The sequence below is a fragment of the Nicotiana tabacum genome, chromosome 19, assembly GCF_000715075.1.
Source record: "Nicotiana tabacum cultivar K326 chromosome 19, ASM71507v2, whole genome shotgun sequence".
Classification (NCBI taxonomy): domain Eukaryota; kingdom Viridiplantae; phylum Streptophyta; class Magnoliopsida; order Solanales; family Solanaceae; genus Nicotiana; species Nicotiana tabacum.
Window position 1 is genome coordinate 38,789,934 of NC_134098.1, and position 72,089 is coordinate 38,862,022.

At 37.4% G+C, this 72,089-nt stretch overlaps 3 protein-coding genes across 5 annotated transcripts; 2 read left to right on the forward strand and 1 right to left on the reverse strand.

Annotated features, from left to right (window-relative positions):
• Window positions 1-31,033: 31,033 nt before the first annotated feature.
• LOC142173435 (uncharacterized) lies at window positions 31,034-33,891 on the reverse strand. Its single transcript, XM_075239025.1, has 2 exons — window positions 33,554-33,891; window positions 31,034-31,217 (listed from the first exon to the last, which is right to left on the reverse strand). Exons 1-2 carry the CDS (start codon window positions 33,889-33,891, stop codon window positions 31,034-31,036), a joined length of 522 nt encoding a protein of 173 aa, XP_075095126.1.
• A 5,288-nt stretch (window positions 33,892-39,179) lies between these two features.
• On the forward strand, window positions 39,180-49,456 carry LOC107779421 (protein FAR1-RELATED SEQUENCE 5). 3 transcript variants are annotated; one of them, XR_012703286.1, is made up of 4 exons: window positions 39,180-39,430; window positions 40,136-40,560; window positions 41,121-41,270; window positions 48,574-49,456. XR_012703286.1 is itself a non-coding variant. In XM_016599857.2 (4 exons), coding segments are annotated over exons 1-3 (630 nt in total). In that variant the 5' UTR covers window positions 39,181-39,429; the 3' UTR covers window positions 48,778-48,783; window positions 49,090-49,456. The 3 variants fall into 3 exon arrangements, 2 of the variants coding, with proteins under 2 accessions (XP_016455343.1, XP_016455342.1); XM_016599857.2 differs by lacking the exon at window positions 41,121-41,270 and having other exon boundaries at window positions 39,181-39,430; window positions 48,574-48,783; window positions 49,090-49,456; XM_016599856.2 differs by lacking the exon at window positions 41,121-41,270 and having other exon boundaries at window positions 39,181-39,430.
• Window positions 49,457-57,611: 8,155 nt separating this feature from the next.
• On the forward strand, window positions 57,612-58,055 carry LOC142173436 (uncharacterized). Its single transcript, XM_075239026.1, has one exon. The coding sequence runs from the start codon at window positions 57,612-57,614 to the stop codon at window positions 58,053-58,055; it is 444 nt and encodes a 147-aa protein (XP_075095127.1).
• Window positions 58,056-72,089: the final 14,034 nt, after the last annotated feature.

The window sequence follows — 72,089 nt, forward strand, 5'->3', positions numbered from 1 at the left end:
GATAAATGATGAAATGTGAATTTGGAAATCTCTTATTAACAAAGGAATTGTTTACTTGATTCATGATTTTTCTTGAGTTTACTGCCATTTTAATAAATCCACGACTAAATATATTATTGATGACCATAATAAGTGTCGAAGTCGACCCCTTGTCACTACTTCTTCGAGGTTAGGCGGGATACTTACTGGGTACGCGTTGATTTACGTACTCATACTACACTTGCTGCACGTTTTGTGTAGGTAGATATATGACTAGTGGCCTTGTGGGCGCAAAGGCGCGGTTATTATTGGGATTTAGGTGAGCTGCAACTTATGTACGACCCGCAGCCAGCAGAGTCTCCTTCAGAGTATTGTACTTTCTTTCTTGTCCAAATTTGTATTCCGGACAGTTATTGTATTTTATTTTAAACTCCTAGAAAATGCTCATGCACTTCTGACATCGGGTTATGGGATGATTATGGGATGTTCAGTATTGAAATTGGAAAACATTGTTATTATTCTGTAAATTCAACTTTTACTAGATAAATTATAGTAAATTTACGATTTCTAAAATATTAAAATGAGAATTTAATTAACTATTTAGTGTTGGTTTGCCTGACAATGGTGTTCGGCGTCATCACGACCTTTAATGGATTTTGGGTCGTGACAACACGGTATCAGAGCACTAGGTTCACTTAGGTCTCACGAGTCATGAGTGAGTCTAGTAGAGTCTTGCGGATCGGTACGTAGACGTCTGTACTTATCTTCGAGAGGCTACAGGGCTGTTAGGAGCACTTTTCTTCTTGATTCTCATCGTGCGATTTGATTCCTTCTAGGCTTATGCCTTCATTTCCTTCCCATTCAATCTTATGCGATGTGAAGCACTGGTTATAAATCTGGAATTGAGGAATTGTAATGGTACTACAGATGTGGTGCGGGATGTTTCTCCCTGCGTAGTTGCTTGGACTATTGTCGTCACCTTGTGGAAGGACATTCTGTCATTTCAGCTCAGTAGTTGTACTTCTGAGAGCTTTGAGGCTATGCACAGTTTGCTATGATGCTCATGAGTTGTTATTGCACAGTATTAATGTGATGGTAGGATGCTTGCCTATGTCTCGGGGCGGTGAATGACTTGAAAGGAGGTTTACTCGGTGCATGATTCAGAGATCTAGTATTTTATTTCCGGCAAAGGAAAGGCAATCGGACTATGAATGTTCAGGTTTGGGTTGATGGAGTAACGAGACTTAGTATTTCGAGCATGGTGGAATTTTCATCCGTGATGTGGTATCATCGCCCTGGATTGAATGTGTTAAGTTCGCCGATGTTACGGTCTTCATCAAATTTCCTTCGGGGCAAGGTAGTGTGAAATAGTGCCGGGAAAGCGGCTGTCGGAGATCGCAGTGTGCAGTGGTTCAGGACTTAATCGGTGGTACATGTGTTGAGGGATCAAGGAATATGATCTTTGAAAAGGTTTACAGTTGGTAGCGATCGATCGGTTCAAGTGCTACAAAGGTAGATTTTGATTTAAGGCAACAACTGGGTAGCGAAGGATGAGGAAGGACATGTGGGAGGTGCCTTGCGGTGGATAAACTTATAGAAGGCCAAGTGTGAGAGACAGAAGTCGGGTAGTTACTTAAAGGAGTGAGTTTGACCAAAGTGGACGAGTATCATATGGGTTCTGTGGTAGGATAGCTACAAGCCTTGGGAAAAGTTTTGAGTGATTCGGGATTTCATGGTGGACAGTGACTAGGTCTACGGACTTAATTTGGAATATGTTGGCTATTATATGGGGGAGAGTGGAGACGACGGGAAGGAGTTGCCTGATAGGAAGAATACAACATGACTTTGGATGGGAATGTACTGTCGCACCTTTTAGTTGATGTCCATGAGGTGTGAACGGACTTGTACAGATGGTTAATGAATACGAGCTCAGGATAGGTTACTGATTATGTAGTAAGTGTACCCAGTACAATGACATTGGAAGATGCCGGCATGTAATTTCCACATGTGGTTAGCGATCGCGTGGCTAACGAAGCTTCTACGAAAAATTCTACTGGCTATCCGGTGAGAGGTTGAATATGAAGACGTGGCTTGTGATTCAGAGTGTTAATGAAATGGTTAACAGGAAGATTTTGAGGCAAATTGGCGGGTTGATTATGCAGGATCATGTCAATTGGGGATAAGGAGTCTTGGTGGATTCCAAAATTATGTAATGGTAGCTTCAAGCTAAGTCAGAGAGCCCCCACCACCTATGATGGGATTGCATGGTTCTCTACTTGTGAGATTTCTGGTTATCGGCATACTAGTGGGTTATTACTACTAAGGGAAGAGAACATCAGCGGTAATTTGAGCAAATGATTGAGGAATGTGTTCTATAGTTGGCCTTATTGACTCATGTTCAGATTTTGGGAATATTCAGGATTTATGCTTCATGTAAAGGTGATTTACAAGGAAAGTGATTTATACGGGTGCTTCTTGAGAAGGCATTCATGTGCTAGTGGATCCTGGGAGTTTGATTATATTAGGGACCAAGTCAGAGTGGGTGACTCTCAACAACGGTCCTATTGGATTCAAAAGTTAAGATGTGGTGCCTAAGGATTTCGAGTCTATAGTATGGTTGAATATCGAGTTTTTGCAGCGGATTATAAAAGTGGCTTGGAGTGTTCTATGTTATCTTCGGTATGCGGTGTAGCAATGGAAGAATGGGAGAAAATAACTTCGGAATTATCAGGATGGGTGTACCAGTTGAAGATGCGGATGTGCACACAAGGAGGGTGTGAGATGGTTCGTGGGTTTTGGGGACAATGTGGTCTCGTGAGATGGGGTCACTCAGGATGACTGCGGATTGAGTTTGTTATATTGATAAAGGATCTGTTGTTATTTCTAAGGAAAATCCAGAGTAAATTAGGAGAAGTCGGGTTTGGTTAGCAATGGTTGAATCGGCATAATGATGGCAATGATCAGCTCCTCTAGTGTGTTGGGTTATTCATGTGATTTGTGACGGTACGTGCGAGGTTGACAGTCACTGTAACTGATCTTATTTGGAGGCTTTCGAGTATTATGGCTTGTTATGTGCATATGGATCCCGGAAGGGTTATGGTGGGTTAGACCACTACTTGAGGTTGGTATTTTCTGCAGATATGAGGATTCAGTCGCGTGTTGAGATGGTTCTCTTGGAATGAGTTAAGTAAAATGGTTCTATGTGGTGAAGTGTTTACCCTATTAGTAGTTCGGAGGTTAAGATGAAATTCTTGTACTCTTGCGCATTGGCATGATTAAGTACAGTGATCGGCATGGGATTCAGAAGTTGAGGATCAAGGTTGTAGTTGGGTGTCGACAGAATGTCAAGAGCTCGGATGAGCGGGAAAGGATTCAGATGGTTAGAGTAAGCTGGTATTGTCTCTGGCATCACCTGAGATCGGTGTCTTGTGTAAGAGGCCTTGCATACTGATTGCGGATTCTCGATTTGATTCACAGCGTTAGTGTGGCCGGTGGTATGGGCGTGCAGACTTGTTACTCGGTGCGGAAAGTCGTGGGAGCGTGTCCCATCGGAAGATTGTATAAATGTTAATGTAGTCACTTGACTGATTGAAGAATTAAACCCAGTATAAAAAGGGTTGTTATATCGCTAATTTGAAAAACTTTTATGCCTGGAGGGCACTCGGTTCATTTGGTTGTGGACGGTGGAAGTTTGTTCTGGTTATGATGGTTGTTCTCGTGTGTTATGGGAAAAGGGTTATTATGGATCCTTGTGAGGTTATTCGCCTAGTACGGTGCGATCGGAATCGGCTCGAGGTCTGTGGATGGATTTAAATGTAAATATGGGCTCTATGTCAGGCCGGATGTATTCATTTCAGCATAGCGCTCCTTATGGAGGAGTATTCGGATGTTGGATGTTATTTCGTCGTCAGCTATTTCATGTAATACTATATTGTGTCGTATGAGTTGTGAAACGGCTTGATAAATTTTCTATGTGTTGAGGTTCCGTGTAGCGATGGTGTTATGTGAGCGGGATGGCTCTCGAGATTCAGATCACATATCGCACCTTAGTTGTGCTTGAGTTTTGTAGCGTATGGTGCTGTCTGTCCTCCCAGGGAGGGTATTATGCACTTAGCGTGTTTGTGTCCAATATTCGGGTATTTTGTAGTAATGAGCATTCTAGCTCGGTAAGTATTTCCTTATAAATTTTATGTGTGGATCGGGTGGCACGCCGCCACGGGTATGTTGTTTGGATCGGGTTGCACGCCGCAACAATGTGATGTTGAATACAGTCCCCTATATTCTATTTTGTGTCTTTTGTATCCCATTTTATGAGGAAGGTTCGTAACACCTTTTCGGCTGTCTAGTTAGTTACGTGGGTTGAGTAGTTCTTTCTAGAGTTCATTTTCCTCATGTATCACGTCGAGTTTTTAGCTTATTGGCACATTGTGGCATCACATGAGACTTTTTGGCAGCGTCTGAGGTGGCTTATTGCCTGAACAACTTATGCTGGGTGAGACGAGATTATTGGATCCGGGATCAGTGCGATCGGATTATATGAAGTATAGTAAAGAGCAAATACCATTATTTGGTTATAATGGGGTGATGATTCTAGTCAGGAGGAGAGACTCAATGATTTGTTGACTCTGCAGTTGGTTATGAATTTCTACACGTCTCTTCCGTCGTGGCGGTATTGCGAGAATTGGAACCGGACTTATATATGTCATGAGGTGCATGTTGATCATCATATTCGGGGAATGTCGGCTATTATGATCAGAGAATATTATTATGATCATGTGAATGTTGCGGTGCATGGTCTGAATTCAGCAAAGGTATGCAATCATGTTCTGGTACATCGTATGGCGATTGATATGGTGATCGTATGTTGGAAACAAGCCTAATAGAAGATTCTGGATGTTGGAATTTGGCTCTAAGGCTAGGTTGACGAAACAAAAGGGGAATCTTCAGATTTACTCGAGCTAGTATGCTCAACTAAGTTGTGGTAGCACGGGTAGGTGCACGAGGTGCTAATCAGTGATTTCGGACAACTCCAGCGCAGTTCTTAGAACGTTCGAGGACGAACATATGTTTAAGTGGGAGAGAAGGTAACGACTCGACCAGTCGTTTTGAGCTCAAGCGCGTCGTTCGGCGGTTTGAGGCCTTGAGTAGCTTCACTTCAGGTATTATGACTTGTACGCGTGGTCAGAATTTAATTTCGGGAAGTTCGGAATTTGATTTGGAAAGAAAATTCTCATTTCGAAAGCCTTAAGTTGAAAGAATTTACTAAGATTGAATTTTGAAGTAAATGGTCTCAGAATCGTGATTTGAAGGTTCCAGCAGGTTCGTATGATGATTTCGGACTTGGGCGTATGTTCGGATCGAGTTTTGGATGCCCCGGGAGCATTTCGACACCTATTGTGAGAGTTAGCATTTTGGAAGAATTCCATAAATTTGGGTTGAAGTGCATTTCGATGTTATTGATGTCCGTTTGGAATTTCGAGTCTGGGAATAGCTTCGTATGGTGATTCCGGTATTGGGAGCACATCCGAAAGTGGATTTGGAGGTCCGTAGGTCATTTTGGAGTCGTTTGGCGAAAGTTAGAAATTTGAAGGTTTTTGAGAAGTTTGACCGGAAGTGAACTTTTCGATATCGGGGTCAGATTCCGATTCCGGAAGTTAGAGTAGGTATGTAATGTCAATTATGACTTGTGTGCAAAATTTGAGGTCAATCGGACGTGATTTGATAGGTTTCGGCATCGAATGTAGAAGTAGAAATTCTAAAGTTCATTAAGCTTGGAATGGGATGCGATACATGAATTCGACGTTGTTTGATGTGATTTTAAGGCTCGACTAAGTTCGTAACGTATTTTGGGACATGTTAGTATATTTGGTTGAAGTCCCGAAGGCCTCGGGTGGATTCCGGATGGTTAACGGATCGAGTTTGGACTTGGAAGAAAAGATGAGGCAGCTGATGTCTCATGTGGTCGCACCTCCGCAATAAGGGCCGTAGGTGCAAGGTTGCAGGTGCGAGCCAATGGTCGCAGGTGTGGTTTGGGCGAAGCCAGGTAGTGACTGCAGGTGCGAAGGGTTGTCCGTACCTGCGAGGGTCGCAGGTGCGAGAGTGAGAGAAGAATATGGGAACACAGGTGCAAGGGTATGTCCGCACCTGCGAAGGCGCAGATGCGGAAGGAAAGGCGCAGGTGTGGAGTCGAGCTAGGCAGAGGGAATGCGCAGGTACGAGGTTTTGGCCGCACCTGCGAGACCGCAGATGCGACGAAGAGTCCACAGGTGCGGAAGTCGGGGCTGGGCAGTGTCTCCATTGAAGCGAGGGTTTGGCTCTATCTCATTTCATTTTCGCCCATAGGAGCCGATTTTGGAGCACATTGGAGTGCCATCTTCATCAATCATAATGGGGTAAGTGTTTTCTTCACAATTTTGAGTTTATATGGATTTAAACATGGAAATTAGTATAAATTGTGGGGGGTTTGGTAGAAAACCTAGAATTTGGTATTTTGAATTTTGGCCATGTATTTGGGCATAGAATTGGGAATAAATCATATATTTGAGTTCATAAGGTTATGGGTAATGATTATCTACAAATATTTTCGGAATCCGGGCACGTGGGCCCGAGGGTGATTGTATCGACTTTTAGATCGGTGTTAGAAATTGCTATAAATTGGATTATAATGAGTATTCGAGTGTATATTAATGGGTTTGCATAATTATTGGCTAGTTTTAGAGCGTTGTGTATCGATTCGAGTTTTTTGAAGGGCTCGGAAGCCGGTTATAGAACTACGGAGCAAGGTAAGTCTCCTTTCTAACCTTGTAAGAGGAAATTAACCCCATAGGTGAATTAAATAAATGTTTGTACCTAATTGTGGAGGCTACGTACGTACGAGGTGACGAGAGTCCGTACGTAGCTACTATTATGCTATTGTCCGGGTAGTTTAGGACCCGTATCATGCTATACTTGGAATGTTTGTGCCCTTACTTGCTAATATAATCACTTAGGTATGATAGAAATTGATAAAAGAATTGTGTGAGATTAAATTCACTTACTTGAAGGTTTGTATGAGATACTTGACTGTAAATAAGAAACTTGTATTTTCTTGAAAATAATTGTTATTTGTGGATCAAGTCGTGCGCCTCGGTAGTAAATAGATGCATCTATGGTTCGCGCCATTCGACCCTCTGACAGTGCACAGTTTAAATAATTGTAGGATCGAGTCGTACGACCTCGACATGATTTGCGCATGCTTGTATTGCTTGCCTTGAAATTTATAAATAATGATATTGCCTCCCTAGTCTGAGATAAATTGATAAAAGATGAAATGTGAATTTGGAAACCTCTTATTAACAAAGGAATTGTTTACTTGATTCATGATTTTTCTTGAGTTTACTGCCATTTTAATAAATCCACGACTAAATATATTATTGATGGCCACAGTAAGTGTCGAAGTCGACCCCTCGTCACTACTTCTTCGAGGTTAGGCGGGATATTTACTGGGTACGCGTTGATTTACGTACTCATACTACACTTACTGCACGTTTTATGCAGGTATATATATGACTAGTGGCCTTGTAGGCGTAGAGGCGTGGTTATTACGGGGACTTAGGTGAGCTGCATCTTATGTATGACCCACAGCCAGCAGTGTCTCCTTCAGAGTATTGTACTTTCTTTCCTGTCCAAATTGTATTCCGGACAGTTATTGTATTTTATTTTAAACTCCTAAAAAATGCTCATGCACTTGTGACACCGGGTTCTGGAATGATTATGGGATGTTCAATATTGAAATTGAAAAACATTGTTATTATTCTGTAAATTCATCTTTTACTAGATAAATTGTAGTAAATTTACGATTTCAAAAAAAATAAAAATGAGAATTTAATTAACTATTTAGTATTGGCTTGCCTGACAGTGGTGTCTGGCGCCATCACGACCTTTAACGGATTTTGGGTCGTGACAAGAGTGTGTGTGTGTGTGTGTGTGTATATATATATATATATATATATATATGTGTGTGTGTGTGTGTGTGTGTATGTGTGTGTGTGTGTGTGTAAATATATATACAATTTAGGATGTTATATATATGTATATTGTAAGTAACAATAATCTATAAGTGTTTGACCATTTTGACCACTAATACCGACTGAATCGGTCGGTAACTTATTTAAAAATAAAACGTATAGTGCAACAACAATATATACTCGGTCAAATGACACGATTGGAGAATATGTGTGTGCGTGCGCATGTGTGTGTGTGCATATGTATATACATATATGCGTGTGTATGTATAAATATATATACAATTTAGGATGTTATATATATGTAGATTGTAAATAATAATAATCTATAAGTGTTTGACAATTTTGACCACTCCGATTTCGGTCAGTAGCTTTATAATTATATTAAAAATAATTTTTTATTAGCGAAACAAACAATTGATCCTGGACGTGAAAAAATAGATTGAAATTTTCGACCGACATCGGTCGGTAAACTATAAATACACACACACACACACATATATATATATATATATATATATATATATTGGGGGTGTGTGTATAAATATATATACAATTTAGGATGTTATATATATGTAGCTTGTAAGTAACAATAATCTATAAGTGTTTGACCATTTTGACCACTAATACCGATTGAAATAATTTTTTATTATCAAAAACATAATTGACAAAGGGTGGAAAAAAATAAATTAGAATTTCCTACCAACATCGGTCGATATTTTTATAATTATATTAAAAATATTTTTTTATTATTGAAAAGAATAATTGACATAGGGTGGGAAAAAATAAATTAAAATTTTCAACCGACATCGGTCGGTATTCTATAATGTTTTTAATTAATCATTTCTTTTATAGATAATATGCAAGTCCGACCAGACTTTGATCAAAGATTGACCATTTTTTGACCGCAGTCGGTCGAAAATTTCAACCGTATCAAATAAAGCAAACTTTCTTTTTTGTGGGACCACGTTTTTCGATCGATTGTGGTCGGTATTTTTATTTACATTTGTTATTTGAATTTTTTGACCAATTTACTTTATTTTCGACCGATTTCGATCAGTAATTTTTCCGATCATTTTCGGTCGGTATGCTCTGGACGGATTTTGACAGTTTTCTAGTAGTGTATGGCGATTATAAAATAATGTTGCATCGTGACTAGGGCCGTTCAAAATCGTATCGAAACCATTAACCAAACCGAACTGATGGATTATTGGCTTATTGGTATCAGATTATCAGGGTAATGGATGGTGAACGGATTGTGATTTTATAATTAACGGCTTAACGGTTTGGGGGCGGATTACTCAATTTTCTTATCGGGTAAACCGTTAACCCGTTAAGAATTTTATATTTGTACTTTTACCCCTATGTATATAAAGTACTATTAAAACCTAAATGGCTAAATCTCTTCTAATTCTCAATAGAACTGTCGTCTGTCCATAGCTAATGGCATTGGCAGTCGTCTTTGGCTTCTAATCAGGAAAAGCTACTGCAACTAACAGAGACAGTATGAACTATGCATTTGGCCGGTTGGTATTGATTATTCAAAAAAATTCTATTTGGTTTAGCCGATAAACCGCTCGATAACCGCCCGATAATTGTCAATCCGATATCAATCCGTCCATTGTCTTATTGGATGGCTAACGGATTACTACATTTATAATTCGGTAACTGATAAGCCGAACCGTTAAACATAATAATCGCTCGATCCGCCCAATAAGCACCCCTAATCGTGACAGAGAAAGAGAGAGCAGACACTGAAAGAGAGAGCATGCGTATGAGACTTTGGTTAGCGTTGTACTATTGACAATGGCGTGGACTAATCTTTCCCTTTACTTTGGGGATTTTCGTATTTATAAACTTTGTCAAAAATATTTTTGATCATAAAGAAATTAAATTTCTGTCCCTGTCCTACTTCTAAGGACAAATTTTAAACTCACACTATTAAATTTAAACTGTTGCATTATAGACATTTGACTGAACATCTTAGAACACTTTTTTGAAAAGTAAATACTTCTAATTTATCAAAAGCTTAACCAAACATACAATTATTTAGTTCTTAATCTCTCACATTACTAGTTTTTAAAAAGTCTAACATTCAGTCGTATTAAAAAAAAAAAAAAACTTTTAGTGATAATGACAAGCACATGACGAACTTAAGAAAATGAAGAAAAATAAGGTAGTATGAAAAATTAAATAGGAAAATGACCTAAAAGAAAACCCCAAAATCTACTCTTTATAAAATGTTTTGGAAAAGCGTGTAAACGATTAAATTTTGATGAATTTAAATTCAAAAAATAATTTTAAATATATTTTAAATTCAAGATATATTTGTTCAAATAAATATTCTGGGTAATATAATCAATAACTTAAGTCCAATAAATGCGGACTTAATAAAAAAAACTTTAATATTTTTGGGCTAGTACGTTTATTTGAGCTTCAGATGATTAGCGCATTTTATTGAGCCCAAGTTATCATCTTATCCTAGATATTCAGTTTGGTGTCACATGTCAAATGGCACGTCACACCAAGTCAAATAAAAAATCAATAAAATTATGTCACATGCCAAATTAATATGGCAAGGCAAGTAAAATAAAAAAGTCAATGAAATATGTCATATGTATAATTGACATGTTGAACCAATTAAAAATGATATTGTGACTGCTTCAATATGATTGGTCGAAAAAGAGTTTATCTTCAACACAAATCTTTCCTCCTACTAGTATAAATACGGCCTTGTAACCAAAAAAGACACCCAAATTTTTAATACTAGGGGTAGGCATCGGTCGGTTCGATTTGTTCGATTTTTGATTTTGTATTAGGTAAACCAAAAACCGAACCAAAGTTAATTCGATTTTATCGGTTTCTCAAAGATCGGTTCGGTCGATTTTCAGCTCGATTCGGTCGGTTTAGACATGTCATATTTGGGCTTTCGTCTACTGAAAATAGATCTTCAAATATAAATTTTTTTCAAAGTATTACCTCCGTAAATTATATTCTTGCACATCTAGTTTGGGTAGTGAATATTGATAAAATTTCTCCTTAAGCTTCGCACAGGAGCTTGGTATTTTTACCATTAGAAAAGAAGTTACTGCCTAGTTACATTATATGCATTGATAAAGAAGGATTCCATGTAACGATATATAGCACACCTATTTACACGTTTTAAAGTAAATGAATCATCTAATTTTATTATTAAAATTTTGTGAACAAGTTGACCCGTCTAACCATAATTAACAATTAAATAAGAGAGTTAAATAGAACAACCTTGAACATAATATATCCTTGAAGTGCCAGCAACTTAAGATCAAGTGTTTAAGTTACTTGAGAGAGACATGGCTACGTATTGGATGAATATAAACATCACATTAATTACTAAGGCAAAGTTGGTTGAAATTGAAGTGTCAACAACTTGTAGAGACATTGAGCGAAGTACAGTAAATAAAATCTATGGTGAAAAACTTCAGTTTTTCGGTTTAACCAAAAATTGAATCATCAAAACCGATAACTGAACCGAACACCAAACTTTCAAAAAATATAAATCGCACACCGACCGAATAAACCAAAAAATCGAAACCGAAAAATCAAAATTTCGGCCCGGTCGGTTTTTTTTATTCGATTAGTACTATGCCCGCCCCTACCTAATACTGTCACGACCCAAAATCCCACCACAGGCGTCGCGATGACACTTAGTCTGTAAGACTAAGTAAGCCGATTATAATTATAATTCAAGCCAATTTTTTTTTTAAACATATAAACCAACAACGGAAATAATTACAAACAACCTCCCAAGACTGGTAATACTGAGTCACGAACTCTAACTGAATACATGAAGTGATCTCAAGGATCGAATACTCAATATTGTTTGATTAATAATTTATAGTACAATAAAATGGAAAGACTCCAAGAGACTGCGACGACCAAGCAGCTTTACCGGAGGTCAAGCACCACTAAGCCTACGGGATACATTACTTCGTGTTCGAGCAAGCACTCACTCGACCAGCACGCCTAAGGGCTACTCTTACTTCGAGTTCGAGCAAGTACTCACTTGACTACTAAGCCTACGGGCTACATTACTTCGAGTTCGAGCAAGCACTCACTCGACCAAAATACCTACGGTCTACGTTACTTCGAGTTCGAGCAAGCACTCACTCGACTACTAAGCCTACGGGCTACATTACTTCAAGTTCGAGTAAATACTCACTCGACCATTTAAGCCTACGGGCTATATTACTTCGTATTCGAGCAAGCACTCACTCGAACAAAAAGCCTAAGGGCTACTCTTACTTCGAGTTCGAGCAAGCACTCACTCGACTACTAAGCCTACGAGCTATATTACTTCGAGTTCGAGCAAGCACTCACTCGACCAAAAAGACTGCGGGCTACATTATTTCGAGTTCGAGCAAGAACTCACTCGACTACTAAGCCTACGGGCTACATTATTTCGAGTTCGAGCAAACACTCACTCGACCATTTAAAGTCTACGGGCTACATTCTTTCGAGTTCGAGCAAGTACTAACTCGACCAAAACGCCTATGGGCTGCATTACTTCAAATTCGAGCAAGCACTCACTCGACCAAAAAGCCTACGGGCTACATTACTTCGAGTTCGAGCAAGCACTCACTCGACTACTAAGCCTACGGGCTACATTACTTCGAGTTCGAGCAAACACTCACTCGACTATTTAAGCCTACGGACTATACTACTCCGAGTTCGAGCAAACACTCACTCGACATAAAGCCCAAGGGCTACTCTTAAGGAGTGTTCGGGCAAACGCTCACTCGGTTATAAAGACTACAAGGTCCGACTTCGACCAAAATGCCTAAAGCCTCGAACTTATGAAAACTTTCGTAAGGCATGAATGAAACGAAATTTTCATAAGGCAGAAAATGAAAACAAGTTGGGAAAGGAAAATTTTTTTTATATATATATATATATATATATATATATATATATATATATATATATATATATATATATAAAGGTATTTACAAGGTCCGATCAGAACCCTACACAAAAAGATCAAAAATGAAAAAAATAAAAAAAAACCCTAAGGTTCCTGATTATCTCCAGGGGTAGTCTCTTCTCCATCGAAGTCCTCCCCGCTCTCGGACCCGCTCTTGCTCTCGTCATCATCATCATCATCAGAAGCCAGAGCTTCAGATTCGGCTTCAAGCTCTTTAGCCTTTATTATCTCTTCGGTAAGATCGAAGCCCCGAGCATGGATCTCTGATAACGACAAGGTCGGAAATCCAAACTAGAGTAAGAATTTGAAAAGTAAATGCAGAAGCAATAACAATAAAGAATTGACCAACTAGAACTAAAGGGCAGAAAATAAAGGATATGGGAAAATTCAAGGAAAGAATTCCAAGAACTTCCAAGAACGCAAGTTCTATAACCTTGACAAGATCAAAGCAACAACGTCTTGATTTATTGAAGAAATCAAACGCTTTTACTTAAAATCAAATCAAAATAATAGATTCGGATCTTGACCACTTTACGAGTAACTTGAGACAACAATTAATAACTAGTATTAATCGCCTTCTAAGAATACCACAAAGATATCAAAGATATCACAATAGAGAAGTAATCTTACTACCTTGAACTATGAACTAGTAAAGGTTGAAAGATAAATCTCAAAGCACAAGTAACAAAGGTTCAAAAGAACTCTCAAAGTATGATATACTTAATCAATAATGAAGTGTCTCAATGAATGAGAAGAACTCCTTATTTATAGGAGTACTAAGGCACAAAAAGTGCTTAAAATTAGGTAGGGTGGTTGCTAAGGCATAAAAAGTCATTACAATTAGGTAGGGTGATTGTTAAGGAGTAAGAAAAGTCATTACAATTAGGTGGGGGCGGCCAAATCCCTTTGGGGAAGATTTGGACCTTAAAACTACTAGTTTGGGTCATTGATTTGGACTCCAATTGGGCTCCCTTTGAAACACCCCTTTTTGGACCTCTTTTAAGCTCATTTTGAGCCCCTTTGGTGGACTTCAAGGGCTGATTTGGTGGCCCAATCTTCCTCCTCTTGGACTTCAATTTGGATCACCAAATAATTGTAAAACTTGGATAATTCATCTACTTTGGGCTTGAGCTCTTCCTCTACAATTAAAAGCTTCATTATTTGCCATTGAAGTCCAGCAACCTTAGAGTGCAACTCTTTAGCTTGAGATCTTGTAAATGGCCTTGGAGCTTCCAAAACTCTATCCTTGTCCTTGATGCTATCAATCTCCTCGAGGGTTTCCCTTCGAGATTGGCATTTGGAAAGTTCAGCAACCCAATATGCTCGAGTTCGAGCGATCTCGGTTGCCTCTTTAGCTTGAACTTGGGCGGCTTTGGCATCAGCCCGGTAGACAACCACGATCTCCTCTGCCTCGGTCTTTGCCTTTTCGCTTTCAGACTTGGCCTTTGCAAGTTCGGAAGACAACTGGGCCTCAAGTTCCTCTATTTTCTTTTCCTGAATCGAGCTCTTCTCCTTCATACCTTGAAGTTGATTTTTGACCGATGATAATTGGGCTCGAGTAGTCTCTTTCTCTGCAGCAAGGCGGTCCATGCCTTCTTTCCATCCCAAGGACTCCACCCTTATCATGTCGACCTCCTCGCGGAATTGCTCGATCCTCTCGATCTTCTGCTGCAGCTGTGAGATTGAAACGTTAGCCATCGTTCCCGAGTCGAGCCCATGAGCTTTTAAAAGTTTCATTACCTGCTCAATCAGGTCAGTCTGATCTTGGTGAGCCTTGGCCAACTCGGCTCAAAGGTCCTTGGTCCCCTCTTCTTTTTTTCCCACAGAGAAGTCTGAGGGCATTTCTCTCCTATGTGAGCCTTCGGAGGTCGGCCTCGCACCTACTCATCTCAGCTCGAGACCGAGAACATGCTTCCCGATGAAGCACTGAGACCTACGCAGAAAGAAGAAAAGAAGTTAGAAAAGAAAAACAAACACAGAGGTAATACCAACAAAGGAAGTTAAGGCTTACCCGATTCAGAGCCCGCTGCACTTCGTTGAAAAGGCTCGATGCCTCACCCGAGTCCTTCCTCGAGACTTCCAAATCACCCAGCCCGGTAATATCTTCGACCCAGTAAAATAATCACGAAAAGGATCTTCCCTTCCGTGGCCCCCTTTGATAGAAAGGGTCTTTAAGGCCCGAGTCTCCCGAATCATTTCCTCGGAAAATGAGGGGAACAACGGGGAGCCTCCAATTTCTATTGCCCCAAGTGAATCACTTGGGGAGTTCTCTCCATCTCGAGGGGCCTCGAGACCAGCCCCCGCAACCGTACCCACCACTGTCTCATTATGGTGGGAGGTAGCCTCGATCCTCGATGACTCAGGGACTTCGACCAATTCTCTTCCCGAGACTCCCTCATCACAAAATAGAACCCTTGTGGCCTTCATTGATTCAGTAGCATTTGGAGCCTCGGCGCTCATTTTCACTCGGGACACCAGCCCGGAGTCATCATATTCTTCTTCTTCGTCTTCATCCCTTAGGCGTTGAACTGATTCTTCGGTTAGAGGGATGGTATTCTTTCTCGGCTTACGAGCTGTCCTTGTCTTAAGTTCTGGATCCTCAGAAGTAGAGGCCCTTTTTCTCTTGTTGTCCTTTGCCAGTTTCAGAACCGGGGCCGAAGTCTCTTCCTCGCCAGACGGGGGCCTCATGACCGCATCTTTGCCCAGGCCTATGCACAAGAAAATTAGTTAGGTATAGGAAAGTCATTTTGTTCGAATCATCGAAGACATGGGAAAGAGGCTTACCATGATTTTTAGCCTCCTATCGGCCCTTTGATAAGTCGCGCCACGAGCGCTCGACATATGTGGAGGTCGAAGCTAGGTCCCATACCCAGCTCTTAAGGTTAGGAATAGCACCGGACATCCAAGCAACCGCTACATCATGGGAAAGGATATCGGTGAGAAAGAAATAAAGGAGCAAAACAATAGGAGCTAACAGTAGAAATTACACTTACGCTTCATGTTCCATTCCTCGGGAAACGACATCTTCTCGGCCGGGATTAAGTCAGAAGTCTTCACTCGAACGAACCTGCCCATCCAACCTCGATCCTTGTCCTCGTCTATGCTCGAGAACAACACTTTGGTAGCCCGGCGCTGGAGTTTTATTAACCCACCTCGATAGAGGCGGGAGCTTGTACAATCTAATGAGGTGGTCGAGGGTGAAAGACATGCCCTCGACTTTGTTCACGAAGAAGCGGATCAGAATAACGATCCGCCAAAAAGAAAGATAGATTTGGCCTAGGTTTACTTGATATTGGCGGCAAAAATCAATGACAACAGGGTCGAGAGGGCCCAACGTAAAAGTATACACACTTAAAAACCCTTTCACATGGGTAGTAATATCTTCTTCGGGAGCAGGGATTATCACTTCTTTGTTCTTCCAGTTACAATCTTTCCTTACCTGTTTAAGATATCCTTCATTTATCGAGCACATGTACTTTGATACTGGCTCGCATCAACCGGGAACCGGCGAAGCTTTGTCGATCTTAAAATCGGAGGTAAGAACATACCCCCCGGGAACACACTCCTCAGGTCGTGGCTCCACCGGTGTTTTGTCGCAAGCGGGTCGCGAAGAAGAAGCTTTTTCTTTTTGAGGAACTGTTTTCGACGTTTTCGCCATTTAGATTTGAAGATTGAAGATAGAGGAAGATGACAAGATTTGATGTTCTAAAGAGGGATTCTGCAGTGAAAATCACAAATTTACAGATAAAGAACTCAGAAGATGCGAAAACGAACTTAGAAGATTTGGATATGTAAAAAGAGGGGTTATTTATAGGGTTGGCAATGACGGTTCAATGTCAACAATGGTCGACCATCGTCTGACATGCATTTAATGCCTTGGCAACTGAACCGACGAGACATCTATCACGAACGTCATGGTAGGGCTCGATGTAAACGCCAGTTTATATTTAGTCATACCGTTGGAAAATTATGTCGTTTCACATTCTTCCTGAGAAACGAGGGAACTATCTGTATACGGTCAAAATCGGTTTTCGACCTTCGTATGATTAGTCAAGATTAGAACATAATGGATCAAAGGTCATCTTCATAATATCGGGATGAGTTCCGAAGCTAGGTTACCGAGCTCAAATTTCTGGGACCAATCAAATACCGAGCTCGAAGTCATTACCGAGCTCAAATCCAAATCGAACTATGGCGCGAAGCGGCGTTATCGAGTTTGAGAGCCAGAGACCGACCAATACCGAGCCCAAGTCAATACCGGGCCCCGAGTCAATATCGAGCGCTAAATCTGGAAACCAACCAATACCAAGTCCAATCAAGATCGAGCCAAGGGACAAGAGCCGTTACAGCCGCACTAAGGGAGAGAATCTCAGCGAAAATTAGGGAAAAACTAATCTATCATAGGTTCTCCACTATGTATTTTTAATTATATCCAAAGTAGAATCCCTCCACTATAAGAAGGATGGCTATTATTTGTGTAAGGGGATCCATGATTAAGGCATTCATACACTTTCATATTCATATACTATTGATATTCACAGAGAAATACATGAGAGATTATCCTCTTGTGGGCTTTATACATTGATTCATCTTGCTTGTTCATATAATAGTTTTCTATTCAACTTGGTTCATATTTCATTCTTTACCGTCAATATTCGATATATTTCTACTTGCTTTTCTAATTTGTGCCAAGTTATACCACGTATCCTTAGAACTACGTACAAATTCAACTCTATCCATTTTTCGGGTAAACAGTATGTTCGACGAAATTCCAAATGAAAGGAAGACATGTTTGTGATGAATAATAGAGATGGGCTTGAAGATACCATTGGCATTTTATTTTGAAAGTACCACTAAGAGAAGTTGAGTTACTGGCTCAGCTCTCATATCTGTGACCTTGCATGGTAAGCTCGAATTCGCTATATCAGAACTGTGATAATCAAAATCAGACAGTAAGGTTTTTTTTTTTATTTGGGAGCAGGGGCAGACTGCAGAACAACTGATTTCGTGCTTTTTCTTTTAAGTGCCCACAGTTCAAAATCTGATTTGTCAAGCAATCTGCAAACGAATCTTGAGATATAATGCTTCATGCCTATGAATCTAACTAGCCGACTACATTTTGGTCATTTTATTTAGTATCTTACAAATATATTATAAAGTGCCTTGCATGAAACCTTCAAGAAACTGTCCTTGAAATAACAATTTAATAAAGAAAGCACAAGGAAGCTCAGGAAATTCAAGCAATCATATTACAAATATTATTGGATTCATTTGGCCACTAAAATTTCTCCTAATATTTGATAGCCTAAATCTATCTCTGAATTCAGATGCACATATAAATTCTTGCAATAACTTGGAAGTTGCTATGTCCTGCTTATCAGCTAAAATGGAAGAGTTTTATGCTCCTCTTAACTATTGATTTACAGGTGACTAAAATTTATTATTCAAAAGAGATATACTTTCTCTATTTCTTACATTAAGTTTTCTGGAATTTGATTATGTTGTTAAGGGGTTAGAAGGGAGAAGTTCAGTTGTCATATGTACACTTTATTACTCCCTCCGTTTTAATTTAGATGAGGCAGTTTGATTCGGCACGGAGTTTAAGAGAAAAGAGGGGGACTTTTGAAATTTGTGGTTCTAAAAACTTAAGGGGTAAAAACTTTGTAAGGTTATAATATTTATATGATTATAATAACTTTTTGTTAAGGGTAAAATGGGCAAAATGAAAAGTGTATAGATGCAAAGGATGGCCGATCTTTCTCATAGGAAATTGTATGATCTATCCTCTGTTGGTGCGGTGAGCTCACTTTGAATGTTCTTTGGTCCTTGTAGGAGCCTTTTAGCTTGTATGTTGGTACTTGGAATATTTTTGAAAATATATAATGCATTTTTATCATTAAGCCTCTACTAACCTCAGTCACTATCTCTTTCTGAATTTCAACTTTCCATTGGATGAATGTTCTTAGCGTAGAGTTTCCAATTAGTTGCTTCTCTGCAGATTCATGTATCATGTTATGTTAGGATTGGGAAATCGGGTAGTGCGGAATTTAGCCAGACAACGTTATAATGATAATAACAAAGACAATGCAAGTTGATAATAACGGCAATTATAGAATATAAAAAAGACACAAATTTAACGTGGTTCGGTCAAAGTGACCTACGTCCACAAGCGGAGAGGAGCAATTTTACTATAACAACAAGAGTACAAAATTAGAGTAAATACTCTAATTAATCCCAAATACCCCAAGAGAATAACCTCACAAGATCACTACAAAGAAAGGGCTCACACAAGTATTTTCCAATACTCACTCTCTTACAAAATACTCTATAATGAAATAAAGGAGGAGAAAGAAACACAAGAGTGAAAAGTTCTTGAATTGGTGTGTTTTCAAATGAGGAGAAATTCCTCTATTTATAGCAAGAAATCCTTGGCCTAATAATGGATATTATGTCATGGCAAATGTCATGATCCACAAATTTGTTATAATAGATATTATGTCATGGCAAATGTCATGAACCACAATTTTGTTAAAATGGATATTATGTCATGGCAAATGTCATAAAAATTTGGCCATATTACAAATCTCCACTTTGGCCTAATTTCTGCTTATATATAGTAAATTTGCTCCACATTCTCCGCAAAAATCCCAATGGACAAAATCATTCTTCATAAATGCCAATCAAGTTCAAGTAAAGCTTGAACTTGGATACTGGAAGAAGTTTTGTGAACATGTCAGCTGGATTGTCTCTAGTGTTGATCTTCTGAACAGAGACTTTTCTTTCAGCAATGGTTTCTCGGATGAAATAATACTTTATATCAATGTGCTTCGTCCTCTCATGATACATTTGATCTTTAGTCAAGTGAATGACACTTTGACAATCACAGAAAATGGTAATACCACTTTGGTGTAAATTGAGTTTCGCAAATAGACCCTTCAACCATAAAGCTTCTTTGATCGCCTCGGTCACTGCCATATATTCTGCTTCGGTAGTAGATAAAGCCACTACATGTTGTAATGTAGCTTTCCAACTAATAGCGCAACCACCGATGCAAAATATATAGCATGTCAATGATCTTCTTTTGTCAGGATCACCTGCATAATCTGAGTCTACAAAACCAACCAAAGTGTTAGTATTTCTCCCAAACTCCAAACATGTGTTTGAAGTACCTTCCAAGTATCTGAGAATCCATTTCACAGCATGACAATGTGCTTTACCAGGACAAGCCATATACCGGCTTACCACGCTCACTGCTTGTGAAATGTCTGGACGTGTACAAACCATTGCATACATAATACTGCCGACTGCACTGGAATAAGGAACATGTGCCATGTACCTCTCTTTTTCCTCTGACTGCGGGGACTGAGCAGCTGATAACTTAAAATGAGCAGCAAGAGGGGTACTAACTGGTTTAGCATCTTTCATGCCAAACCTCTCCAAGACTTTCTCCAAGTACTTCTTCTGGGTCAGAAATAGCCTGTTGGCTTTTTGATCTCTTTTGATCTCCATGCCAAGAATTTTCTTAGCTGCTCCCAAATCTTTTATCTCAAATTCACTTTTCAGCTGACTTTTCAAATTGTGAATTTCTGTTAAATCCTTAGTAACAATGAGCATGTCATCAACATATAATAATAGGTACACAAATGAACCATCATTTAACTTCCAGAAGTAAACACAACTATCATACATGCTCCTCGAATAACCATGACCCAACATAAAGGAATCAAACCTTTTATACCATTTTCTTGGAGACTGCTTTAATCCGTACAAGGATTTCTTCAACAAGCAAACGCGATCTTCTTTTCCTTCAATTTCAAATCTTTCGGGTTGATGCATGTATATTTGTTCCTCAAGTTCGCCATGTAAGAAAGTTGTCTTAACATCAAGTTGGTCTAATTCCAAATCATACATGGCAACGAAGGCAAGCAAGACATGAATAGAGCTATGTTTAACAACAGGTGAGAAAATATCATTAAAATCAACTCCTTGTACCTGACTATAGCCCTTTGCAACTAATCGTACCTTATATCTCGCATCTTCAACCCTTGGAATGCCATCATTTTTTTTGAAGACCCATTTGCAACCAACAATTCTTTTTCCTGATGGCGGCTTCACAAGAGACCAAGTACCATTCTTGTGGAGAGACTCAATTTCTTCATTCATTGTAATCAGCCACTTGGCTGAGTCAGCACCAGAAACTGCTTCTGAATATTTTGATGGTTCTCCAATTTCTTCAATTTCCTGTACAACTGAAAAAGCAAATGCGACATAATCTCAAAACCTTAATGGTTGTTTACCTTCTCTTCTTGGTCTATGTTTGGCTATAGAATACTCCTCCTCTTCTGGTTCAACTTCAGGAGTCTCAACTTCAAGAATTTTAGCTTCTGTCTCAACTTCAGGAGTTTCAACTGTATTTTGCTCCAAAGTTGATGAGCTTGGCTTAGAAGAAATGCCAATCTCAATCTCCACTTGGTTTTGTGTACTCTTTCCTTTATCTGTATTACAAGAACTAGAAGACTCTTTTCTAGAATATAACATAGAGGATTCATCAAAGGTTATATCTCTGCTAATTATAAATTTTGGTGTCATGGGATCAGGATACCATAGTCGGTATCCTTTCACCCCAGATGCATACCCAAGGAAAATGCACTTTTTAGCCCTTGGCTCTAATTTTTCATCATTTACATGCATGTATGCAGGGCAATCAAATATCTTTAAATCAGAATAATTAGCAGGAGTACCTGACCACATTTCCTTTGGAGTCTTAAAGTTCAAAGGTGCAGAAGGAGCTCGGTTGACAATATAACAAGCTGTAGAGATAGCTTCTGCCCAAAAAGCGTTTATCAACCCAGCATTTGAAATCATGCAACGAGCCCTTTCCAAAAGAGTTCTATTCATCCTTTCTGCCACACCATTTTTTTGAGGTGTCATTCTCACAGTACGATGTCGAGCAATTCCTTCATTCTTGCAAAATTTGTTGAATTCATCATTACAAATTTTCAAGCCATTATCTGTTATAAGCCGTTTAACCTGTTTTTCTGTTTGCTTCTCAATCAAAACTTTTCATTGTTTGAAATTTAAGAAAACATCACTTTTATTTTTCAGAAAATAACCCAAACTTTCCTTGAATAATCATCAATGAAAGTTAACATATACCTGGCACCACCTTTTGATGGGGTACGTAAAGGACCCCAAAGATCTGAATGAATGTAATCTAAAGTACCTTTTGTTCTATAAATCGCTGGAGATTTGAAGCTGACTCTTTTCTGCTTCCCGAACACATAATGGTCACAGAACTCCATATTTCCGGTTCTTTGGTCACATAAGAGACCTCTTTTACTGAGGATGAAAGACCCTTTTCACTTATATGTTCCAATCGCATATGCCACAATTTGGTGATGTCAGAATCTGATTTATCTGATATTGAAACTGCAGCAACACCTGTAACAGTAGATCCCAAAAGAGTATACAACATACCAGATCTGCGTGCTTTCATGATCACAAGAGCACTATGAGAAATTTTCAGAACTCCACCTTCACCTGTGTACTTGCACCCAAGAGATTCTAGAGTGCCCAAAGAGATGAGATTTTTCTTCAAGTCAGGAACATGTCTAACATCAGTGAGAGTTCTCACCACACCATCGTGCATTTTGATTCGGACTGTACCTTTTCCAATAACTTTGCAGGCAGCATTGTTGCCCATCAAGACAACTCCACCTCCAATAGATTCATATGTGGTAAATAAATCCCGACTGGGACACATATGATAAGAACAACCCGAATCTAAAATCCACTCATTGTTAGATTTGAAACTATTATTAGTTGCTAAAAATATAGTTCCCTCAGTCTCATCAGCAGCTACACTTGCTTCGGCAATGTCAGTATTTTTGTGCTCATTTTTGTTTTCTGTATGCTTTTCTTTATTTTTCAATTTAAAGCATTCAGAAATAATGTGACCTTTCTTATGACAATATTTGCACATGACATTTCTGTATCTAGATTTTGACCTTGATTTAGGTTTCTCACTACTTGAATCTTTCTTATTGGATCTACCTCTTATGAATATTTGGTTTCCACTAGTTTTCCCAGTAATATCTCTATCTATTTGTTCTTTTGATTTCAAAATAGATTTGATATCTTTATAAGAGATATTATCCTTTCCATAAAGCATAGTATCTCTTATATGTTTAAACGACTGGGGTAAGGAAACAAGCAATAACACATCTTGATTCTCATCTTTGATTTCAACATCTATGTTACTTAAATCCATAAGAAGAGAATCAAAAGTATCAAGATGTGTAAGTATAGAGGTACCTTCAGCCATACGAAAAGTGTAGAGTTTTTGCTTTAGGTAAAGCCAGTTTTCTACTGTTCTTTTCATATATAGGATTTTAAGCTTTTCCCATATGCCTTTGGCTGAGTTTTTTGCTGCAACTTCACGCATTTTGCCGTTTTGTCTATGACGACAAACTCCTCGTCCGTTATTTTATCCGGCATCTTCTCATTTCCTTGCAATGCCAAATCTAAGCCATCCTGAATTAGGATAGCTTTCATCTTTAATTGCCACATTCGGAAGTTTGCACTTCAGTTAAATTTCTCAACATAAGACTTTGTTAGAGTCATTTTGGCATTTTAAACTAATCCGGTTAGATCTGGCTCTGATACCAATTTATTAGGATCGGGAAATCGGGTAGTGCAGAATTTAGCCAAACAGTGTTATAATGATAATAACAAAGACAATGCAAGTTGATAATAACGGCAATTAAAGAATATAAAGAAGACACAAATTTAACGTGATTCGGTCAAGGTGACCTACGTCCACAAGCGGAGAGGAGCAATTTCACTATACCAACAAGAGTACAAAATTAGAGTAAATACTCTAATTAATCCCAAATACCCCAAGAGAATAACTTCACAAGATCACTCCAAAGAAAGGGTTCACACAAGTGTTTTCCAACACTCACTCTCTTACAAAATACTCTATAATGAAATAGAGGAGAAAGAAAGACAAGAGTGAAAAACTCTTGAATTGGTGTGTTTTCAAATGAGGAGAAACTTCTCTATTTATAGCAAGAAATTCTTGGCATAATAATGGATATTATGTCATGGCAAATGTCATGATACACAAATTTGTTATAATGGATATTATGTTATGGCAAATGTCATGAACCACAAATTTGTTATAATGGATATTATGTCATGGCAAATGTCATAAAAATTTTGCTATATTACATATCATAATTGAGTTGAGAGTCCCCACACATAGTTGGATAATAGAAAAGGTTTTCCATGTCATGAACTTTGTTGTAAATGGAGTTAAAGTGAAATCACATTCTTATTGTATGTATTGTTTATATTCTTAGTGTATATTTTTTAAGGGGACAGAATATCTTTTGTTGGACAAAATTGTTGAATTGCAGAGAAGGTAAGCTCTTATCGACCAGAGGGATACAAAGAATGGTGTTTATAACAGAAGAAATGATGAAGCAGTTGCAGACCTGAATGGATAAAAGACATTCTTTATAATTTATGCTTGACATTGTTTCTGTCATGTAGATCGATGAGACATTAGTACTAAATTTCTCCTCAAATCTTTTTTGCGGTTGGTGAGCTACTCAAGAATTCCAGCTTTGCCTCCCCTTTCACCTATTGACATTTTGGAAAGTTATGATCGTTCTTTGCTTAAATATTCCAGTTTTGTAGGATTTAACCTGGCCCACTTGCTATATTTCTCATCCAAAATGTAAAAGGTAAAGAAGGACCATGGCTAATGTATATTGTTTCCTGTCGAATGAGAATAATCTGGCTTCTCTTTTTAGTACCTGTCATATGAGAGTAAAGATTGTTAATCAATCTTTATTACTATAATAAATAATAAAACAGTAATCTTTCTGAAACAAAAACAGAAACAGAAAGCTAGCAGCAACAGAATGTCGAAATAATATCTGAAAGAAATAAATCGAGCCCATTGAATTCACAGTGTGTCCTTAAGAAAATTATTCCCCTCAAGTACCTAAGGTGCTGGAATATTATCCTCCCAGGATAGAACGATTTAACTCACCGGTGTATTGGTCCCGAAAACTACGGTGTTAGCGAACCACTCAATGGTAGTAAATCACACTAAAATAGATTTGTCCAGAAGAAGAATAAGTCTTGAAGTTCAGAAAATTCGTAAGGAAAAATCTGAGGAATCAAACAAATTTATAGCCAATGGAAGTACTGTTTCTGAAAGTTTACAACCCTTCAGAACAGTCACTTAAAAACGGGAGGGAAATTTAAATAAAATCCGGGAAGAAAGTGAATTGGGTGGCGCACGGATACGGTTCGGGTTGGATATTTGGCTAATTTAAATAATATTTTTTATTAAATAATTAAAGAAATTTTGTCCAAAAAGATTAATCAATCAATCTTTGACCGAAGCCGAAGCTGAGCCGAGTAAGCGACGACGACGGCGCGAGGCTTACTTACTTTCCAACTCATTTAACACCAAGAGAAGTGTTTTCTCAATATAAGCACATTCACTTTTCTTTTCACCACCATTGAGGGACACTTGCTTTTTCCAAAGCAAAATGGAGCTCACTTTCCCTCCACTTTTATTCCCTCCATTTTTCATTCACCAATCTTTAATCCTAATAATCCCCCACATGAATGGGGAATGGCTATAAGACAAAGGAATGCACGGACGAGTGTGTGATTTACATGTAAAGATTAATTGCATATGGATAAGTAGGTTTCCCTTTGAACTTTTCGTAGTGAACTTATATCGGATATACTCGGTCAATCGGTAGATTTGATATCTTTGAAATGTCGAGATTTGTTGTATACCTAGACAACATAAGTCGCACAATCAACCCTTAACCATCTATGGTTCTCACGGTTGTGTTCGTTTCAGCCATGAACATCGCCTGATTTCATGAGTGCTTAGAGAATGGGCATTTCCTTTCATTCCCCTTGAAGCGGCTTACACTTTACACTCACATAAGTGATTTCCAAACGTGTAATTCTATAGACACACTATCTGGTCATATCCTGCCAGACTTAGTAAATCATTAAAAAGTTTTAAGTTTTATTGACTCATCAAAAAGCCTTAATGTTTTACCTTGATTTCTGAACATTGTCTTCATCACGAGAATGGGTTAAGTTATTTGACAATGTTGAACCATCATTTATAACTTTGTTTGATCTCTTTGAACCTAACTCTTAGGATCTCCAGTCTGCTAGGTAGAGTTACCGCCATGATGACTTTTCCTAGGCCTTAACTCCATTCCCTTTGATGATCTTTCAACAGCCTCTCTAGATAGGCCTTTTGTAAGTGGATCCGACACATTATCTCTTGACTTTACGTAGTCAATCATGATAACACCACAAGAGAGTAGTTGTCTAACGGTATTGTGTCTCCGTTATATATGACGAGATTTTCCGTTATACATAACGCTCCTTGCCCTGCCTATTGCCGCTTGACTATCACAATGTATACATATAAGTGCTAAAGGTTTGGGCCAAAATATAATATCTTCCAAGAAATTTCGGAGCCATTCAGCTTCTTCACCGGCCTTGTCTAAAGCTATGAATTCAGATTCCATTGTAGAACGGGCGATGCACGTTTATTTGGATGATTTCCAAGACACTGCTCCACCCCCAATAGTGAAAACATATCCACTCGTGAATTTAATTTCAGATGATCCGGTGATCCAATTTGCATCACTATATCCCTCGATCACGGCGGGATATTTGTTATAATGCAGAGCATAATCTTGGGTATATTTCAGATACCCCAAAACTCGTTTCATTGCCATCCAATGTATTTGATTGGGATTACTTGTAAATTGACTCAGTTTGATAATAGCACATGATATATCTGGTCGCGTACAATTCATGATATACATCAAACTTCCCAATACTCTTGCATAGTCCAGTTGTGAGTCACTTTCATCTTCATTCTTTTGAAGTGCATAACGCACGTCAGTTGGAGTCTTGACAATCTTGAAATCCAAATACTTGAACTTGTCAAGTACTTTTTCAATGTAGTGAGACTGTGATAATTCTAGACCTTGTGGAGTCTTGTGAATTATGATTCCTAAGATCACATCAGCAACACCTAAGTCTTTCATGTCGAATTTGCTAGTCAACATGCGCTTAGTAGCATTTATATCTTCCATATTTTTGTTCATTATCAACATGTCATCAACATATAAACAAACAATGACTTCATGGCCTAGAGTGTTTTTAATATAAACATATTTGTCACATTCGTTGATTTTAAACCCATTTGCCAACATTGTTTGGTCAAATTTGGCATGCCATTATTTGGGTGCTTGTTTAAGTCTATAAAGCGACTTAAAAAGTTTGCACACTTTCTTTTCTTTACCGCCATGATGACTTGTCCTAGGCCTTAACCCCATTCCCTTCGATGATCTTTCAACTGCCTCTCTAGATAGGCCTTTTGTAAGTTGATCCGACACATTATGTCTTGACTTTACATAGTCAATCGTGATAACACCACTAGAGAGTAGTTGTCTAACGGTATTGTGTCTCCGTCGTATATGATGAGATTTTTCGTTATACATAACGCTCCTTGCCCTGCCTATTGCCACTTGACTATCACAATGTATACATATATGTGCTAAAGGTTTGGGCCAAAATGAAATATCTTCCAAGAAATTCCGAAGCCATTCAGCTTCTTCACCGGCCTTGTCTAAAGCTATGAATTCAGATTCCATTGTAGAACGGGCGATGCACGTTTGTTTGGATGATTTCCAAGACACTGCTCCACCCCCAATTGTGAAAACATATCCACTCGTGGATTTAACTTCAGATGATCCGATGATCCAATTTGCATCACTATATCCCTCGATCACGGCGGGATATTTGTTATAATGCAGAGCATAATCTTGGGTATGTTTCAGATACCCCAAAACTCGTTTCATTACCATCCAATGTATTTGATTGGGATTACTTGAAAACTGACTCAGTTTGCTAATAGCACATGCTATATCTGGTCGCGTACAATTCATGATATACATCAAACTTCCCAATACTCTTGTATAGTCCAGTTGTGAGTCACTTTCACCTTCATTCTTTTGAAGTGCATAACTCACGTCAGTTGGAGTCTTGACAATCTTGAAATCCAAATACTTGAACTTGTCAAGTACTTTTTTAATGTAGTGAGACTGTGATAATGCTAGACCTTGTGGAGTCTTGTGAATTATGATTCCTAAGATCACATCAGCAACTCCTAAGTCGTTCATGTCGAATTTGCTAGTCAATATGCGCTTAGTAGCATTTATATCTGCCATATTTTTGTTCACTATCAACATGTCATCAACATATAAACAAACAATGACTTCATGACCTAGAGTGTTTTTAATATAAACACATTTGTCACACTCGTTGATTTTAAACCCACTTGTCAACATTGTTTGGTCAAATTTGGCATGTCATTATTTGGGTGCTTGTTTAAGTCCATAAAGTGACTTAACAAGTTTGCACACTTTTCTTTCCTTACCCGGAACCACAAAACCGTCAGGTTGTTCCATGTAAATTCCTTCCTCTAATTTTCCATTTATGAAAGCTATTTTAACATCCATTTGATGGATTTCAAGACCATACACGACCGTTAGTGCCACTAACACCCTAATAGATGTTATCCTTGTTACTGGCGAGTAAGTGTCAAAGTAATCAAGGCCTTCCTTTTGTCTATAACATTTGACAACAAGTCTTGCCTTATATTTGTCAATAGTTCCATCAACTTTCATTTTCCGTTTAAAGATCCATTTCGAACCTAAAGGCTTATTTTCGGAGGAAGATCAACCAATTCCCATGTATGGTTATCTAAAATTGATTGAATCTCACTATTGACTGTCTCTTTCCAAAATGCTGAATCAGAAGATGACATAGCTGCTTTGAAAGTTTGAGGCACATTTTCAAGCAAGAATATCACAAAATCTGGTCCAAAGGAAGTAGATGTTCTTTCACGTTTACTACGCCTTAGATCTTCTTTACTTGGAGTATTTTCCTTTGGTTCTTCCCGTGGTCATTTAGGTCTTTCACTTAACGACTCACATTCAATTTTATACGGATAGATGCTTTCAAAGAATTCAACATTATCTGATTCAATTACCGTATTAACATGAATTTTGGGATTATCAGATTTATGAACCAAAAACCGACATGCTTTATTATTTGTAGCATATCCAATGAAAATGCAATCCACAATTTTTGGTCCGATTTTTACCCTTTTGGGTAAAGGTACTTGTACCTTTGCTAAACACCCCCACACTTTGAAATATTTCAAGTTGGGTTTTCTTCCTTTCCATTTTTCATATGGAATAGATTGCGTTTTGTTGTGGGGTACTCTATTGAGTATTTGGTTAGCTGTAATGATAGCTTCCCCCCACAAACTCTGCGGTAACCCGGAACTTATTAATAAAGAATTCATCATTTCTTTTAATGTTCGATTTTTTCTTTCCGCAATTCCATTGGATTGAGGTGTGTAGGGGAAAGTAGTTTGATGGATAATTCCATATTCCGAACATATTTCTGCAAACGGAGATTCATATTCTCCGCCCCTATCACTTCTAATCATTTTGATCTTCTTATTCAATTGATTCTCCACTTCATTCTTGTATTACTTAAATGCTTCAATTGCTTCATCCTTACTATTAAGCAAATAAACATAACAATATCGAGTACAATCGTCAATAAAAGTTATAAAATACTTTTTCCCACCTCGAGACAATGTTGACTTAATATCACAAATGTCAGTATGAATTAAGTCTAAAGGATTTGAATTCCTTTCAACAGACTTATAAGGATGTTTTACAAACTTAGATTCAACACATATTTGACATTTTGATTTATTACACTCGAATTTAGGCAATACTTCTAAATTAATTAACTTCCGCAAGGTTTGGTAATTGACATGTCCTAAACGAATATGCCATAAATCATTTGAATCCAATAAATAAGAAGAAGCTGAAATCTTATTCATACTGTCAACAACCATTACATTGAGTTTGAAAAGGCCCTCTGTGAGGTAGCCCTTTCCAACATACATTTTATTTTTGCTTACAACAACTTTGTCAGATACAAATACACATTTGAATCCATTCTTAACAAGTAAAGAAGTAGAAACTAGATTCTTCCTAATAGTAGGAACATGAAGAACGTTGTTGAGCGTTAACACCTTGCCGGAAGTCATCTTTAGGAATATCTTCCCATAACCTTCAATCTTGGTTGTTGCAGTATTTCCCATGGAAAGCTCTTCTTCGGGACCAATAGTAGAGTAAGTCGCAAATTCTTCTTTGACAACACAAACATGTCGAGTGGCTCCAGAGTCAATCCACTACTCCTTCGGATTTCCAACTAAGTTGCATTCCGAAAGCATTGCACATAGATCATCAATGTCATCATTCTTCTCCACTATGTTGGCCTGTCCATTCTTCTTATCGTTTTTTGGGATACGACAATCAGGGGCTTTGTGACCAGCGTTTCCGCAATTGTAGCAGTTGCCCTTGAATATTTTCTTGTTCTACTCCTTGGTTTGACCAGAAGACCTCTTCCTCTTCTTAGTTTTTGGAGCAATCTCCTCAACGATATTAGCTCCCAAAATCGTTGAATTTCCACGAGACTTCTTATCAGATGTTTTGTTGTCTTCCTCAATCTTGAGACGAATCACAAGATTTTCCAACTTCATTTCTTTGCGCTTGTGCTTAAGATAGTTTTTGAAATCTCTCCACGAAGGAGGCAATTTTTCAATCATTGCAGCCACTGAAAATGCTCCATTCACGACCATACCTTCAACAATAAGGTCGTGAAAAATAAGTTGAAGCTCTTGAACTTGGGTTCCAAACGGTTTTACTGTATATCATTTTATAGTCTAGAAACTTGGCAAACACAAACTTCTTCAAGCATGCATCTTCAGTCTTGTACTTCTTCTCAAGTACATCCCATAATTCTTTAGAAGTATTCATAGTGTACAAGTCATCCTCCAAAACACTTAGGATATAGCCTTTGCAAAGAAAATCTGCCTGTTTCCACGCCTCAACAATCATAAATTTCTCATTGTCTGGCATGTCCGCGGGAGGCACTAGAGGTTCTTCACTGGTGAACTTCTGCATACCAAGCGTGGTAAGCCAGAAAAACACCCTTTGCTGCCATCCATTGAAGTTGGCTCCAAAATATTTTCCCGATTTCTCGACTGGTGGAATAACAGTTCGTCTTGTTGCCGCAACAGTCGCAAAAGGATTTCCATTATCAATTGCCATTTCTCACTGTCAAAAACAGAAGAATTCAATTAATGGAAAAAAACAGAACAGTAAACAGTACTGTAATTAACGATAAACAGTAACAACAACAACAACAACGACCCAGTGAAATCCCACTAGTGGGGTCTGAGGAAGGTAGTGTGTACGCAGACCTTACCCCTACCCCGAAGGAGTAGAGAGGCTGTTTCCGAAAAACCTTCGGCTCAAGAAGACGAAAAGAGACAATATCAGTATCACCAATAGAAACCATAGGAAAATAACATCATATAAATGAGAAAGTAGATGCAAAGCAAACGCGATAGACAGTACAAAGACCCGACACTATAGTAAACAAAGGAGTAGTAAGACACAACATTGCCACTAGCTGACATCGACAAAAACCCTACAAGACTAGCCTCACAAAGGTACGAAGTAAGGGAGACTCAACTACATCCTAACCTACAACCTTAATACCCGACCTCTACAACTTCCTATCAAGAGCCTTGTCCTTGGAAATCTGAAGCCTCGCCATGTCCTGCCTGATCACCTCTCCCCAATACTTTTTAGGCCGTCCTCTATCTCTTCTTGTGCCCTCCAAAACCAGCCGCTCACACCTCTTTATTGGAGCATCTGGGCTTCTCCTTTGTACGCGTTTGAACCATCTGAGCCTCGCTTCCCGTATCTTGTCATCAATGGGAGCCACGCCCACCTTCTCCCGAATATCTTCATTCTTAATCTTATCCATCCTAGTGTGACCGCACATCCACCTCAACATCCTCATTTCTTCTACTTTCATCTTCTGGATATGTGAATTCTTAACAGGCCAACACTCAACCCCATACATGATGGCCGGTCTAACCACCGCTTTGTAAAACTTACCTTTGAGTATCAGTGGCACTCTCTTATCACACAAGAATCCAGATGCTAGCCTCCACTTCATCCACCCCATCCAATACGGTGTGTGACATCCTCGTCAATCTCTTCTCCCCTCTGGATAACCGACCCAAGGTACTTGAAATTGCCACTACTTGGTATGACCTGTGATTCAAGCCTCACTTCCACGCCCACCTCCCTCGGTTCAGTGCTAAACTTATACTCCAGGTATTATGTCTTCGTCCTTCTTAGCTTGAAACCCTTAGACTCAAGGGCCTGTCTCCAGACCTCTAACCTATCGTTAAGACTGGTTTGCGACTCATCAATCAGAACTATGTTATCGGTGAATAACATACACCATAGCACCTCTCCTTGAATACGGTGTGTTAATGCGTCCATCACCAGGGAAAATAAGAATGGGCTGAGCGCAGAACCTTGGTGCAACCCCATAACAACTGAAAACTGCTCAGAATCGCCTCCTACCATACTAACCCGAGTCTTAGACCCATCATACATGTCCTTAATTGCCCAAATGTAGGCAGTCAGCATGCCTTTTGCCTCTAAGCATCTCCAGAGAATTTCTCTAGGAATCTTGTTGTACGCTTTCTCTAAATCAATAAACACCATGTGCAGATCCTTCTTTCTCTCTCTGTACCGTTCTACCAACCTCCTAATAAGGTGTATAGCTTCCGTAGTAGAACGACCCGGCATGAACCCGAACTGGTTGTCGAATATAGACATTGTCCTTCTCACCCTCGCTTTAACCACCCTCTCCCAAACTTTTATGGTATGACTCAGTAATTTGATACCCCTATAATTGTTACAACTCTGGATATCACCTTTGTTCTTATACAACAGAATCACCGTACTCCAGCTCCACTCTTCCGGCATCCTCTTCTACCTAAAAATAACATTAAATAGCCCAGTCAGCCACTCCAAGCCTGCTCTGCTCACACACTTCAAAAATTCAATCGGAATTTTGTCTGGCCCGGTCAATCTGCCCCTACTCATCTTACACATAACTCCAATGACCTCCTCAACCTCGATGCGCCTGCAGTCCCCAAAGTCACGGTGACTCTCGGAATGTGCCAGTTCACCTAACATAATATCTCGATCCCCTTTTTCATTAGAAGTTCATGAAAGTCTGCCATCTCCTCTTAATCTGAGCATCTTCCATCAATACTCTACCATTGTCGTCCTTGATGCATCTCACTTGGTCCAAATCCTGGGCCTTCCTCTATCTCGTTTTCGCCAACCGAAATAACTTATTCTCTCCGCCATTTTCCCCCAGTTTCTCATACATACGGCCATAGGCTGCAGCTTTAGCCTCCGTGACCGCCAGCTTAGCTTTCTTCCTAGCTACCTTATACCCCTCCATGTACGCTCTCCTCTCCTCCTCACTTGTGCTCCCTACTAATTTTAGGTATGTTGCCTTCTTAGCTTCCACTTTACCTTGGACCACTTTATTCCACCACCAGTCTCCTTTGTACCTGCCAGAGACGCCCGTCGAGATTCCTAACACCTCTCTCGTAGCCTCCCTTATATAGTCTGCTGTCGTCGACCATATAATGCTCACGCCACCACTGTTCCTCCTAGTTCCCATAGCCGACAACCGCCCCTCCAACTCCTGGGCTTTATCCTTAGTCAAGGCACCCCACCTAATTCCCGGTCGTCCTCGGTCGGACCTTTTCCTTCTCTTTAACATAATACCAACATCCATCACCAAAAGCCTATGTTGCGTCGAAAGTATCTCACCCAGAATAACCTTACAATCCTTGAACAACCCTCTGTCACACCTCCTGAGGAGGAGATAGTCAATCTGAGTCATCGCCACAGCATTTTGGAAAGTAACCAAATGTTCCTCCCTTTTCGGAAAGCTAGAGTTTGCAATCACCAACCCAAAAGCCTTAGCAAAGTCCAACAGTGAAGTACCTCCTCTGTTCCTCTCCCCAAAACCGAAGCCTCCATGCACCTCGCCATAGCCGCATATGGTCGACCCAATATGACCATTGAAATACCCTCTTATAAATAGCCTCTCAGTAGGCGGGACTTGACGCACAATCTCATCTAACCCCTCCAGAATCGCCGTTTAACCTCCTCATCCTGGCCCACATGCAGTGCGTAGGCGCTAACGATGTTTAGGGTGCACTCTCCAACCACCAACTTAATAGTCATCAATCTATTATTCACCCGTTTAACCTCAACCACCGACAACCAACTATTTTTCCGTAGGGATTCCACCAAGATACCCACTCCATTCTTACCCTTCCGGACTCCGGAGTACCAAAGCTTATACCCGTCCGCATCCCTCGCCCTAGACCCTACCCACCTAGTTTCTTGGACACACGCTATATTGACCCTCCTCTTCCAGAGGATCTTTGCCAACTCTATAGACTTACCCGTCAATATACCTACATTCTATGACCCAATTCTCAACCTATAGGCACCCTTGTTCCCCTTACCTCCCTTGCCTGCCTTCCCACCCCTAACCCTTACCCCACCTCCCGCTCCCCCCGAGGACATGACCTCACTCGGCCATCCCAGACCAAAGCCACTATACAAACAACAGACTAAAGGAAATCACGAACACACACTAGGCACAAACCAGAGTAGAGGAAGATATATTGTAACTACATGCACACTAATATGGTGATTAAACTAATACGACTAAGATGGCAGCAATTTAACTAACACAACGAAGAGAAACAGGAAAACGGGAGGTACCAACTCCCGCAATTAGAACCTGAGAATTATCTTGGTATACACGGCGGTATTGCGGCCACCTTGCACGTTCACGTCCAACTCCTGCATCTCCCCTTGTTGACAGTCGCCCGGGCTGTTCTTCACTGTTTGCACACGCACGTCCCGCTTTCCGCCAAAAGCCACCAACCCTAACCTGAAATACACACAAAATATAACTAAGCCAAATAACGGGCAGTCGCCGACAGTGTTGTTGCTCTAGTTAGTATGGGAGTGGGGAAGAGGGAAAGAAGAAAGAGAAGAGAGAGGAAGGGGAGGCGTGAGAGATGGGGGGAGGGGGGCTTACCTGCTGGTGGGGGTGGTCACTGGCTGCCTGCGAATGTTTGGTCTGGTTTTTGACCGTTGGGGATGGGGATGGAGCATTTGGCAGAGAGAGCGTTTGACAGCTATGTCTGGCGATTATTTTGGATAAACAGTACGTTTAATAAAAACCGAAGTTTTTATATACTGTTTCACAGAAAACGATGAAATTTTTATGTTCTTCAAATCGTTTCTAAATTTTAATACTCCGATGAAGTTTTTATATCTTCAAATCAGAACAGAAAAATTTAGAAGGAGTAGAAAACCACACAGGTTTTAATCTCCAAAAATAGAATACAAATTACAATAAATAATTTTCTTAAGATTATTAGTCAATCTGTATTATTATAATAAATAATGAAACAGTAATCTTTCTGAAACTGAAAACAGAAACAGAAAGTTAGCAGCAACAGAATGTCGAAATAATATCTGAAAGGAATAAATCGAGCCACTGAATGCACAGTGTGTCCTTAAGGAAATTATTCCCCTAAGTACCCGAGGTGCTGGAATATTATACTCACAGGATAGAATGATTTAACTCACCGGTATATTGGTACCAAAAATCACAGTGTTAGCGAACACTCAATGGTAGTAAATCACACTGAAATAGATTTGTCGAGAAGAAAAAGTCTTGAAGTTCAGAAAATTCGGAAGGAAAAATCTGAGGAATCAAACGAATTTATAGCCAATGGAAATACTGTTTCTGAAAAGAAAGTGAATCGGGTCGCACACGGATCTAGTTCGGGTTGGATATTTGGCTAATTTAAATAATATTTGTTTATTAAATAATTAAAAAAAATTTGTCCAAAAAGATTAATCAATCAATCTTTGGCCGAAGCCGAGCGACAACGACGACGACGCGAGGCTTACTTACTTTCCAACCCATTTAGCACCAAGAGAAGTGCTTTCTCAATATAATCACATTCAACATTAGCTATTCTAAGCTATTTGTTTGCAGCGCATTATATGTTGTCATCTCTTTTTTTTTAAAAACCTTTTCCGTAAAAATGAAAATTTGTACTAGCTTGATGAATGATATGAGATTTTAATGAAAGAGAAAAGGTTTAAAAGAGGAATGTGACACTTCAATTTGAAAAACTTGTTAAACAATGATGATTGTGTCCTGTAAGGAGTTTGCCTTTACCACTAGGTTCTTGAGCTTAATAAAATATTGGTGAATGCATTATTGTAGATGCAAAAAAGATTAGAGGATTCTGGCTATGCAGTTAGGACACGAATTTTGGAATTCCTATCATATGGAAAAATGTATGAAAATGCTCTTGCAATTTAATCCCTGCTATATTACTTTTAAGTATAATTGGCGAACACAAATCTTGACTAGGAAGCTGGGAGATAGAAAAAAATTGTAGAAATGGGAGAAAGCAAGAGAAAGAGTAGAGTTTCGTAGACGTATAACTCAATATGTAAGAACTATTAGACTCCGGAGGACTCTTTATCATTCTTTATTTGGTTCAGGTCCAATATTCAATCAACGTAGTTTTTTTTCATTTGAAAGTTGGGTAGTGTATTGTTGAGCTTGTGATACTTTAGTAAAGAATCAGTAAAAACGAAGTTGACACAAATTTTTGGTTATATTGTAGGATTATTATGGATCATAAATACATATCTTTTGCCACAACGTACGCTTGCTCACTTTTTAATGGTGCTGGATGAACACATACACACACTTGCTATTCCTATTGTCAATACAAAAGTAGTTGTGAGGTCAATAGGGGACTAAGTGCGTAGAGAACATTATCAAAAAATGACCAAAGTGGTTGAGAGCCTTAGCTTCAATGTTGTCAACGCTATATTTTACTTTTGAAGAATGCAAATCACCCCAAACAAGGAACACTTTAGTTTTCAGATGTTTAAGCCAGCAAAACTGATGGTTAAATGTAGTAATCTTAGGTGACAATCTTAATTTTTTAATTGACATAGTAATTGTTCTAATATATTAATAATGTTGCGGGGAATGGAGGAGACTACAACTTGTTACTTCATCATTTGTGTGCAACAGATATATCGGCAAAGTCCACAAAGAAATATAATGCGAGTAATCTGCCGAACGTAAATGCCCTTTGAAATTCTGAAGATTTATTTAGCGTTTGATGGACTTAAGTTTGTGTAAAGATATTAAAATGATAGTACATAAAAAATATTTATCTGACTTTAACTATGTGGTTATACCTTATACTTTAACTATGTGATATATGATTGTATCTTTTATACTATATGGGTATCTTATAAGGGTTGACCATCTTTGACCACGCTTGGAGCCAGACCTCAAAAATAAATCTAACTCATGTTTGAAAAGAAAGAAAGAAAAATCACTCATGTTAGGCCGATGCTCGGGCAAGTCCTGCTAGGAACTGTAGTCCTTGGCGATTACTTTGCAGGGATCCTGATCCTTTTACTTTTTCCTTGTCAGTAATTGCATTCGAATGTTGTGAAATTCCAAAACAATAGGGTAGTAGTAAGACAAAAACACTAACAGGTCATTGGGCCCGTGCTGGCATGGGCTACATCTAGTCTTATAGAAACCAAAGAAGTTTTGGCACAAAATTAAATTGGAAAACTTCTTTTCTTGGAAACTCAAGGACCGGAGACTTCGTTTATGGTGATTCGTGACGAATTTATTGAAAACGGGAAAGGAATTAACAAAAGGAATACTTTTAGCGAGAAAGATGATCAAACGGAAGAGGCCCAGATATATGAAAATTGTGGCAATTTATTCATACATAAGAGGGAAAGAAGAAAGCATAGAAGGAAAGGCATAGGATCCTCAACGAAGAAGTGACCCATGGAATTGGAACTCAGATCTATTTTGAACTCCGGTATATAGTACTGGGATAGTGAATTGTTGTACTTCATAACAGTATACTGAAGTTTTACTTATCAAAGTTTCAAAATTGAGCACGGACTGCCGGAGTTATTCTATGTTTCAAATAGAAATATTTTTGTCCAAATATTATTTCGCACGAAAGAAGTGGCTAAATGTTAATAGCATAACACACTTATTTTTTCTTGCATTACAGTCGGATAGCCTATTATTTTCTTGCAACAATATTTACACACTCGATATACACATTATACAATATCATATACTTATTAAAATATTATATAATGTCGTATACAAAAACCGAGTTTCGTCTCTTCTGAATTTTTGCTCACAAAGAATATCACTAAAAACCTCAAATCTTCATCGAATAGCTTCAGATTTTAACCACAATTTCAAATCCCAACGAATACCAATCATCAATTAGTCAAATTTTCAACAAATTACAAAACCCATTTGTAAGTTTTCACGCTATTAAAAACCTCAGTAGTGAAGTTTTTAACTTTTTAATTTTAACTATCCTCTAACAGGAATCCCAATGACGATCTGCTATCCAATGCCCTATGATCTCCGCCAACAAAATAAGAGATTAATTCATCCTGAGCGTAAGACATTCGTAGTTTATTGCTTTAAGTGATGTAATAAACTGCCACACGCTTTAATTAATATGGTCATTAGCATTGGTCTAGACCGAATATATGTTGTTTAAAGATTTCATGCCTTTAACTTTATTATTCTCGAGTGTTTTGTTACTTTTTGAAGCTTACAAGTAGTAGAAAAGTTTTCAAATTTTAACAGTGGTTATCGGTATGCCTTTGATAGTGCTTTCAAAGTATCTACGATATAGACTAGGTTGGATATAAGACTTAAAAATGTGGGTTACTTTTGGTTATAATACAGAGTCAGCTGTAATTCTTTCTTTAATTTATGTGTCTGATTTTGTAGATTAACAACTATTCGTTTACTTTCTAAATTTGAAAATAATTTAATTTAAATTTATAATTTTACTCTTAATAAAAAACTTTTATAAATACATATATTTAATATCACAAGTTTCAAAAAAATTATAGTCATATAAATATTTTGAGTTATTTAGGACCACAAGTTTTAAAAATCTTTAATTTTTTTTCTTAATCTCCGTGTCCAGATTCACATACACATAAATTGGAACCTGAGTATTTTTTAATATACTCCTAATTCTTTCGGATTTTTCGTTGGACTCTTCCTGGGACAATGTCACTCCTGTGTCCTGTCCCTATATTATAAATATTCCATTTTAAATAGTGAATTTTCTTTGTCACGCGCCAATGAACAATGTGTGTTTCACGAAGAAGAGCCTGAATCGGGAGAAGAAACGTCCGAAATCCAAATTGAAGCTTCAACGACCATAAACCCTTTTCGTTTGGTCCCAAGTGGAGCATCATCGGCTGTTTTTTCCATCAAAATCCGACTTCCGTTGTCCATACTAGTAAGTCTTTTTAGGGGTTCTCTGTTTTGTTTTCTTCCCTTTGCAAATGGACTATTTGAATTTGTTAATTTAAGAATTGAAGTAGCTAGCTAACTTAATACTGAGAAGGATGAAAAAAAGCTGATAATTGTTGGACCTTTTAAATTGTTATGTAGTTGTTTAACGGCAGGACTTACGCTGAAAGCTTTTGTAGTTATTTGGATGGAAATATAATTTAACTCTAAACGGTGAAAGAATTGTGCAAGCTCAACTTTAGTTCATGAACATGCAGATTATATACCTTTCTAAACGGTTCAGTTAAAAGATGGTAGACAAGTGTTTTGTGAACCTTTACATATCTATTGTTTCTAATATTTTCTCTTAACAAGTGCTTGTTGAACACATAGACACGGACGTATACATATATACACTGTGCTTCGTTTCCTGGCTGGATTCTGCGTACAATAGGATGTTTCTGACCAACAGCTTTATTGGGGCATATACATGGGCGGGCTGATCAATGATTTTAAGTCTGTTGGTAGGAAGGATTACTAGGTCCCACTACTTCTTTATTGGATTGGGTGTAAACTTGGTACCTAATATAATGCATCTGATCCTGTACTGGAGAAGACATTTTTGAATTTTTTTTTTAAAACTTTGGGTGATGTTTGGTTTATGAAAAGAGCAATGTCTTATTGGATAATGTGCATCATTTCGGTGTGGCAGTGGACTTAGAGGCTGGAGCTGCTACAATAGATTGTTCTGCTGAAAGCCAGTTAGTTACATGTGAGGATAATGTGGTTAGGGAGCCATTTATTGGAATGGAGTTCGAATCAGAAGATGCTGCCAAAGGATTTTATGATGACTATGCTAAGCGTGTTGGGTTTATCATGCGCATTGATCAATGCCGGCGTTCAGAAGTCGACAAGAGAATCCTTTCACGGCGACTTTCATGTAACAAGCAAGGCTATTACGTGAAAATGAAAAACCATTATGGACCACCTAGAAAAACACGCACTAGCACACGAGAAGGGTGCAAGGCAATGATGTTGGTAAAGGTTAACAAGTCTGATAAGTGGGTTGTGACGAGATTCGTGAAGGAGCATACCCATCCATTGATTTCTTCTGGATGTTCTTCTCATAATGCAATGGTAAGGGTGACTAGGTTTATGATAAAGCAACACTCTTTGTGGTTCATCTTAAGTTTACTCGTCTTTTGGTCTCAGTTTAATCTTATAAGTCAATTTACTTTGTGTCACCTCATGAAAGATGTTAGTGCACAAAATCTTAAGTGAAAATATTATGTGCAGCCTGCTTTCAGTTCTTGGATCTTCTCTTATTTGAGATACAATAACTCATCTAATCTAGCTGCGACGAAGCTTTCCTAAATTCATAAGGATTAGGAGAAAAAGGGGTTGGGTGATTGAACAGTTATCAATTAATTTCTACCAGTAACTCTCTCTTTCTATCCTCTATCTTGCATTATACTGTTCTTCATGTCCATGCATAATCGTCATTGCCATTTAAATACAGCTTATGTGCTGTATAACGAAAAACATAGCAGCCTGTCTATTTATCTTATTGCAGTTTCGCTTGCTAAGTGGTTCAGGCAGCTGTACTATCCCTCAATTTGTGTTTGATTTTGAGCATGTTTTCTAAGAATTCCCTACTTGGAGTTCAGGCACATCTTAATGGTGATTATAAGATGCAGCTCTCTGTCGATAAGATTTGAGTGGCATCGTAAGGATGGAAAGCTTTGCAGACCACAAAATGGCAAGATTGGTGCTTAACCTCTACCATCTATACATTCAAACACCCCATACAGTTCCGTCCAACTTGGAGTCCTAAGATCATAGAATGGGTAATTTCCCGATAACTCATTCATTTACTAATCTGGCTAATCTGAAAGCCTAGAACATCTTTTATTGGTTGGTGTATTTTCCTGATATAGTTGTCCATTCATGTTGCACTTTGTGGCAGTTAGCTTCAAACTGAAAATACCTTGATTCACAATCTCGGGAAAGCATATTTTCATCATCTGACTTGGCTGTAGGGGCAAAAAAAGGAGGAAAAATATGTATCCTTCCATGGATGAGCTATAGTGTCAAGATGTTGCGCGGACTCTCCAAAATGATGCCGCACCCGTGTCGGATCCTCCGGAAATACACTATTTTCGAGGATCCGACACGCACCCTGCAACATTTTCGGAGAGTTCGGGCAACATAGGTGTCAAGAGCATAATCCAAGCAGCTTCATTGCTTTTGATTAGTTCTGCTGAGTTCAAAATATAAATGTTGAGGTGCTTTTACATGCTTTTGACAAAATTTGAAAATTAACTACCACTGTCAATTGACTGAGTTGGAGTTGATTGATAATATTTGCAAGACCATATGTTGTTCTTTTGAGCTTGTGTGCATTCTTCATACAACATCTTGTTTAAGTAGATTTAAGAAGCCTCTCAACCAACTTAGTTCTCTATTCTGGATAAATGATCACAGCTGTTACATTTAAGTGCGAGCAAATGTTCAGAACTTGAAGTAGTTAGGTAACCTCTGAGGAGATTATTCGTCATGCTGAGTTAATCACCTATTGATGTAGATCATGAGGATATTATTTATATTTATCTAGTAATTAGAAATAAAGTAAGATAATCTTATCTTAGAGATGAGAATTTATCTAGGTAGTCTTCATCTTCTAGTTAACAATATAGTTTTATTTGTTTTAGGAGATCTGACTATTAAGAAGTCATATTCTATGAATAGGACGCTTGTGTTCTTGTTGAAGAGGAGTTGAACAAAATGATTTAATTCGGTATTAGATCCTTCTTACTCCCTCTTTCTGCTAGTCTGTCTCCCTGTTTTTTTCCTATTTTTCCCTCTTTTCCTCTCTTCTTTTTTGATAACATTGGTGTCTGGGCCATCTTGCACGCACTTCGACTAATTCCACGAGGTACCTGCTACCTCGTACCAACACAGAGGTTTGGACAAATGGGAAGAAATCACTTAGTGCTTTTGTCTTTGCTAGGATTTGAACCTGAGACCTTATGATTTTTAACCCACTTCATTGACCACTAGGCACACACTTTCCCTCTCTTCCTCTCCGTTTTCTCATTCTTCTCTTTTTGTCTCCATCTCTCATTCATTCTACTCTTCTTTCTCTCTATTTTCTCCAGTTCTCCTATTTCTCCGTTCTTCTCCCTTCTAGTGCTCCACCACCTTTATGATATATTTAGCCTAAGTGAAATATTTTGAAAAGAAAATCATGGCCTGATCTACATTTAAAGCCGCCTTCTAAATTTCTCCAAATGTCCTATCAGTCACACTATAAGACTGACAATGTTATATGATAGTAAATGCTGAGCTGCTAAAGTCCAACATATCCACAAAATGAGTGTTGCAGAGATGCGGATGCTAAGATGGACGTGCGGTCATACAGATTAGATAAGATTAAAAATGACCACATTCGCCAGAAGGTACAAGTAGCACATATTGAGGAAAAAAATTGAGAAGGTCACTTGAGATGCTTTGGTCATGTCTTGCGTCGCCCTACCGATGCACCGGTCTCTAGGTGTGAAACTATGGTGAGTGAAGGTGTTAAAAGAGGACGAGGTAGACCTAAAACCACATGGAAGGAAGTTGTCTTGAAAGACCTACAAATCCTTGGAATTTATGCACACTTAGCTAAAGATAGAGCACAATGGAAGAAAAAACTCCATATAGGTGATGCTACTAGTTAGGAATAGACTGTAAATTTGTTAGAGAACTTTTAATATTAAGTTTTATATATATATATATATATATATATATATATGTTTAAAAATTATTTTCACTAATACTCTTATTTTAGTTTGGCATGATGATGATATGAGTTTAGGGGTGGTGGCTCAACGGATCTTGTGGCCTAAGGCAAAACCATATTGAGAGGCCCTTAAATTTTTAATTATAAAATTTGTACACTAACAAAAAAAAATTGCTTTCTAAATTAATCCTTTAAGACAAAAAAAAGCAAATTTCAAAAAAAAAAAAAAAGGAGGAAGAAGAGCACAAAGAATAAAATGGTAGATTATTGGATGTTGAGGTTTGGAACTCAAAGTGAAAGTTTTGATTTGACTATCATTACAAACTAGTAAAAGAAATGAATCTACATAACATGATAATTTAAGTTTTGAGCATTAACAGTGTCAAAAATATTTACACCTTCTGATCAATTTAAAGGGTAATTGGCACTCATTAGTGAATATCTAAAATAAATTATAAATAGTCTAATATAATATGTTGAATTACAATAAAAGGAAACCGGTGTATGAATGCTTTTATGTTCATGCAATTTCAGAGAAGATTGTAAAAGAAATTCATTGTGTTGTCGATGTATATAACTTAATTCCTATATAAAAAGGATAAAATTAAAATTGAAGAGTGAAGCAAATATACTAATTAATGAGTGAAGAAAATTTGGGGCCTTCAAATTTTGGGGGCCTAAGGCAACAGCCTCAGTGGCCTAGCCGTAGAGCAGCCCATGTATGAGTTGAGCTTAAAGAAAGAAGTGAGGATTCATATCACCGACCCCAACTTTGTTGAAGGCTGAGGCGTAGTTGTTGTTAGATAATGTTGTACTATCAGTAACGCGTGAAAAGCAGTTACGCTCTTTTGTTTTTGCTCTTCATTATTTCTCATGAATAAATTGCTCCAGTGGCTACTAATTTTCCACTTTTGACATGCCCACAAAACTCTCTTCTTTTCTATGTTTTCTTGGACGCCAATACGCGCATTTTACACTTTCTTAAAGGTTGACTCCTGGTGAAGGAGTTACTAAAACAGAGGGACTTTTTGGAATTTAACAATTTAACACTATTTCATTCCATTTCCTATCATTTTATTCCTCACCAGACTAATTTGCAGCTTCCAGTCCTCTGTCATTACAGTTGCAAGTTTTTCTCTCAACTGTTCGCCCCAGAAAAAAGTTTAGCTGCTTTATTTTTTATTTTTTTGTTTTTTCATTTTCATACTACTTTGGATGTTAAGGTGAAAGCGAAGAGTTAACGAGGAGAAGATTAAATACAAAAGTAGAAGTAGAGGAAGAAGCAATACTTCAAGTAGAATGAATTACTACTGGGTTTACGCCAGATTAACTAGAAGAAAGAGTTTGGTGAATATTGAAAAATGGATTAAGAACATAAATAATACTTAGAAAGTTAGGGAATAAAAACAGAGAAACAAATAAAGCGGTGAATTTGCAAAAGTGGAAGTTTTCTGGCTGATTATTATCTCACATTATTCTAAAGCTGATTATCTCGTTCATGGTTTGGGGTATTATAACTCTTCTAAACAGGCATACAGTGGCTAGATATTAGGAGGTTGATTAATTGTATGCTATGTTATCAAAAGCTTACAAAAGCTACAGGGAGGTTTCCTACAGTCATTGTTTCCCACAGAATACGATCTTATGCGCATGACTTCAGTCTTAATATTCACATTACTGAGGACTGAGGAGAAAAAGAAGGAAAAGTTAGCTGCAAAAGCAAGTAAATCTGAGAGAAATAAGGGAAGAGGAGGAATTTGATGTATAGAAGAAGAAGCATTGGCAGGAAAAGTGGGGAATCAGATTAGGAATGTAAGTAATGGAATATGGAGAAAGACTTTATGGGACTGCCGACTGCGTGAATTTTACAGCTTACACTTTTACCTATTTATATATGTGTCTTTATAATGAGTACTTTACACTTGTTCAATGTGGGTCACTAATGTGTACAACTATATTGGCCTGTCTAACACTCGTCCCCAAGAGTTGATAGACATTTTATATGCCGAGTTTGTACATATATAGCTAACTCGAGGATCTGCAAGAAATTTGGTAAATATGTCTGCAAGTAGATCATTGGACCTTACAAATGTCGTGACAGTATTCCTGAGAATATCTTTTTCTGACGAAGTAACAATTAATCTCTATGTGCTTGATCCTCTCATGGAATACTGGGTTTGAAGCAAATATGGGATGCATTTGATTATCACAAACAAGTTCCATTTGAGTGGTTTCTCCAAACTTCAGTACTTTCAATAGTTGTCTGATCCATATGTTTTCACAAGTCGCAGCTGTCATATCTCTATATTCAACTCCAGCACTGGATCTTGCAACCAAACTTTGTTTCTTGCCCTTCCGAGACACTAAATTGCTATTAACAAGAATTCGATCTCCAGAGGTAGAGCGGGAGAGGGTGAAGCATCTGTATCCCTAACAATCTTCTCATGTCCTCGATTCTCATAAAGTAGCCCTTTTCTTTACCGAAGAATACAGACTATTGTATTCCAAGGAGCTACACATGGAGAATTTAGAATCTGACTGACGTTACTCACTGAAAAGGCGATAACAGGGCATATTACAGTGAGATAATTCAGTTTTCCAACTAATCTCCTATATCTCCCAGCGTCACTGAGGCTCCTGGTACCTGGCAAAAGCTTGACTTTTCGGATCCATAGAAGTATCAGTAGGTCTATAGTTTGTCATCCCTGTTTCCTTAAGTATGTCATCCCTGTTTCCTTAATTATCACTAACGGTAATTAAGAGGGCAGTGAAAGCTTGAAGCAACATCCCTCTCAGAATTTTCATACCAACGACCTAGGTAAATTACAATACTTCTTAGGTATTGAAGCAGCTCAGTCCAGAGCATTCTTGTGCTGTGAAATGGCAATGTCTGATCTGGACTGAGCTGCTTCAATACCTAAGAAGTATTGTAATTTACCTAGGTCGTTGGTATGAAAATTCTGAGAGGGATGTTGCTTCAAGCTTTCACTGCCCTCTTAATTACCGTTTGTGATAACTATAGAGACTACCAAAGAGATACACACTTCCGAGTGAGAGTGTCGATAAAATACATATTGATCAGTTTCGCTCCATGTCATGCCAAACTCTTGTATAACTGTGCTAAACTTGGTAAACCATACTCGAGGAGACTGTTTTAAGTCGAGACTTTCCAAAATGACTTCCACCTTGATTCCCCACAGTCTATGACGCGAAAACAGAAGAATCCAATGATGGTGAGGGGATCACTGTGTGACCTAGGAGGGGTAACCAAAAGACCACCTCATCTACTATAGGAATAGTTGGATTAGCTAAAATTTGATCTCGCATTGAGTTACGATCACTTGGAAGCCCAACAAGTGTAAGAACTAAGAACATCTTCTGTCACTATTCCAACTGTTCCTCAAAACTCGCAGTAACTTGCATTAAGTTATTAAGATCCTCCATAACTGCCAGAACTTGTCCCAAATAAGTAGACATGCCTAATTCCTGCCTTTTCAAATTAGTCATTCTGAAAACAACATCATAAAGGCAGGAAACATAGTTACTATATAAAGCATGACTGTTTTTCCAAACCAAATAACAAGTTTGGAATAGTCAAAACAAGTCCATCAGCTTAGGATCAATAGAGCGCGACAAATAACTGCATAACTGCATAACTGAGCATCAACCTTTTTCTAATGTGCTCGGACCTTTTCATCAACTTTTGTAGCCTTTTTAGTTAGGTGATCTTTGGCACCTTAACCTTACAGGATAACTCAATAGAAGTAGCCCAAGCTAAATAGTTAAAACCTCCATCTAAAGGTTTTGAAGTAATCATGGATCAAGTTTCCGACTCCGGTGTTTTTGGACCGAAAACATCAAAACCAAGCGACATAATGTTGGATTGAAGAGTGTTCTGAAAATTAGCAAATTTCCACAAGATAATAACCAAGAAGGCTGACTAAAGCATATTTTTCAAAGAACATTATCTAATTTATGGAGGTTATAAAAAAACAATACTAATTTATGGAAAAACTAACCAGAAAGTGAATAGAGGACTGCTGGTCGTTTGAAGGTGGCTTTGCAGAAAGTTGGAGGGAAGGATGCAAAGGTCTTAGCCAAGCCCCACAATGTAAGAGAAAGGCAGAGATGTTGCCGGAAAAGGGAGATCGCGGAGAAGTGACTGAACTACTACAAACCTACTTCTGGTGGTCTGAAATTGCAGAAAATAGTATGGATGGCCTCAAACTATCCAGGCGACCTCAAAGACCAAAGGTACAAGTCTGAAAGTGGACGGAAATGGCTCACGCGTTTGGTGTGTGAGATAGATCTCGCGGGACAATCTGCTTGTGCCGGGTGTGGGGGAGCGCGTCGCAACTCCTTTTCTGCAACTCCTTTGCTGGTTTATTCACAGCACACGAAAATAGAGGACAATGGAAACAACACTCATGGTTGTCAGAAAATTGCACGGCAACAGTCTTTCTTTCTACCGAAAGTTGTTGGTAACTGTGCATAAACTAATTAACCTCGCTCTGATACCATGTAAGAAATAGAACACGAGAGAAAGATTTTATGGGAATGAGTGGCTGCTTTTACACCTTATACTTATATCTGTTAATATACATGTCTTTACAATGAGTACTTCACACTAGTCAAATGCGGGACACTAATATGTACAGCTATACTAGCCTATCTAATAAGGAAGAAGAAATCATGCCTCCTCCATTTTTTTTTTTTTTTTTTTTTTTTGTGTGTGTGTGTGTGTGTGGGGGGGGGGGGGGGGGGTGTGTGTGTGGAAGATCTCCCAAAATGTAAGTAACTCCTAAAAGTCTAACCAGAGAGGCAACTTGCTATCTTTGTACTTTTTTCAGCAAAAGAAAAGGATGTTGTCACAGGAAAAGCTTCAGTGGGTAATTTCAAAACGGAAGTGTTTGATGGCCACTATAGCAGGCTACTCCTGAATTACTTATCAAAAAAATGAAAGAAGAAAGAAAAGCTACTTACTCTTTTTCATCGTTTATTTGTTCTTTCTTGCTATAATGTAAACAACAGTGTTTAGGATACTGGATCTCTTTTAGTACATTTCATGCATCAGCTTGATTATGGCCCAAGCCTCATGACCACCACTATTAGGTAGCTAAACACTATATGATATGATATTCCTCTTATTACTTCTAACAAAAATATCAGAAGTAGCTTCAGGAACTGGATCGTGTTGGAAACCCATTGGAAACGGGTGGCTGGGGTGAGGCTTTATGTTCCCCTCTAAGGATCTCAAGTCTCGTTAATTAATGACATTTGAAAGAGTGTGTCTGTCTTCGTGAGTACAAAATTGCTGCAATTTCTTATTATCTCTGAAATGACTGCTTCTTGATTTTCTCTTGTAGGATAAAAAGGACAGGAGGATCCTAGAACTGTCCATGGAGTTGGAGCATCAGGATAAATTATGTGACCTTTACAGAGAGCAGCTAATTACTCTTTTGGAAAATGTTGAGCAGCAGATGGAGCTTTTGTCAAAGAAAATTGAAGTAGCTGTCAACAATGTAAAAGAAATAGAAGCAGAAGTTCAAAAGCCACCCAATAACCAGTAGCCATGTGTAAGTATTTAGATGTTATGGTGTTATCCTTTTGTAGCTTGACAAAACATTTGATTAGCGTAATCTGCCCATATTGGAAAAGTGGAGAACAAGAAGGAGAAACTGGAAAAGACAAGTTTTGCCGGCATGTTATGTCACGTTTTGTTCATCTAACGTCACTGAAATTTATTTCACAGTATTATGTAGCTTCTTGCTTGCTAGTTCAGATTTATATTGTATAAACTCAAATGATTTGGTGGAAGCTGATGGAATCCGCCTGCTACTAGTCCCGAGAATGTTAACTGCTCTTTATTTGGTCAAATGCAGCTGAAGCAGTCTTAGTTTTTAGCTTACGAGCAATTGTAAAAGAACACGGACAGTGCATCAAGCAGAGGTTAGGAGATTGTTGACGCATAATTGCGGTAGTTTACAGTGCTTAAACTAGCTTTGGAGTATATTGACATATAGTTGTGTAATTTAAATTGCTTAAACTAGCTTTGGAGATTATTGGTGTTTAGTATACGTATATGTAAAGTTGGTCAGTGATGGGTGCAGAGCATGATTTATAAGTTTGTGGCCTTGTGGGTAAATAGCTTAGCGTACATATTCGTATAATCGTATGCTATGGGAATTGACAGGGTTCTTAAAGACTTCAATCACAGTGGATCTGAGCAGTAGCATTTTCTTGCATATATTTGTATGTCTATTTTTTGCTAGTCTCTTTCAAACTCAGATTCGATCACAGAAGGCTCAATCTTTTATGCGAATAAAGTCAATAATTTAATCAATGTTATTTAATGTTTTTTGTGTCTAAAATTGGCTAAAATAAATGTCCGTCTAATTCAATTTAGTCTTCACTGAAATTGATATGTGGTGGTGCCCCATATGATCTCACATCATCAACGTAGTGTTACACTGATTTCCTATAGCCAAAGGTCATGGGGGTGAAGGGACCGCCTTCAGTAAGAAAAGGAGGAGGAGAAAAGGGGATTAGAGGATAGAGAGAATAAGAGAAAAGGGAACAGAGAGAAGAGAGGAATATAATTATTTTTTTTGTCAAAAGATCCACCAGGTTGGTGGAGGGTTAGGAGTAGTCCTAACCTATATATAAACCAAACAACAAAATTAGGACATAGACCACAACCTCCAAAGCATGATGAAAAATGATGCTAGTCATTTCTATGCAAAAGAGATGTAGCTAAGATATGGGAGGACGACTCCATTACAATATTTGAACAACCAACTATAAAGCACAAAGCTAAACAGTTTAAGTGTATAATATAGTTAAGGGCAAAGGTCCAAATATGCCCTTGTACTATATGAAATTGGGCACATTTGCCCTTCGTTAATACTTTAGCTCAAATATGTCCTTACCGTCATATAGTTGGTCCATATATGCCCTTAGAGTTACACAGTTGGCCCATATATGCCCTTTTCGAAACGGAATTCACCCAAACTAATTAGCTCTTTCGTTAATTGTATTACAAACACTATTTTCTTTTTATTAGTACTTTTTTTTTCTTTACCTTTCTCTTTTCTTTCTTCTTTTTTCTTTTCTTCTCTTTTTTTTCCTTTTTCTTTCTTCCTTATCCGATTTCCTCCATTATTATGTTTTCTCCATTTTCGTCACCAATTTCACTTGACAAAACTCATGAATTCCAATTACTAAGAAAATTCTCCCATAAGGTAATCAAGTTCCAATTTCACTGGCCCTCTAAATAAACGAAATTAAATTGTTCCAAAAATTATGGTTTAAACTTTAAAATAATAAAAATATCTCAACCTTTAATAATACTCAAAAGACCAAAATATTTAAATTATTTCCAGAAAGATAATTTAATGATTAAAAACCTAGAGTTCAAGTTGTAGTGTTATAAATTTAAGTTGTTAGTCTTTTTTCATCTTTTTTCAGCAGGACATTTTCTATTTTTTTTATTAACTATGTAAATTAGGGGTGTATATGGAACGAGTTGGTTCGGTTTTTATTAAAATCAAACCAAACCAATTATATCGGTTTGGATTATTAGGTTTTGTTGGATTTTTCGGGTTTTTTGTTACATAAATATTATTTCAATCTTACTTTGTTAAATGTTTAGAACTAAATATATGTTCAGTAAAAATTAAAAAATTGACAAACATATGATCTATAAAAAAAATTCTTATAGGAGAATGTTTTTAGTAATTGGAATTCATGAGTTTTGTCAAGTGAAATTGGTGACGAAAATGGAGAAGCCATGAAATCGGCTAAGGGAGAAAGAAAAAGGAAAAAAAAGAAGAAAAGAAAAAAGAAGAAAGAAAAGAAAAAGGTAAAGAAAAAAAAGTACTAATAAAAAGAAAATAGTGTTTGCAATATACTTTAATACAATTAACGAAAGAGCTAATTAGTTTGGGTGGATTCCGTTTTGAAAAGAGCATATATGAGCCAACTGTGTAACTCTAAGGGCATATATGGACCAACTATGTGACGGTAAGGGCATATTTGAGCTAAAGTATTAACGAAGGGCAAATGTGCTCAATTTCGTATAGTACAAGGGCATATTTGTACCTTTCCGTATAGTTAAACTCCTTCATCCGAACTAGTACTAAAAGAGAAGAGGCTCTTCTTTGGCCTAAATCTGAAGTTTGGAACTTCAAGTAAGCTCTAACTTAATGAAAGATCTTCGATGAAGACAATCTGGTTCATGCCATTTGGTTTGCAATCACATTTCTTCCCTGAATATATGAATAAAAAGGAAGGATCTTCTGTTTCAAATCCCTTATATGTGCCATGATGTTGTGACTTGTCATGGAGGTCTGACTTTCTTATTGATTATATTAACCAACACAAGAGAATCAGATTCAAGAATAATCTTAAGAAAATCTCTATCAACATATATATGCGATCCTTCTAGAATTACCTTAGCTTCAACCACATTATTACTATAGAGACCAAAGTAATCAACAAGGGCTAAAAGCATATGCCCCCGATGATCCCTTATTATGCCACCCCCTCCAGCACACTCAGGATTACCCTTACTATAGCCATCTACATTCATTTTCATCCACCCCTCCTCGGGCCTAGACTATATAACCAGTTGACTTTAATTTCTCCACATAAGCACACTTGTCCTCCCATATTGCAGGTAAATTTAACTTAGAGAATTGGCATTACAGAATCAATGACATTAAGTGACACACCTGCCAGACAGTATACCTACTATACATATGTAGATTCTCAAACCTTGCTGCACATTTGTTCTTTCATATTTCCCAGCTAATTATAGATGGAAGACATTATAACAGAACCCTATGTACTTCAAACTTCGGTGGATGCGCCGCTTCACTTAAAGGCGGATGAGTCAACCTTTTTAAGTGAAATAAAAGTTACTAAGTTAGTCACTTCATCTCTCTTTCTTACCCGCCCTTATTAGTAGTAGGTAACCTTTCTTCCAGCTTTTTCCAAGACTTTGGTATAGTCCCATCACAAACTCTTAACTGATGGTGTATATGTAGGGCGCAATATATTTAGCTAACTAATACATCTAATTAGTTATTCTAGACAGCTCATGCATCCATGTAGCGTGACTAACTCCTACAATCTCACTCATAACTATTTTACTCGTATCGCGTAGGGGGTTTCCAAACTGGCTTGATTGAGTGACTGTTCTATTGAGCGGCAATGTGTGATAGTGCATACGTCTGGATCTCCAGTGACATTACACAATGCTCAAGTCAGTTATTTGCATAAATAATAGCTGAAGTAGTATAAAAGTATTACAAAAGAAGCTTTTAGAAAGTGTGTTAAATATTTCGAGTGTGCAAAACACAGCCTCCTCTTGGATCTCCCAATGCACCTTATGATCTCAAGTGTGAGTTTGTTTGTGTGCTTGACTTGTATGTTTCTGCCTCCTTCCCGTAGTTATAGTATGTAAAGTTACTCATGCTTCTGCTGGGTGGGAGATTGCAGGTACAAAATAGAATAGTCCAAGCGCATATAAGCTAGCCAGAACATCATAATTTTTTAAAAAAAAAAAAGTTCAAAGGGGAATTTTGGTCTTGCCTCAAGCTAATAAAGTGAAGTGTTTCCCTCAATTCTCTTTGTTTTTGCACCTAAATAGGACTATAATCTATATGTGTGTCTATATATTATTTACAATCTATCTATCTATCTATACTATATTAAAAGTGAGAAGCTATTAAGTTAAAAGTTAAATTACTAAAATGCCCATTAAAAGTTAAAGAAATTTTAATAATTATATTTAAATAAAAAAATAATGAATTTGAAGAGTCCTTTCCTGAGAAGGTTGTAACTAACTTCTATAGTTAAAACAAACCTTTGCTTTCAAAATTAGTGCCCAATCGTAGGCAACCTAGTTATAAGAATATACTCTAAAGGATCGGAGTAGCCAACGCATAAGAATAGATGAAGAGAGAAATCAAATATTCTTCTTTCTGCCAACTTCTCAAAAGTTCGCTGCCAACGTACACATTTTGGGTGCTCTTTAGATTTTGTTTTTCTTTTTCAAGATATACTTTCTCCAATCAAATATATAAGTTTATATCATTCATTATTATAGCTTTTGAGAGACTTCCAAGATTAGTCTTGAGGTCTTATTCAACTGGACAAATTGGAGATGGTATCCTTCATGGTTAGAGCAGAGGTTTATTTCGATCGTCCATGATGTACAAATAATACTGTTGTGGTTTGATTATAAAAAAAATACAACTTCATCCATAAAAAGGTGAGATCAAATATAACTTGAGGTTTCAGTTTTCACAATTCACAACTTTTATTAAATTCATTACATACGTACCTTATATATTTAAACTCTTTATTCAATACTACAATCAAACCTCTCTATAATAGTCTCATTTGTTCTGAAATTTTTTGCCTGCTATAGTGAAATGCTGTTAATAGAGGATATATATTATAACATAATATAATATTCGGTTCCGAGAATAACTCGACTTTTATAGTGAATGACTATTATATATGAATGTTGTTATAGAGAGATCTGACTGTATTCACTAACCAATGTTCATTCTTTATACAATTAATTTTTTTACAAGAAAGTAGATACAAACCAGTATTCAATTAGATTCAGACGATATTCAATTATCTTGACCTCGGCAAATAAGTTACGGTATGATGATCTACATTGATCATTCACAAAAAATTATATTTTTATTTTTTGATATAAAATTATTTACTCAAAGTTTTATTTTATAATATTCATATATTCTTTTACAAAATCGTGTACTATATTACTTGGCATATAATAACTAAAAACAGAAAACTTTTAACTTAAAAAGTAAATTATGTAAAAACCCTCCTGACTTATCTAAATACCCTACTAATGCTTCATATCCTTTTTAACAGTTACAACCCTAAAGAAAATCTAACACGTACTAATAACTCCCAATTAAAGAAGGTAAATGGAATTATGTGTTTGCTTGGGAATTTGCAAAACTTTACAAAAAAAGAAAAGGAATTGAAACGGCGTGTTTAAAACTATTAAAATTACAAAGGCTAAAACTCAAAAGTTAAATTACATAATTGCCTTTTTGCTTAATTTAAATCTCCTACTAAGAAAAACATATTAATTAAATACTAAATTTATTTGAAGAGGTGTAACCTTTCATAGTAATATTAGTTCGTAATGTTCAATGTTGCTGCCTTTATTGAGCCTAAAGGAGGGAAATACACGATTGTTTAATTTATACTATCTATATGTATCAAGAATTATATTATGGCAAAATCTTTTTATGTGGGATACGTTTTTGTCAAAAGGTATATAAATTGGTGATTGTTGCTTTTATGGATTTTCTTCTCATACAAAGGAGTCTACCTAACGTGTTTAGAAAATAAAAAATTCTCACTGACCTTGCGGACATAAGGAAAATTATGAAAAATATCGATCGCATGCAAAAAGAACAAAGACGAAAGGTGTCCGTCTTTGATATAATATGCAAATCTCTTGGATGAGACTCAATAAATATCGGGTCCTATTTTTTAACTTCACTTTATTATTTATTTATGAATTTCTACCTTTTGTGAGTTTTATTTTTTGTAAATATTAGGATAGATGACATACTTATGATGATCTTGAAATGCATATTAAATTTATATTTTTGATATGTTGTAATTGTTATTTCATTGCCAAAAGCATTTAGTTAGCAAAAAATTATATGTTGCATACTTGCATGTTTAAATCACGTTTAGTATATTTTTAAATTGTGGGATGATATTCGATTACAAAAAAATATTAACCCTTGACCAATATCTAAATATAAATTAAAACTTGATTACTCTCATGATTTCAAGTTGGTGTAAAGAGAGTTTATTTTCAAAATGATGTTGTAGTATAATGTTATACTAACTATCCTATTACATTGTTGTCTCTTAATTGAAACTATTATCAATAAAAGAGCCATATGAATGGTCTAATATTACAGAGAGAAATTTTTTATGACTTTCGTATTGCAAAGAGGTGGAATAGGTAATAATCTAAAGTTCCTGTGAAAGAATATAAATATGGTACAAGAAGCTTTTGTGGTTGTAAAACATTATAAGATAATCAAAGAAGTAAAGTAGATGTATAAAAAGAGCAGACAGTGCACTAAACTTTCGCTATGCGTGGGGTCCAGGGAAGGGTCGGACCACAAGGGTCTATTGTACGCAGCCAAACCTTATACAAAAGGTTTTTCCGTATCAGCTCCTTCTACCTATACCGCAGTTGAAGCACCTAAAGGAGAATTTTGTGTCTTTCTGGTACCCTGCATTTCTGTAAGAGGATGATTCCTGGGCTCGAACCCGTGACCTCCTAGTAACATGACATTAATTTTGCCAGTGACGCCAAGACTCCCCTTCAGTAGAACTATGTCTTATAATGAGTAAAACATTTATTGTTAAAATTATTTTAATTTATTGTCTATCTCAAACAAGAATGTTGATCATGATTCATGTAGAAAATACAAAACCTATCTATATATATATATATATATATATATATATATATATATATATATATATATATATATATATATATATATATATATCTTGCTTTCTCTACCAAACCATATTATGTTCAGTCAAAATGGCAATCAAAGTAAAAATAGTGAAATAACGTGTTCCTATTAACAAGTCACAAAATATATACAAGCAGCTTCTTTTAATAATCATGTGACAAAGTGGAAGGACTTCTTTGAACCAAATAAGAGCTACTAATATACAAAGAAGTTGAAATAGCTTTTACTGACAACATCATTGTAAAGGAATCAACTAATGACATTGCCACCCAAAAATATTTCAAATAGTTAAAATCCTTGAAAGAGGCAGAAAAATTTTGTGATGACACTATCTTTGGTAGTTATTTATAGAAATTTATGAATTATTTTGTACACAATTAATTACTAATACTTATTACTAATTTTTTAATCTCATAATTTTAGATATAGTTTGCATGTTAATAACACGAAAAACACTTATCGGAGAAAGATGGACTTGGAGAAGAGAGTACAATTGAAAAGTAAATTTAAATTATACACATAAAAAATATTTTGGTGCACTATATAAAATTATCACTTAGTTGAGATGCTTCATTAGATTGTATCTCATAAAATTAAATAAGTAAAAATATCATATGTATATAATAAAATTTTAATTTTCGTCTTTGTAAGTTCAAATAATATCCAATCATCTTGACATCGATAAAGAAATTCACCATAAAACGATCTACACTGATTTTTTCATAGAATTTTGTACATTTTTCTTTTATGTTTGATTATGTACTCAAAATTATTATTTTAATAATATTTATAATAATTTACAAAATTATGCACTACATAGCTCTTCATACATGCACGTGCAACGCACGTATCGAGAAACTAGTTATTATAAAAGTGGGAAGCACCAAACCAAAAAGTTAAATTACCAATATGCCCTTTAAAAAGATAATAATTAAATAAATTACCTATTGTTATAAATAGAGTTTTATTTAAGGTGAATTTCTATATTTTAGAAAGATTCTAGGGATTGATACTTTATGGCTAAGTCACTCTTTCCCTATAAATAGAGGAGTTCCATTCCATTGTAATTCATCTCAAATCAATAAGAATTCTCTCTTTACTTTTCTCTGTAATATTCTTCTTCTTCTTCTTCTTCTTCTTTTATTGTTTTATTTCACGTTATCAGCACGTAATATTCTTCTTCTTCTTCTTCTTCTTCTTCTTCTATTGTTTTATTTCACGTTATCAGCACGAGACTCTACCGTCTCAAGAAGCTCTTTGAGAAGATTAAGGTATAACTTTTCTCCTCTTTTAATTATGACTAATATTATGAAAAGAAAGTTCATTGCCCTTGAAATTTCGTGCAAGAACTATATGACATGATGTTGGATGCTGAAATTCATTTAGATGTAATGGGTCTTGGAGACGCCATTAAAGATAAAAATAAAACATCTACCCAAGACTGTGCTACGGCCTTGATTTTTTTGCGCCATCACCTTGATGAAGGGTTGAAAATAGAATATCTCACAGTCAAAGATCCACTTGTTTTGTGGAATGACTTAAAGAAAAGATATGACAACTTAAAGTTGGTCACTCTTCCACAAGCACGATATGATTGGGCTCATCTCAGGCTCCAAGACTTTAAGTATGTGTCTAAATATAATTCTGCGATGTTCAGAATTACTTCTTAACTAAAACTCTGTGGAGATAGTATCACTGACTATGATATGCTTGAAAAAACGTTCACAACGTTTTATGCCTCCAATATGGTCTTGCAATAACAGTACCGAGAGATAGGTTTCAAGAAGTACTCTGAGTTGATTTCTCTTCTCCTTGTGACTGAACAAAACAGCGACTTGCTTATGAGAAATCACGAAAATCGACCCACTAGGTCTACACAATTGCTTGAAGTGGATGAGGTGTATTCCCATTATGCTAAGAGTGAAAAAGGTCGTGGCCGTGTTCGTGGCCGTAGTCATGGAAGAAATTTTCCTGGTGTTAATAATCCCCCAAAGAAAAATAACCACCAAAAGTGGAAAGGGAAAGATGAGAAGCCAAAAGCAAAGGGTTCAGAAACTGAATGGTATCGTTGCGATGGAAAAAGGTATTGGGTAAATATTTGTCGAACACCAAGACATTTGGTTGAGCTTTATCAAGCATCTCTAAAGAATAAAGGTCTTGAAGCTAATTTTGTCTCTCACAATGAATTTGACATCACCCATTTGGATGTGGCAGACTTCTTTGAGCACCCTGAGGGAAAAATAGATCACTTGATCGGTGATGGATCTGTGGTTAAAGATGATTGAGTAGTTTGATTTAGTAAATAAACATCATGTAATCACAGTTCTTTACCTGAGTAATAGTCATTGTTATCAATTAGTATTATTTATTTTATGGGATAATATTAGTTCGTTTTGATTAAATATAGTTCTAGTATTCGTTTTAAATAACATTTCAGTTGCTTAGTTTTCAAGGATAGTCAAGTAATTATTTTGACATCAACTGTATGAGAGGACAACAACTTAAACACCATAAACTAACGTATGTAGCTTGTCTATTTCTGTTATACATACGTATTTAACTAAAAGACGGCAATATGTACAACTGTTTTAAATGTATCTATTTCATTAAAATAACAGTTTGGTCACTAGCAAACAAATTTTTCAATATTTACTAGTAGTATCAAATTTAATTGTTTCTGCTCTCCATCCAAAAGGAATATACTTAAATGCTATTATTATATTATTATGCTTAACACAGAAAATTAGTACATAGTTCGATAGTAGTTCAGAAAAATATGCTGCACTTTTAATACTTGTGTTCAAGCAAATTGTTCGTAAGCCTAGTATCTGATAAAGCATCATTGACCTTTTCTCCGAGAAGGATGTCAATTAAGAGGTTATATGTATAACTTTGACTATTTTTATTTAGCATATTTAATTTAGAAAATCTTTTTGTTACTTAACCATTGTATAATATATTATTTATCGTATCTCGTTAATATGACTACAATATTTTATCGTTTTGTTTATTATATACTTTATAAACGTTGGTCCTGTTTTTTACGTTTATATAATTTATTGTCTACTTTTGTGTTTAGTTAACTTTATTTGCACAATCATTGTTTCATGTGCATTAATACGACTTAATTTTATTTTTTTGTGTGTTTTTAAATCATATGACAAACTAATAATAATTGCATTATTTTTAGCTATGAAATTGTTTGTATCATAAATTAGAGTTTGCTCAAAATTGCATTAAAAGTTAATATTGAGTTATTGATTTAACTTTGTTTCTTTTCCTTTTTCTCTAAAAATACTAATGTTTATTCGTATATTTCTTTTATATGTCAAACCATGGGAAGCAAATATGGATATCTCACAAAGCAAACTTGGATCAAAGTCCAATTATAAAAATATTTATTTAATTGATTAATGTACGACACATACAATATTCAAAGAGAAGAAATATTTCTCTCATTTAAATATGTGTAAGGCACATGTTACTATAATTTCTGGTAGTAGTAATCTAATTGAAGTCTCTGGAAGAGCTACTATAACTCTGCCTAGGGGAACAATAATTATCATAGATAATGCAATATTCTCCTCCAAGTCCAAGAGGAACTTGTTGAGTTTTAAAGATATCCGCCGAAATGAATATCATATTGAGATAATAGATGAGAATAATCTTGAATATCTCATCGTTAACAAAAATATCTCTGGCTAAAAATATCTTTTGTGGCATGTATTGGACAAGAATTAGTGTAATTGAGGCACATTCTATCGTAAAATAAAAGGTTACTGATTTCAATACTGTTGTACTTTGGCATGATCGATTGAGACATCCTGGATCAATTATGATGAGATGAATTATAGAAAACTCAAATGGGCATCCATTAAAGAATTTAAAGATTCTTTTAAATAATAAATTTTCTTGCACTTCTTGTTATCAAGGCAAGTTAATTATTAGACCATCACCAACAAAGGTTGGGGTTGAGTCCCTTGCGTTTTTGGAACGTATACAAGGGGATATTTGTGGACCTATTCACCCACCTAGTGGGTCTTAATAGGTGCATCTTCTGGATGGTCTCATGTGTGCCTATTGTCATCTCACAACCTGGCATTTATAAAATTAATGGCACAAATAATTCGATTACGGGCACAATTCCCCGATAATCTAATTAAGTCTATTAGACTCGATAATGCTGCTGAATTTTCATCCCAAACATTTAATGATTATTGATTATCAATTGGGATAAAAGTGTAACATCCTGTAACTCATGTTCACACTCAAAATTGCCTTGCAGAGTCTTTGATTAAATGTCTACAATTGATAGCAAGACCGTTACTCATAAAAATGAGGTTACCCACTTCTGTTTGGGGTCCTGCCATTTTGCATGCAGCAATGCTAGTTTGTTTCAAACTGACAAATTATCATAAATATTCCCCGTTGCAATTAGTTTTGGGTCATGAAACTAATATATCCTATTTAAGAATTTTTGGATGCGCACTATATATGCCTGTAGCACAACCATATCACACCAAGATGGGTCCCCAAAGAAGGTTAGGAATATATATTAGGTTTGAATCGCCCTTCATTATTCGCTACCTCGAAACATTAACGGAAAATTTGTTCACTACTCGATTTGTAGACTGTCTATTCGATGAGACACTTTTTCCAAAATTAGGGGGAGAAATTGGTGAAACCAAACGAAAAATTTTGTGAAAAAATCTATCATTGTCTCATCTTGATCCACGTACCTCTATTTGTGAAAAAAGAGGTGCAAAAGATTATCCATTTGTAGAAAATAGCAAATCAAATGCCAGATGCATTTACGGATCTGAAAAGGATAACAAAATCACATATCCCTGCAGAGAATGTTCCAATCCGTATTGATGTCCCTGTTGAATAATCTTCTAGTGTCATAGCTAATGAGTCAAAAGCACGCCTAAAACGTGGCAGACCATTGGGTTCTAAGGATCGAAATCCTAGAAAAAGGAAAACAAATGATCAAAATGACACTACGAAAGAGTCTCATGAAGAAATCCACGATTTAACCAATCCTGAGATTCATGAGGAAATCACTGAGCCTGGGACTCAAGAAAATAAGGAACTATCAATAAACCCAATCGATATTGAGACAAATTTAAACCGATTGGGTATAGTGGTGGATTATGTCTTTGCATATAATATTGTATCTAGCATTATGCAAGATGTGATTGAATCTTGAAACTCAATCTATTGGAGAATGTGGACAAAGACGTGATTGGCCAAAATGGTAAGAAGCAATCCAATCTGAATTGGATTCACTTGCGAAACGTGAAGTTTTTGGGCCTGTAGTCCAAACACCTAATGGTGTTAAACTTGTTGGCTATAAATGGGTCTTTGTACTTAAGAGAAATGAGAAAAATGAGGTACAAAGATATAAGGCACGTCTTGTTGCACAAGGATTTTCACACATGATCTTCAAAAGAATGGTGATATCAATGTGCAACAGATTCTTTCAAGTGATAATATGGATGATTTGTTCACCAAATCTCTACCGACATCAACCTTTAAGAAATTAGTGTACAAGATTGGGATGCGAAGGCTCAAGGGCTTAAATTGATGCTCTCATCAGGGGGAGTTATGTACTCCTTTTCCCTTACAAGGTTTTGTCCCACTGGGTTTTTCTTGCAAGGTTTTTAACGAGGCAACCAAAAGGCGTATTGTTAGATATGTGTACTCTTTTTCCTTCACTAGAATTTTTTTTCACTGGGTTTTATTTTAGTTAAGATTTTAACGAGGCACATTATCTGTTGAATAGACATTCAAGGGGGAGTGTTATAAATAGATTTTTATTTAAGGTGAATGTCTATATTTTAGAGAGATTCTAGGGATTATTACTTTGTGGCTAAGTCAATCTTTCCTTATAAATAGAGGGGTTCTATTCCATTGTAATTCATCACAAATCAATACGAATTCTCTCTTTACTTTTCTCTACAATATTCTTCTTCTTTTATTGTTTCATTTCACCTACAAATATATTACAAATTTAAATTGTGCCTTTTCAAAATAGTTGTGTTCTTTCATGGATAACTACTAACTTTTAAATTAAAGGCATGCAACTTTGCTATACATATATATGGGCGTTGTCTCACGTGCTCAATGACAAAATAATTATTTACAAAACGATGTTCATTTAATCTCAAAAGAGAATCAGCCACTAAAACCGCGCTCCTTCTCGTTCTTCGCCATGACCTTTATTTCCTATCCAATTTAATAAATAAAACATAACGCCAATCATACAAGCCAACGCTTTATACACTTTTCTGAAGAGCATGAATTGCCACCGGTTAAATGCTTCCGGTCATTCCAACGCTTCATACTCAACCATTAGTGGAGGTGACGAAGCATCCTTTTCTTCTCAAAGGAGATATGACTAAGCACCAAGTAGCGGCGGAGACAGAATTTTCGCTAAAGTGATTCAAAATAAAAAAAAATTAAAAAATTAAATGAGATTGTAGCTAGTGAAAATTGAACCAATGACCTCACAAAGGTTTTAAACCCCCTTGACCACTAAGCTATACTTTTGGACTATGTCAAGGGGATTCAAAACATTACATATAGAGATAAAAAAATAGATTTTGCCTTATATATACAGTGTAATTTTTCGGCGAAGGGAGTTCGGGTGAACCCCTTCCGCCCCTAAATCCGCCCTGGCACCAAAGCTCTTCTGCTACTTTAACAAAAAATCTATTTTACATATGCTACTTTAATTTCATTATAGTTCTTTATTTCTTCACTATTCTGATATGAGCCTTTAGGTTCCTAACTGAACTAGCTTCGCAAGTGTCACGATCCAAAATCTACTAGTCGTGATGATACCTAACCCAACTCGCTAGATAAGCCAACTAACAGTCAACATATCCCAAATAAGATTAATGAGAAATAAATGATGAAATAACTGAACTTGTACACAACAACCCAAGGACTAGTAGTACAAATCATGAGTCACTAAGACTTAGATTTACAAACTGAAATGAAAAATGATACAACATCTGTTTGAAATGTACAGAAATAGAGTCTCAAATCTAGAACTACCAAGAACTAGTGGTAGTGAAAACTCGAACGCGGGTGCATCTTCAATGCCAGCTCCCGCTATACACAGCAGCATCAACTCCAAGACCTGAGCAAGGTGCAGAAGTGTAGTATGAGTACAACTGGCCCCATGTACACAATAAGTATCCTAACTAATATCGGCGAGGTAAACGAAGCAAGAACTATAAATGATACTCACTAACACCTATACAGTTCATAATTTCAACAAGTATAGAGCAGATATATGATCAAATCAGAAAATCTCAGGTAAACCACTTTGATGCTCACAACTCTTTGTTTTAAAATATTCTACTCAGTCAAAAATTCAGCATATAAAGAAGATATGCAAGTAAATCAGGTAAATAGGCAAGGAAGGTGCAAGTAAAGATGAAATGCAATAACCAAATATCAGCCCGTTGTGGCGCGCAACCCGATCCAATAACAATAAGCCAATAAGGCCTGTTGCGGCATGTAGTCCGATCCAATAATAGTAACCAGCTCTGCTAGAGCTCATATCAACCAGAAGCCCATCGGTTTCTCACAATCTGCGTGTACACCATCAAGAGAGAAATATGAGAGGATGACCCTAGGGGGATGAATCCTTATCCACACGCAAGTACGGCCAATTCAATGTGCTACCAGCCCGGCGTGGTCACAGGCTCAATATCATAATCCGCCCGGCATGGTCACATGCTCAATATCACAATCCGCCTGGCATGGTCACAGTCTCCATAACACCCGCCCGGCGTGGTCACAGGCATATCAACACTATCCGCCTGGCGTGGTCACAGGCATAACAACACAATCCGCCCGGCGTAGTCACAGGCATCTAGTCCAAATTATATCACAGAAGCAAGTATACAAGAACACATGTATATGATGAATAATTATCAGATTTTATTCTTTTGGACCGGTATAATAACATGCTAAAGTGTGGACATGTGCAAAGTGTACTATCATAGCTCAAATCAACAATTTAATCACATAAATAGCACTTTTCAAGATTAATCAGGGAATTAGCCTTGTCGTAGCCTCTAACATGGCTCAAATAGTTCATAACAATGTTACAAATATGAGAAAACATTATAGCTTAAGACTTAACAGTCAATTCTAGGCATATCATAGCCTAAGCATTATCCCGAGCATAAATAAATACCCCGGTGCCCTCACATTGGCTCAGACCTCACATATATGTGCACCCATAGCACGTAGCTATCACAAATAATTCAGGCAACAAGTGCCTAAACCAAGTTTAGATAGGATACTTACCTCAAACAAGCCAAATCAACTACTGAGCAAGCCAAGCAATACTCTATAAGATCCATCCCACACAAATCGACCTCTGAACGGTTTGAAACTAGCCAAAAGTAACTCAAAAATATCAAATAATACCTAATGAAACAAACCCAATCGATAAAGGTCGAATCTTTAATCAATTACTCAAAGTCAACCAAAAAATCAAACCTGGGCCCGCACCTCGAAACCCAACAAAACTCATAAATTCCAATAATTCATTCAAATACGTGTCCAACCATACCAAATTCACTCAAATCCGACTCCGAATCGATGTTCAAAACTCAAATAATCACTTTAGGAAAGTTTAGACAAAACCCCCAATTTCTCTTTTAAAACCATCAATCAAACGCCAAAATCGAAGATGGAATCATGGAATAAAATCAAAATCGAGTAAAAAAACACTTACTCCAAAATCGCCCAAAACCGAGCTCAAAATCTCAAAATATGAATAAAATAACCAAGCCCTCGATATATAGCTTCTGCCCAGGCTTTTCCGCTTTTGCGGAACAAAGGTCGCTTCTGCGACATCGCATCTGGGTGATTCCATTGCAGATGCGAGACTCACTCAAATCCAGCCTTTCCACTCTTGTGCTCCAAAATGCACATCTGCGACTTCGCAGGTGTGCTCCAGCTCCGCATCTGCGCACACCTTCCGCGCCTGCGGACATACATGACCTCGCCCTAAATATGCTTCTGCGCCACTAGTGTCGCTTCTGCGGCTCCGTAGGTGGACACAAAATTCCGCATATGCGGAGACAACCCAACTCCATCCTCCTCACAGGTGCATCCATAAAATTCGCTTCAGCGACTATCGCACCTGCGCAGATCCAACTGCAGATGCGCAACACCAGAACCAGCTTAGACCAGCAACCACACATGAAGGAGAAATGGTCCAAAACATGTCCGTAACTCCCCCGAGCCCCTCGGGACCCCGTCCGAACATACCAACAAATTCCAAAACATAACACGGACATACTCGAGGCCTCAAATCACACATAACAACATCAAAACTACAAATCGCACCTCAAATCAAACTTAATGAACTTTCGAACTTTCAACTTCCAAAACTCATGCCGAACCATATCAAATCAACTCGGAATGACCTCAAATTTTGCACACAAGTGCCAAATGGCATAAAGAGCCTATTCCAGCTGCCGGAGCAATAATCCAAATCAGATATCCTCAAATTCAACTCCCGGTCAAACTTATGAACTTTTCAAACCTTCAAATTTCCAACTTTCGCCAAATAGTGCTGAAACCTTCTAGAAACATCCAAATGCAAATCCGGGCATACGCCCAAGTCCAAAATTACTATCCGGACTTAATAGAACTATCAAAACTCTGATACGAGGCCAAATACATTAAAGTTAAACTTGGTCAATTCTTCCAACTTATAGCTTCCTAGTTGATAATCATTCTTCCAAATCGATCCCGAATTGCCTGAAAACCAAAGCCGACAATTCATATAAGTCATATATATCATATGAAGCTACTCGAGACTTCAAACAACTGAATGGAATGTAAATGCTCAAAATGATCGGTCGGATCGTTACATTCTCCTCTACTTTAGCGTACGTTCATCCTCGAACGTGCCAAGAGTCGTTTCAAAGCCATCAAATCATGGTGAGTTCATGGACAAACTCGGGGGTGATCTCACATCACCCCAATCCATTCAAGCCTGACAACACAACATAACTGAAGATCCTTACTTCAACCTTAGCCCATAAACCTTGGAATCAAATTTCCAATATCCGGAATCCATTACAAGACCCGACCCTCACATCTATACACTGTATAAGTCTAAACAAATCAAGCTATAACCATAACCCCAGTTGTAATCACATGATATACCACATAACTCAGATACTCACAACAATAACTTCCGGCCACAATAGACGCTCAATGCCAAATCCGGTACCGGTAACAAACCTCACATCAAATAATACCTTGTTCCAAACCTTTCTTCACTGCCAATGGTGAATGAAACACACAGAAACTCGTAACCACTTATCAGATCAACAAGTCATGGAGCTCTCTCTCATCCCACAAGAACCAAAGCCAAATTCTAAGCTGATCAGTGATATTATTCTTCAAAATATACCGCAATCAAATTCGACAACACTTGTTCCAGGTCCAATACCCCAATCTCATCCAGTACAAGCTGCTAAACCGACATGCCACACCAATACTACCTCAAGCCACATACCGTGCAATCCGTGCACCAAACGAACAACAACTTAGATGCTCTCAGTAATGGAAAGAGAATCAAATGAGAGAACCATTCCGCAAGCTCAACAGATACCACCACAAGTACAATGTTATGAACCCATCACATATAGTATAACTAAAACACTCAAACCTCACACAAAGGATCATATCCCATCCTAACTCCGCTCAAGTGTGTGACCCAATCCAAACACCGATCCACATGAAATACCTCGAACCATGATGCTTAAAATCAACAACCATGTGCATGTCATTAACAAACTCATGGCGTACATGACCATAGCCATGGAGAATCGAATTGCACAATATACCACAACCCAAAGACCATACCAAGGCGCAACCAACCATTCAACACCCCAAGAGCTATCTCACCCGAGTTTCGCTACAAGGAACAAATAGACCCCCATCATGTGTGCAATAACCAACAAATCACAACCCATCATAGCATATAAGAGTAACACATAGAATATATCAGAACACGAACAAGCTCAACTCCAACTGAATGACACACCACTCAACAATAATAGTGCTAAGTCAACAAATCTGACCCGGTGTAGAATACACATCCCCATTGGGCCCCCAAATCAACTCTGGTCACCCACAGATAGATAAACTGTCACGCCCCGAACTCGGGGAGCGCGACCGGCGCTCAACCGAGTGAACCCAGCCGAGCAAGCCTATTAGATTTCCTTCTACCCAAACTCATCCATGAATAAAGAGGAGATGTACTCCATTAATCAAACACTGAAAAGATTTCATTAACAACTCCCATTTTTTTTCCATTAGCAGCTTCATTCATAATTTCCAAAATATTACAAGTTTATAGATATATTGAAAAACATGTTTGCCAATTACCAATATTTCTAGTTCAATTCCCCACATCAAACACCACACACAACCTGTCTACGGAGCCTCTAAGTACAACAGAAGAGTAGTATGGAAGTACCGGCAATAAGGCCCCGGCTATACCTCAAAACACAATGTACAATCAAATGACATCAAGCCCGGAATAGAGTAGGGCTCACCAAAACCTATTGAATAAAAAACGACCACTAACGAGGACCAAAGCTGCCCGCTGATGAACCAACTGCATACATTGAAGATGCAGCGCTCCCGGCAAAAAGGGACGTTAGTACATATGGAATAGTACTAGTATGTAAAGCTAACTGTCCACTTTCAAAATAGAATGCCAATATAAGAAAGGGAAAACCATAGAAAGAGGAAGTCACAATCAACGTTATCCAAATGCACAGTTAAAATATAACAATTTCCAAAATACAAAAATATTATATATATTTTTGGTTGGGAGATATTTAGCACCGATATACCAGTGTTCACAATACCAGTGTTCACAATACCAATATTGACAATACCAATACCACCGTAATTTTAGCACGGAGTCCGATCACGACCCGATCGGCTAGGCCATCTCATCCTAGACATCAACCACAATTATAATTTCAATTACAATTTCCAGCACAATTACCACCATGTGTGCGGCATGGCGTCCGATCATGACCCGATCGGCTAGGCCGTCTCACCACAATGCCGTGTGAATCGACATCATCAGATCCCAAATAAGGGGAATAATCACAATCCACTCCTACACTGACACGTGTAGTTTCGGGGTTAGGTTATTTCAACCTACCCTTCCTCGGTGACTATCGATGCTCCCAAAAATATTTTTGATTTGCATACAAAGGAAATAGAAGTACAAATTACAATTTACCTCATAACCTTTCATACCGTATATAACATCATTGGTACTTTCAACCACTTACAACATCATTATTTCATTGGCTCTCTTGGCCATAAATATGATTCATCATTCATGGCATGGTGGCCGTATTTCATATTTCACACTTTTATTTATTTACTTACATAGATCATCATCATAAATATCAACATATAAAATATTCCGGGAATCACAACTTTAAATTCATTAGTAATGAGGACTTTAAACACAATGAATTTCTTTCCAAGAAATGAAGTAAAATAATTGGCAATCGAAGCACAAGTTAAAATCATAAATGAGTAACACGTCATTTATTCTTGAAATACTTTTTCCCAAAAAGGGCAATACACAATTTCAACTCAAAAATATATAGGAGTTCAAAACACGTTGGAAATACTTTCAAAGCATAGCATTAATTGAATCAACCACATTTGGGCACGACTTGAGTACATAAGCTTTTAGGCAAATCTATTATCGAAGTTAATTTGGAACAATTGAATCAAGACTCATTTATTAACCTTTCTCATATCATTTTCTTTCATTGGAACTATTGGCCACAAGTATAACTTTCATTCTTGGCACGGTGGCCACACTTTATATCACCAACTCTCTTCTTTCACTTTCAAGCATATTTATATATTATCAATAACAAGGCATTTTTAAATCAAGACTTTAGGTACACAACACATATGAGAAATTTAGAGTCATAAGCATATCGATTTTTTCTCACATAATTTGGCATAATAGCTTTCATTTGGAATACGACTCAAAGCCATACCATTTTAATATACAACCCATACTTTGAACATATATCTTTCGACATAAGGCTCATTCAGAATAGTCAAATTAATAAGGAATAATCGGAACATAGGAATTAGGAACTTGAGCCAACCATACTTGAAACTCACGGGAACATCATGGAATTCAATTCTAAGAGAGTAGTTAGCCAACATACCTGAAAATTGCCCCTTAATGATACTACAATGATCCACTATACTAAGAAACTTCAATCTACAATAACAACATCCAATGGGAACAAATTAGTAACAAATCCCATAGTTTAGGCTATTTAGGCATTTTATCAAACACCTAGTAGCCATAAATCTCTATATCTTTTAACCATAGAATTAGTTCATCCAACTACTACCATTTACCAAAATTTTATCCCGTCATCATTCTTAAACAATTCATAACTTCCAACATCACATACATGACCATCCATCCACACCCAACCAACGAAATTCTATCAAATAATCACCTTTCAATCTCTACAATGCTTATATTTAAATTGGGAACTTATGGCTTCCAATCACCATATCATAAGTTCCAATACTTAATTCATACTTATATTCCCATAATATATCCATACATGTAAGTCTAAGGGTGTAGGATTACCTTTAGGAAGAAATCTTGCAAAACCCTCCTTTGAGTTCTTGAAGAAATTTCTTGAAGATCTATGTATTTTATAGAGGATTGAGTTAGTTTTAGGGTGGAATTGATGGAATGAAACATAAAATTATTAAGGATTACTCACCTTGAAGATGGGGGGGGGGAGTTGGAGGTCTTGAGAGAGTGGAGGAAAACCCCAAAATTCGGCCAAGAGAAATGGAGTAAAATGAACCCCAAATGAGTATATAGTGTTTCGGGCGCCACAGGTGGCGTGGGGCACTGCCTGTGGCACTAGTTCCAAAACCTAAAACAAATTCTAGTGCAAGTGATAGCGCCCCACGCTACCCTGGGCGCTGGCGATGGAAAATCGTTTCTATTTTTCCCGAAAATGGACATAACTCTCTCATATGATGTCCGAATTCGATAATTCTTTTTGCTATGGCTCCGTAATTTCCATACGTTCTAATGCTTTAATCAAAACTGAATTTGGAGCTCATTTGATTAATGTGATACCATTTATGCTTGAAGAAACGACGTCGTTGAAACACTTTTGATGTCAAAATAATGCGGTTCCACCCCATAAGTCTCCTTTGATACTCGAATACGTTATTCCCGAATACCGTTGTCGCACTTTAAAATATTAAATCATTAGAAATTTTTAACGGGGCCTTACATAAGCAACCCTCCTAAAGTCTACAATGACCTAACCACAACACATACTATTAGCTGTCAAACGTTTGCCATACCTTCACAGTCTGCAACCAAGGAACAATTTGTCTCTGAGAACTCTCAGTCTCCAAATCCCTAGAATACCAGAATCACCGTACCCGATCCCAACTCGACCACTCAAGTCATTGACACATCGTTCATACACAATCATTCCACGAGAAATACTTCCAAAATTCTTCTGTGCCACATAGCAAAATCTGAACATCAGCAGTCGACCGACCAGGCGAGTACCTCAATACCAATGAAGCATCTGTAAGTCAAAACACAGGGCAGCTTCTGAAATTTGCACCCTTCACAGGTAATACCAAGTAGTAATAGCATTCATCTAAACATCTGAGACCGTCCATACTGTCTAAAATTCATGACATTCCCTTCTAAACTGAACCGCAACCTAGTACATGCAAACCTCAATCCCACACGACGCACCACATCTGTCATGCCATTATATGAAAACATGAAAACCCCATCATCAACTCTGAGTCATAAGTAGAATACATATTCGATCAATCAGAAACCTTCCACTTTATCCAATCCATGAGAAAATCATAATATGCAACATACTCCTCACGCTGGTAGAAAATATCCATCTCAAACCGTGGTAGAAATCATCAAGAACTCTACGAAACCTATATGCACATAACCAAGCCATCAAAACTGAATCCTTCTAATTCAACCAAGTCACACAGGTTGCCAAACCCAAGATCATTGCCACAAAACACCTATAGAGACCCGCCACATCATAAGAACCAAAAGAACTGAGCATACCATTACCATACTTATTCAACCTACTACCAAGTTATCCTATTTTTCTCTGAATTTCTCCTGAATTGCCTTCAAGTTAACACTTCCCCTTTCCAGAATACCACGATCCTCAATAAAAACTCACCACACAAGATCCAACTATAAAACCACATCGCCCTGAGGCCCATAAGCCGTTGTATTCCCTCTTAAGCACCCCAAAATACCACAACCGAGATACCCACTCCGAGGACACCTTATGTGAATCTGAAGCTGTTTATTTAACCTTTCTGATACTAAAATGTAAAATTCATATTGATATAGAAATACTGTCAGTCCTAACACCACTCAATGCAATCTCAGATCTTAGCCTTTTTACAAATTTCCGAAATTCCTCAAATGCCACATATGAATCTTGAATCAATTAGAACCTTCTCGAGAGTCATCCACCCTATTCTAATCTCAACTGTACCGCACAAACAAGCCGAACGACCTATGCCCCATTATCACACAAACACCCAAAGAAGTAACCCCATCATAACGCAACCGATTAAATCCCTACTCCATGCACACTACATCCGTCATGAATAACAAACTCAAATCATTCCATGATTTACACATATCCTCAAAACGTAATACATAATGCATCATAAAATTTCCTTACTCGAGTCATCCTCAAAATCAACATCTTCAAGTCATAACCGATCCACAAGTATTGCCCCAGACCAAACTAATATAACACATGCGATGAAATTGTCGATAGTAGACTCCCCCGCTTGGCTCAAAGCCATAGATCATAATACCTGACAACCCACAATACCTTTACTTCACAATTGCCACGATCTCTCACCAAAATTCAGCTAAATCCTTCATGAACTCATATATCACTAATCATATAATACCTCAACTCATTTGCTAAGCTCACATTCATCCCCATGACAATCAAGCCAACTTCCTCAAGTGATCCAAACTCACATTGCAACACATATAACCCACTGATAGAAAGAAACTCTCCACATAATCATCATAAGAATCACATGCTCAGAACATCCCGTAGGGGATAACCCTCCTGCTTAGCCTTAAACTGACATCTCTCTATGCCCTTCCACGGTCACAACTACTACGTAATCAGTTAATCTTCTCGAGT

Bases quoted from the DNA above. Each gene is read 5' to 3' on its own strand.
- LOC142173435 (XM_075239025.1), bottom strand. From the start codon at position 33,891: ATGACTCAGATTGACTATCTCCTCCTCAGGAGGTGTGACAGAGGGTTG. The intron at 31,218-33,553 runs GTACAAAGGAGA...TGTTTTTGACAG, and splicing joins TCGACGGGCGTCTCTGGCAG to TGAGAAATGGCAATTGATAA.
- LOC107779421 (XM_016599856.2), top strand. The intron at 40,561-48,573 runs GTAAGGGTGACT...TTTCTCTTGTAG, and splicing joins GTTCTTCTCATAATGCAATG to GATAAAAAGGACAGGAGGAT.
- LOC142173436 (XM_075239026.1), top strand. From the start codon at position 57,612: ATGAGAAATCACGAAAATCGACCCACTAGGTCTACACAATTGCTTGAA.